This window comes from Ascaphus truei, chromosome 1 (genome assembly GCF_040206685.1).
Source record: "Ascaphus truei isolate aAscTru1 chromosome 1, aAscTru1.hap1, whole genome shotgun sequence".
In the NCBI taxonomy this organism is placed as follows: domain Eukaryota; kingdom Metazoa; phylum Chordata; class Amphibia; order Anura; family Ascaphidae; genus Ascaphus; species Ascaphus truei.
This window is the reverse complement of record NC_134483.1, coordinates 4,349,526-4,421,614: the sequence shown is the minus strand read 5'-3', so window position 1 is coordinate 4,421,614 and position 72,089 is coordinate 4,349,526. Positions and strand designations below refer to the sequence as shown.

The following is a 72,089-nucleotide window of genomic DNA, read 5'->3' as shown; positions in this document are numbered from 1 at the left end:
ATGCTCCACTACGCAAAATAAGGGTACGGGGGGCCCACCTTCCATGGGTTACACCTGACCTTATAGCACTCTACCAGTTCAGCGATGCCTTGTGGAAAAGCTACAAAGTAACTGGCACTACCAAGGATCTCAATCACTACAGATGCATGCGGAACATGTGCACAAGGCAAACAAGGCATGCAAAAGCACAATATTACTCTGACAATCTCCACCAAAATACATCAAACCCAGCTAACTTCTGGAAGGTTATCAACAATATATTCCAGCCTCCTAACCATCAACAACCAAGTAATATCACTAAGGGGGATATTACTCTCACAAACCCCACTGACATTGCAAATGCATTCAATGATTACTTTGTGGGGTGTGCCACTAACTTATTAGCGAAACACAGCACAAACCCCAAACATGAATCTCATCCTGGGAGTATCCCTACAGTCCCACCCCCTCCCAACACTGCCCACAATTTTCAATTTAGCCCAGTATCTGAAGAGGAGATTACACAAGCGCTCCTCAAACTAAAACTAAGCAGCCAATGTGGACCCGACTTACTACAATCTAGGTTCCTACGACTTGGTGCCCCAGCCATTGCCAAACCAATTGCGTCCATAGTCAACTCTATCCTGTCTGCAGGCCATATCCCTAAGACCTGGAAAACTGTTGTCCCAATCTTCAAAAGTGGGGATAAAAACACTGTCTCAAACTACAGGCCAATCTCACTTCTCCCAATTCTATCCAAAGTCATGGAAAAATGTGTCCACTCCCAATTAAGCGATTTCTACACCAAGACAAATTTCCCTAGCCAATTCCAGTCTGGGTTTCGTCCCAAACACTCCACCGTAACTACCCTGCTAAAAGTTTGCAATGAAATCCAGTGTGGATTGGAACGGGGACAACTCACTGGTGCAGTATTCCTAGATTTTGCAAAGGCTTTTGACACAGTTGATCATGTTATCCTGCTTAACAAACTCCAGAGCTCTGGAATAGGGAAACATGCTTTAAACTGGTTTCAGTCCTACTTATCAGGAAGATCCCAACATGTGTCCATCTCAGGCTCTAACTCCAACCCCCTGGATATCACCTGTGGTGTCCCGCAAGGCTCTGTTCTGGGGCCCCTACTCTTCTCAGTGTTCATTAATGATCTTCCCACAGCTTGTAAGGAAGCCTCAATACACATGTATGCAGATGACACAATCCTATATGCACACAGCCATAGCCTCTCTGACCTTCAACACATACTTCAGTCTGACTTTTTGAGACTCGAAAACTGGATTTCCCAAAGCAAACTGTTTTTAAAAACTGACAAGACTGTAACAATGGTATTCGGGGCCAAGACTAAATTTGTAAAGCTTCCAGTGACTGAGCTCCTGATTAGAACCAACGCTAACACCACCCTAACCCCTGTCACTAGTTTTAAATACCTTGGCTTATGGTTTGACTCCCACTTAACATTCGGGATGCACATTGATACCCTGACAACCAAGACCTATGCCAAACTAGTGGTACTTTACAGGAACAAATCCTCCCTAAGTCTCCTGGTCAGAAAGCGTATTGCACAGCAGATGCTAATGCCAATTATTGACTATGGAGACATAGTATATGGCTCGGCTCCTCAAACCCACCTTAGCAAACTTGACACCCTCTACAATTCAATTTGTCGTTTTGTTCTCCAATGCAACTACAACACACATCACTGCGAAATGCTCAAAGAACTAGATTGGTCATCACTAGAGTCTAGGCGCAAAGTTCACCTTTCCTGTCTCACCCTCAAATACTTTCTGGGCAAGCTACCCAGCTACCTGAACAAGCTCCTCAACCTACCACATGCAGCACCTATCACCTGAGATCAGACTCCAAAAGACTATTCTTGGTCCCAAGGCTCAACAAAGTATCCGGACGTTCCTCCTTCTCCTTCCGTGCACCCCAAAACTGGAACAACCTACCAGAGACTCTCATATCCACCACCAGCTTAAGTTCTTTCAAATCTAAGGCTGTCTCACACTTTAATCTGGTCTGTAACTGTTTCATACGCTCATAATATGTATTTTCTTTAACTGTGCACGCAATGTCTTGTATATAATGTATACCTTGTTCATTTATGTAACTGTACTTGTAACCATGTATTATTTGTTTTACTCTGTGCCCAGGACATACTTGAAAACGAGAGGTAACTCTCAATGTATTACTTCCTGGTAAAATATTTTATAAATAAATATTCACAATTTTGCGTCGATGACCGATATCAATAACATTGTTATTATTTTTGATTAGTGGTACATAAGAGAGATAAATATATACAAAATTATACTCTCAATCAAATATTTGTATTTGTAAGATATAATATATATCTATATTTGATTTATGTGCTTTGAGTGCAAGACAAAGGGACTCTTTGGTAGGGATCTCTTTCCTCCTAATTTGTGCTGGATGTTATAATTGTGTCCCTATGCACCTTAGTTGATTACATTTACACCTACATGATATTTAAGGTTTAGCAGTTCATCATAAATATAGAGTGGATACTTTAAACTGAGCGGAAGTATCTAGTATGCTCTATTTTTGCTGAAGCTGATTGAAAAATATTGAAGACTGCTGATTTAAACTGGAAACCTGATTCCTGAGTATTACATCACGAAGATTTTTCTAACACAGGCAGCAACAGTATAATAAAAAAAACTTACTAATGGCCACTAACCCCTTAATCACCTTAGCGGTTAGTAGCCACTATAGTAATTAAGGGGTTAACCACTCTCCCCTGCTAACCACCCATGAGAACCAACCACCCTCCCTTGAGCAACTACCCCCACCGTATACCCATTGATTGGCACAGTAGTACATCATGCCCATATACTATGGCCATGATTAGCCACTATGGTAGTCAATGGGCAACCTAAAAAATTGACAGCACCAAAAAGAAACAACAATTAAAAAAAACAATCACCTGAACACAACAATGAAAAAATCCAAGCCCCTAAACTACACAATAATTAAACAAAACCAATCAAATAAACAATAACATTAAATAAAATCAAGCCCTACAAATACATAACAATTAACGGAAAAAAAGAAACAGAAATACAAAACATAACAATTAAAAACAAGCATTTGCCAAAAAATGCATTGCCTATCACTGTATTTATCTATTGCCCGAAATGGGCATAGATAAACACATTGTCAGTCAATGGGGAACCTAAAAATAAGACAGCTTAAAAAAAAACAATTAGAAAAAAAAAAGAATCCCAAAAACACAATGAACAATAATACAATCCATTTTTTTTCTTACTTTTGACGTCTTCACCACCCGATTCCGAGTCCATCAGCAAAACAGAAACCTCTTGACACTCGACTCCATGATCCTCAACAGTTGGTAAGTCTATCTTCTTCTTTACCTTTTTGTCTTTCTTCATCTGTATCTTCATCTGTCCTTTCTAATCCATTAAATCCATAGGGCGGATTTTGTCCTGTCAGCTTCTTAAAATCAAATTAGACGGAACAGGCCTGTGATGTCACATTTGAGTGTCAGAAGTTACAGCTCAAATCCAATTGGATGCTGTACCATGTGACAGGGTTTTGTAAGGATGTGATGACATCTTGAAGGGAGGTACGACACATCCTTATGTAACATGGTATGTCCATTAGTACCTCTCTTTTCCCCCATAGTGCACTTGTGATGTAAATCCCTAGTATGTTCAGGGCATCCACAGGTTAATCAATGGGCCATGGACCCCCTTTGTGCTACTCTTTGATGGACAGGATTGCAATAATGACTCATGGCCTGCATGCAGCCTATCAGGGATAGGTCCATTAGCCCGCCCCTGCTTCCTGAGGAAGAGGAGTATCCTAAAGTTAGAGAGTATTGCTCTGGAGCTGGAAGAGAGAGCATGGGCTGTGAGTTTCTCCCATTGTGTGGATGAGCAGGCCACCCCAGGCTAAAAGGCCATCAAGGCTGAATACCCCACTATTACTGGGGTATGCACCCTCCAGAAGATCCCCATCCAGGGACTTCAGAGATCCCCATCTATATTGTAACAAGAGCTGCAGTAATGGCCAATAAACATCTCTGTTCAATATACCTCTGCCTGGGTGTCAGTTCCAGGGCAGGAGTGGTGAGAAGTGTTGTAGTGGGAGCTGACATCCTGCATCCCAGGAGCCCATCACAGCTGGAGGCACTGAACCACAGTACATATATATATATACACACAGATAGATTTTACCAGATGGGAGTCCGGGAAAAAAAACGAGACAGCACAGCCAAGGAAATCCAGAAGTACTGTATTCAATTTTGCATGGCACCACATCCAACGTTTCGAGTGGCCTTCATCAGGGACGTCCCTAGCTGTGTATATGTGCATATGGGACAAGCATCAGCGTATTTTCTGTTTGCAGTGTGCCAACTGAGTTTCATTTTTTCCATATATACTGTATGATGTTATGAATTGTTTTTTTTTTATATGTATTGGGTGGGTGTGTTTATTGTATGCATTTGGGGGGGAGGTTGTATATATTTGGGGGGTGGAGATTTGTTTTTTATGTATTTGGGGGCGGAAAGTTTTTTGCATTGGGGGGTAGGAAGTTTTTTGGTATACATGTGAGGCGGGAGAGTGAGATGGGGTGAGACAGAAGGGAGATCAATACATGGGAAGGGGGGAGAAAGAGAGGGGGCTCGTGAGGTGTGAAATGGGGGTGGGGCGGGCAATACTGCCCACACGGGGGGGGCTGCTTAAAATGATTGTCCCGGGCCCCACGATTTCTGTTGACAGTCCTGTGGACAGTGGTACCCCGTGGCCCCGGGCCAGCGTTACTGGAGCAGAGAGAGACACGCCGAGATACCGAGCAGAGAGACACTCTCACAGAGCCACGGCAGTGAATTTCTGAACTGACAGAGACCAAATCCCGCGAGAGCCGAGCCGCGTCAGACCACGTGATGCGGAAGTAGCCGCTGACGCGAGGAGGACTGGTAATCGGCGCTTCCCAACACGAGTGTGAGAGACTCGCTAAACACTCTCTACTGCCCTTATTCTACTCACAGAATGTGAGTTGATTACCTGTTTTTTATTTTTTGTATATGTTTTTGTAAAAGGTTTTACACATATTGTTCTTCCTTGTATTCCCTTCCTACCCTCTATTACGAGATCCATCTATAAAGGAAAGTGGGTTTTCACAAACCACCCGTGATTGCTGCTGCTGTTGCTGATTCCTGAGGACAAGCATCCAAAAGATCCAGAGGCCAAGGAGAAAAGCTGCAGGAGCTGAGTTCGTGAGTCCCATAGAGGATTAAAGGCTTTTATTCATTTTATCAGTGTAAGCGCATACCTTACCAAAATATAGTCTGATTATAACCAGATATACTGCCCTATGATTTCTTTTTTTGTCTTTTCTCTTCCCCTGCATATGTGCGCCTAGGTCACTCTTCCATATATATATATATATATGTGGTTATGTATTGTTTTTTTTTATATGTATTGGGTAGGCGTGTTTATTGTATGCATTTGGGGGGGAGGTTGTATATATTTGGGGGGTGGAGATTTGTTTTTTTATGTATTTGGGGGCGGAAAGTTTTTTGCATTGGGGGTAGGAAGTTTTTTGGTATACATGTGAGGCGGGAGAGTGAGATGGGGTGAGACAGAAGGGAGATAAATACATGGGAAGGGGGGAGAAAGAGAGGGGGCTCATGAGGTGTGAAATGAGGGTGGGACGGGCAATACTGCCCACACGGGGGGGCTGCTTAAAATGTTTGTCCCGGGCCCCATGATTTCTGTTGGCGGCCCTGTGGACAGTGGTACCCGTGAATGCGAAAGATTTCCTTAATTAAGATATCTGCCACGGTGGTGGAGTTGTATGGGCCTTTCAGAGGAATAAAGTGTGATTGCTTTGCAAATCTGTCAACAATAACTAGAATAGTGTTCCTGGGGCCTGTCCCTGAAACAACACAACCTACTGGTGGCTCAGGGCTATCTGGGGCCTAGGGGGCTGCTGGCCTCCTTCCCCTAGCTGCTCCGGTTGCCGACTGCCTAACGTGCTTAGAGCCCGCAAAATATATCTAAATCTCCCTGCAGGGAGATGCTGCAGCCCTATTGGCTCCCTGGCGTTACGTGGGGTCCCCTAAGGCTCATGGGACCTGTAGTCTTCTGGGGAGCTATTCTCCCATTGGCCGCCTCGCGTGCACCTCGTCTGCGCATGCGCAAACTAACCAGGGCCTCCCGTCGCATCGGCAGTCTGCGCATGCGTGAGGAACTGTCATAGCGGCGCCCTGCACCGGGAACCGCCGGGAGCGCCTCGCAACCCGATCGCAGCCCTAGCAACCGGCCACACGCGTCCCCGGCAACCGGCCACTTCCGAGGAGAGCGCGCTGAGCCCGCACACCTCCCCGCGAACGGCCGCAGCGAGTACCCGGAGGGGGGGTCCGCAACGGAATGGGGAACCTGGCTACATATATATCAATTGATGTTAATAGCGCTAATATACTGACCTTAGGTGGTTACTTATATTGGCATATTAGTCAATACAGCCTCTTGAAAGGAGTGTTAAAATCACTGTATATATATTCACAATTTTGCGTCAATGACCGATATCAATAACATTGTTATTATTTTTGATTAGTGGTACATAAGAGAGATACATATATACAAAATTATACCCTCAATCAAATATTTGTATTTGTAAGATATAATATATATCTATATTTGATTTATGGGCTTTGAGTGCAAGATAAAGGGACTCCTTGGTAGGGATCTCTTTTCCTCCTAATTTGTGCTGGCAGTTAAAGTATCTGAAGGTAGTGATTATGCTATTTTCAAAGTGATTCTTTATACTTTTGGTACACCTGCTGTACAGACCAAATGCCTCTCGGAATGCCTCTCTGTTATATTACCCTGGATGGCCCTCTGCAGACTTAAACTTAACATGACAAAAACAGAGCTCCTCATACTTCCTCCCAAACCTGGCCTTATTACCTCCTTCCACATTACTGTTGGAAGTACCATCATTCACCCAGTAGCCCAAGCACGCTGCCTAGGGGTCACACTTGACTCCTCTCTCACATTCTCCTCTCACATTCAAAACGTCTCTAAAACCTGTCGCTTTTTCCTCCGCAATATTACAATGATTCGCCCTTTCCTCTGTTGCTTTACTGCTAAAACTCTGACACAGACCCTCATTCTCTCCAGTCTCGACTACTGCAACCTCCTGCTGTCTCCCCTACAATCTATCCTAAATGATGCTGCCAGAATCACTCTACTCTTTCCTAAAAATAAATCCCCCCCCCCCTCTTAACTCTGTGCTGTTAATTGACCAACTGGAACAAGCTGATTTATTGGGGAGGGGGAGGGTCATGTGACTGCTTTAGATGTATAAATCTAATACTCCTACCGCGTTTGCAGGAACTGCATTGCCATGATATAGTGAGCCATTTAAAGTGAGCTTTTAAGTGACAAGTTATAGTTAGACTATAGTTAGACTAGAGGTGACTGGGGACTGCATCTTTCTGCAAACTCTTACTCAAGGCAACAAACGGTGAGCTTTTATGACCACACTATGATCCCATGCTTGTTAACCTGCATATTTTAACCCCCCACCCCTTTACAACTTCTTTCACTGCAGCCTCTCCCAAAACTGACTGCACCAAACACCGAAACCCTGAACTGACTCTAGCATTGCAATGCACCAAAACATTTGACAAGGAACAGGCACACCACTGCTGTTTTGTCTGCACACATTCACTTTGTTCACAACAGCTCCTTGCAGCACTGCCTACCTCTGGCAAAATGAGCCTGCTATGTATCTTAACATTTTTCTTTCTCCTGGCTTCATGGAGATGTTACTCTCTCTATACACTACAAACTCCTTCATCCTGGCCCACACCCCACATCACCATACACCCTGGACTACTCAAAAGCCTTGCACTATCTACTGAATGTTGGTGGAGAACTCTAAAAAGCAGCACACCAACCACTGCTCACTCTAATGGCAAACACCACAAATTTACAACCTGCAAATAACTACCCAAATTCCTACTCGTACTTTTACTCTCTTTAGCAGGTGATATTGAACCTAACCCAGGTCCTCCCATTTCAGCTCTGTCCCATGCCCCTGAGAATTCCATCTTTAAATTCCAAAAAGGCCTATCTGTCGCCCATATAAATATCCGGAGCCTGCTGCCCAAACTGGACGAACTAAGGGCATGGTGCCTTATGCATAAACCCAAAGCCATCATTCTTACAGAAACATGGCTAACCCCTAAAACCCCTGATGCAAGTATCTCAATTCAGGGATACTCCATTTTTAGGAGAGATAGGTCAAAGAGAGGAGGAGGGGTGTTATTTTATATTGCAGACACATTACAGTTTACACTGTTAAATTGCCCCCCAAGCCCACCCTCTTTTGAAATTCTAGTTGGCAAAATCTGCCTCCCCTTTTCTAAGCCCATCTTGCTTGCTGGCATCTACCGCCCCCCTAAAGCCCCTCTATAATCCCTGACTGATATCACCCAATTTCTTGGCTCCATTTCCTCTCTGAATGAGAAGAGTGAGATGCTAGTTCTTGGGGATTTCAACTTCAATTGGCTTGACCCTAAAAACCACAAAATCCAGATACAACTCAAGTCACTTAACCTATCGCAACTCATTTCCCAACCCACACGGATAAACCTGAAATCGCACAACCATTCCTTGCTAGACTGGATTCTCTCCTCAAATCCCAGCAGAATCCAATCCTCTGGCATCCTTCCTGACATTTTCAGTGACCATGCAATAGTGTACTGTGTAAGGAAAATTAAACCACCCCAATCAAGCCCTAAAGTTCTCCTCACTAGAACATTTAAAAACTTTAACCCACAACAGTTTCTGGATGACCTTACCAACTGCCCATGGCACAGAATCGATTTAATTCCCGACCCTGATTCTGCACTCGACTATTTCCAATCCGAGTTCTTAAAACTCTGCGATACCCATGCTCCACTACGCAAAATAAGGGTACGGGGGGCCCACCTTCCATGGGTTACAACTGACCTTATTGCACTCTACCAGCTCAGGATACCTTGTGGAAAAGCTACAAAGTAACTGGCACTACCAAGGATCTCAATCACTACAGATGCATGCGGAACATGTGCACAAGGCAAACAAGGCATGCAAAAGCACAATATTACTCTGACAATCTCCACCAAAATACATCAAACCCAGCTAACTTCTGGAAGGTTATCAACAATATATTCCAGCCTCCTAACCATCAACAACCAAGTAATATCACTAAGGGGGATATTACTCCGACAAGCCCCACTGACATTGCAAATGCATTCAATGATTACTTTGTGGGGTGTGCCACTAACTTATTAGCAAAACGCAGCCCAAACCACAAACCTGAACCTCATCCTGGGAGTACCCCTATAGTCCCACCCCCTCCCAACACTGCCCACAATTTTCAATTTGGCCCAGTATCTGAAGAGGAGATTATACAAGCGCTCCTCAAACTAAATCTAAGCAGCCAATGTGGACCTGACTTACTACAATCTAGGTTCCTACGACTTGGTGCCCCAGCCATTGCCAAACCAATTGCGTCCATAGTCAACTCTATCCTGTCTGCAGGCCATATCCCTAAGACCTGGAAAACTGCCAGAGTTGTCCCAATCTTCAAAAGTGGAGACAAAAACACTGTCTCAAACTACAGGCCAATCTCACTTCTCCCAATTCTATCCAAAGTCATGGAAAAATGTGTCCACTCCCAATTAAGCAATTTCTACAGTATACCAAGACAAATTTCCCTAGTCAATTCCAATCTGGGTTTCGTCCCAAACACTCCACCGTAACTACCCTGCTAAAAGTTTGCAATGAAATCCAGTGTGGAATGGAATGGGGACAACTCACTGGTGCAGTATTCCTAGATTTTGCAAAGGCTTTTGACACAGTTGATCATGCTATCCTGCTTAACAAACTCAAGAGCTCTGGAATAGGGAAGCATGCTTTAAACTCAGTCCTACCTATCAGGAAGATCCCAACATGTGTCCATCTCAGGCTCTAACTCCAACCCCCTGGATATCACCTGTGGTGTCCCGCAAGGCTCTGTTCTGGGGCCCCTACTCTTCTCAGTGTTCATTAATGATCTTCCCACAGCTTGTAAGGAAGCCTCAATACACATGTATGCAGATGACACAATCCTATATGCACACAGCCATAGCCTCTCTGACCTTCAACACATACTTCAGTCTGACTTTTTGAGACTCGAAAACTGGATTTCCCAAAACAAACTGTTTTTAAAAACTGACAAGGCTGTAACAATGGTATTTGGGACCAAGACGACATTTTTAAAGCTTCCAGTGACTTAGCTCCTGATTAAAACCAATGCTAACACCATCCTAACCCCTGTAACTAGTTTTAAATACCTGGGCTTATGGTTTGACTCCCACTTAACATTCGGGATGCACATTGATACCCTGACAACCAAGACCTATGCCAAACTAGGGGTACTTTACAGGAACAAATCCTCCCTAAGTCTCCTGGTCAGAAAGCGTATTGCACAGCAGATGCTAATGCCAATTATTGACTATGGAGACATAGTATATGGCTCGGCACCTCAAACCCACCTTAGCAAACTTGACACCCTCTACAATTCAATTTGTCATTTTGTTCTCCAATGCAACTACAACACACGACACTGCGATATGCTCAAAGAACTAGATTGGTCATCACTAGAGTCTAGGCGCAAAGTTCACCTTTCCTGTCTTGCCTTTAAATTCTTCATGGGCAAGCTACCCAGCTATCTGAACAAGCTCCTCACCCCTACCACTTATCACCTGAGATCAGACTCCAAAAGACTGTTCATGGTCCCAAGGCTCAACAAAGTATCCGGACGTTCCTCCTTCTCCTACCGTGCACCCCAAAACTGGAACAACCTACCAGAGACTCTTACATCCACCACCAGTTTAAGTTCTTTCAAATCTAAGGCTGTCTCACATTTTAATCTGGTCTGTAACTGTTTCAAACGCCCATAATATATATTTTCTTTAACTGTGCACGCAATGTCTTGTATATAATGTATACCCTGTTCATTTATGTAACTGTATTTGTAACCATGTATTATTTGTTTTACTCTGTGCCCAGGACATACTTGAAAACGAGAGGTAACTCTCAATGTATTACTTCCTGGTAAAATATTTTATAAATAAATAAATAAATCTGTCTCAGTGTCTCCCCTGCTGAAATCGCTCTCCTGGCTTCCTATCAAATCCCGTATCACATATGCAATTCTCCTCCTCACTTTTAAAGCTTTGCACTCTTCTGCCCATGCTTATATCTCATCCCTAATTTCTCGTTATGCACCATCTCGACTCTTGCGTTCTGCTCAAGGATGTTTTCTCTCTACCCCCTCTTGGTATCTAAAGCCCTCTCCCGCCTTAAACCTTTTTCACTGACTGCCCCACACCTCTGGAATGCCCTTCCCCTCAATACCTGAGTAGCACCCTCTCTATCCACCTTTAAGACCCACCTTAAGACCCACTTGCTTAAAGAAGCATATGAGTAGCACCGTAGATATTACTGGACACGATACATAAAGCTTGGCCCCCTGCAGAAGCACTTACCAAAATGCCCTCCTACTGTCTCTGTACGTTCCTCCTACATACCAATTCGATTGTAAACTCCTCGGAGCAGGGACTCCTCTTCCTAAATGTTACGTTTGTCTGAAGCCTTTATCCCCTTTACCTGTTTTTATATTATATTATTTGTTATTTATAAGATTACCACGTGTATTACTACTGTGAAGCGCTATACAAATAAAGACATACAATACAATACAATGAGATATAAATAACTTGTCTTAGTTAACTGATTTTGCCGACTAAAACATTCTTGTTTTTTTAGTACCAGGCTGTATTTACTCTGTACTACAGGAAATTGCCACCAGCAAACATCTGTCTGAAATGTTAGGAACTTATCAGTAAAATGTCTAGGTTTCAAGTTGTTCCTGAAGTTACAAACTGCACATAAGATCCCTTATAAATGAGAACTTGAAACATTTTAACCTATTGAGTGCTCAATAAATATATATACATACACTGATTGCTATCCTACTAAATATAGATGTATATAATAATATACTGAATATAAGCCCACGGAGGACATGGACACAGAGGATGGTGATGAGGTTGGCCTGCATCCTGGCAGGGGTAAGTCGAAGTGTTATTTACTTTATGCTGGCTGAATGCTTTATTTTGAGTGGGCAAATGAGCTATTATCCAGATCTGGATAATTGTAATTGTAACGGGTTTTCTGGACCGGCCTGACCCACCCAATCTCACATTGGCCCCTGTGGTCTAACCAGTCCCCATTACAGTGTGATAGTGTCTGGTGGTGCACCTGTTGGCAACAGGACTCCTGAGTCTCCCGCATGATGGTGTATGGGGAGGACCCGTCCAGACAGGCAGCTGAGGTAGTGTGCTGAGTCCTACCTAGATCCAGTGCAGCGCCTCCACCTCATCAGGATCCCTTCGGTCACTCGGGGATGGTCCTGGTGAGGAACTCCTCTGTGGTGCTCCTCGCTGTACAATCACTCCACACATGTACACGAGAGGATTTGTGATTAAGAGCATCTTTATTGTACGGTGGGCCATGCTGCCCTCCACAATGGGGTGTAATTAGCCCTCCATTGTTCACCGTACTTCTCTTTGAAAGGTATAGTTCTCCTCAAATAGGGATTCCCTATCCCAGCCGGGATGTCTTTACTCTGTGCCAGGTCCCTGGACACAGACTCCTACTTCAGCTACTATAACATAACTCCACTCCACTAGAACGTGTACTTGAACTAGACTAGACTAGACTAACTTTTGGACACAGTGCTGTGCCTTATGTACACTCTGGGGGCTGACACAACTCTGACATCACCAACCAGGGAGTCATAGTCTGTGACCACTCCCATCCATACATAGGGCAATTCACCAGGGTGTGAGGGCAAACCTCCATAATTACTGCTGGCATGCCCACAACTTACCAGGCCTTACTGTCAGCAGGAGAGATGACTGTAGCCATTTTACATGACCGCTACATAATGTTGCCCATTACTTTACTGTACGTATTGGGGGGAGGTTGTTGGGGGTAGTGGGGGTGCCCATTCCTTACCATAGGGGTTATATTTGCTCCCATTGAGGGCATAGGGAACCGCACTGGCAATGAATGGGTGTATTGGCTAGTATTGTGTTTTAATGTTTATTGTGGGTAGCGGGGGTGGGTGAAGGTGGTATTTGGCCCGTGGTGGGTGTTTATGCCTACTGGGTGGGTAGCAGGAGGGGTTAACCCCTTCATTGCCTTAGCGGTAGTAACAGGTAAGGTAATTGTGAAGGTAGAGGGGTAACCAAGCTCTCAAATAAAGGTTAAGCCCGTTTTTGGTTACGCCTGATCTGTATATAAGGGTCCAAGAGAGTTAGCTCTTGAGCCCAGTAACGATGTAACTTTCCAATGCATAACATGTAATAAAAGTATTTTATGTGTTTTTATCTTTCCGGGCATGTCTGCGAGCAGGGATTGCTAGGGCATGAGTTTTAAGGGGGGTTTTACGGAAGAATGGTTGTCAGAATGTTCCTAGGTAGTTGGGGACGGAGTTGTCGGTTCTCCTAAAAATGTACCCAGGAATCATGCCTGATTCTCGGATACATGTAGGCACATTGTCCCGGCAATATCTCCCCTTGAAAACGCTTGCACGACTCCCCGCTAGGGTTCCCTGCTTCAGCACAGCCCAGAAAGGTAAATGGGGCACAGGGATGAAAAGTGTCCATTTAACTTAAGGGATCCCTAAGTTAAGGGGGGTACCCCAGGTAATGCCCAGGTAGCCAAGAACCTGTATTGTGTATGCAATACAAGTTTTTGTATACCTAGGCATTACCTGGGGTACCCCCTTAACTTGGGGATGTATTAAAGTATATTTTATTAACACTTTGTAATGTACTGTTTTGTACTGTAATGTGCGGGGATTTTCGGAACCGATGCCCACACAGACTCTCAGGGCTACCCATTGGTGCCAGTAAGTCTGATGGACATCGGAGTTCAAAGTACCAGAGGATGCAGGAGGTGTGAAAGCCATTTGGGTAGCAGGAAAGGGCTCAAGTACCTAAATCTGGGGCACAATGGCAGTCGCCTGGGCTGCCATTTGTTATGCCAGACTTTGTGTAGCCTGAGCCAGTGGGTGGCATTGAGATAGTCAGGGACGGAGGTGGCAAACTCGCGCATGTCTCTTGGTAATTTCATATTTCCCGCTGACCCGGCTTCTCATACCGGCTTGATTCTGATTCACTACTGAGAAAGTTCCTACGCATGATTGAAACTCAGAATACTATAAGAATTGTCTAAGCCAATGAGATATGAGATTCCCAGTAGTAAGAGCGCGGGCGGGCTATTCAAAATTGCTCTTGCGTGAATAGCAGAGCAACCGGCTTTGATGTCAAGCTAGGAAAGCCTTCCCGCCAGATTCTAAATCCCGCTTTTTGCGACCAAGTTCTCAAAATCAAACATAGCGCTATGGGCTGGGATTTGATGCCGATTTAGGATCCAGAGAATCGGTGGTAGCTCACGGTCAAGAAAAGTCCAAGTTCTCAGAAGAGAAGGGAGTGGTGGCGTGTGGAACTTCATGCTGATTTGGGAAGCAGGAGATTCTGGGCAACACTCTTATTTAGAGTTCCTTGCATCTAGTTTTCAACCCCAGACCCCCAGTAAGTGTGTTTTTCGTCTGTATTTTCTGTATCAGTGTGTAAGCGAATTTGTGCTAATAAATTACAATTTATTTAATTATCTTGTTTTGCTCAATGAATGATTATGGCAGGACGGCCCGTAGGCGAGGTCAGACAATAGTCCACACGTGTAGTTTCAGGTTAAAGCAAAATGTTAAGTTGTTTTATTCCTCCATAGCAGAACAAAGCATCTGGGCACACTGTCCCTTTAAGGCAATACAAAACATAGGAAAATAACATCTATTCCACATTGGGAGAACTTACTCAAAATCCAAGCCCTATCTATCATGGTGGTTGGCTATCTCCAGTTTCCAACCCTTAAAACATACAGCACAATATGGATGGAACAATATCGGAGTTCTTTCTGTGTGAGAGGGTTGAAAATCCATCTGCATAGCTGCTGCATAGGACAGCTCTGTAGTTTGAGACAGCCACCTGCTACAAGCCTTGGCTTCCTTATATATCATGCTGGTTGTCAGGTGTGTCTGCTTCCTTCCTGATTGCCCAGCTATTCTTACTAGGTTAACCTTCTGAGTGCTGGATGCAGGACACAGATGTATGCTTCCCAGGCATAACTATCAGTACCTAACTTCACATTGTCACAATGATCCTGGTATAAAGGTGTAAACTGCCTGGTCTCCCATGACAGTAATGAAGGGGGTAACATCTCCCGCAACCCCCCCCCCCTCCTGCAAAGCCTAAACAGCCACCATGGGCCAAATACCACCTTCACCCACCCCTGTTACCCACAATAAAATGGGCACTGGAAGTTAACCCCTTCATTGCCTTAGCGGTTCGCCTCTAAGGTAATGAAGCTGCCTGTAAATGTATTTTTATTACATAGGAAGGAAGCCGGGGATTTCCGGAGCTGATATTAATGTGTATCAGCTCCGGAAACTCCAGGATTAAATCTGATGCAGGAAAAATGCATTTTTTTTTCTAAGTTCTGCTTTCAGATCCCTTCTCGCTACCCCAAGAGATCTGTGATGAACTCGCTATTTCAGAGCTCCGATTATCCCATGGGAGCTACTAGAATAGCGTGATTTTATCAAAATGATGCTAGTTTGCTGTTTGGCAGCTCACGCTCGATGTGTTTGGCCAGGAGCCAGACCGCCCGGGAAAATGCACTTCCTGTACGAGTTTGGCAACTCATCTGAGCTTTCTGAATAGCTACTGCACCGACACACTTTATTCGAGCAAATACCCGGTATGTACCTGGCAGATACCTGGAATGCGCCACTCCTAACCTCTGACAAGCCCCGTTGCATTTGCCTTCCCAGCCTGGGTTCATGCCTGGCTGATGAGCGGCTGATCTGTTAAATGATAATGATTAGGATTTAATAGGCTGCAATGCTTCGCGTGTCTACCAGATGGCATAAATTCATGAATTGTAATGCAGTTTATATATATATACTGTGCAGTATTGCAGCCAGCGGGAATAAAATGCTTCAATCCCTGCTTGGAAAATAACTCAATGTACTCGGGCAGAAAACAGTCACAAACCTCAATACACCCGGGTATACCCGAATTCGTGGGACTAGCCGAGCTCGAATAAAGTGTGTCGCCAGTGTATCAAGCCAAATTGTGTGGGAACTGCTCAAAAAGCTCGATGAGTTGGTTATCACATCTACTAGAATAGGCCCCAGAGAGTCTTGAGCACACACATCGCCTCTTGAGACTTTGGGGTGATAGGCTGGTAAGGGGCTTTTCCTCCCAGCCTTGCAGAGAGGGGCTGGGGAAGTGAGTTAGCCCTTACACAGGGGTAGGTCGGTAAGGGTCTTTTCCTCCCAGCCCTGCAGAGAGGGGCTGGGGAAGTGAGTTAGATGTTACACAGGGGTAGGTCGGTAAGGGGCTTTTCCTCCCCGCCTTGCAGAGAGGGGCTGGGGAAGTGAGTTAGATGTTACACAGGGGTAGGTCGGTAAGGGGCTTTCCCTCCCAGCCTTGCAGAGAGGGGCTGGGGAAGTGAGTTAGATGTTACACAGGGGTAGGTCGGTAAGGGGCTTTTCCTCCCCGCCTTGCAGAGAGGGGCTGGGGAAGTGAGTTAGATGGTACACAGGGGTAGGTCGGTAAGGGGCTTTCCCTCCCAGCCTTGCAGAGAGGGGCTGGGGAAGTGAGTTAGATGTTACACAGGGGTAGGTCGGTAAGGGTCTTTCCCTCCCAGCCCTGCAGAGAGGGGCTGGGGAAGTGAGTTAGATGGTACACAGGGGTAGGTCGGTAAGGGGCTTTCCCTCCCAGCCTTGCAGAGAGGGGCTGGGGAAGTGAGTTAGATGTTACACAGTGGTAGGTCGGTAAGGGGCTTTTCCTCCCAGCCCTGCAGAGAGGGGCTGGGGAAGTGAGTAAGCCCTTACACAGGGGTAGGTCGGTAAGGGTCTTTTCCTCCCAGCCTTGCAGAGAGGGGCTGGGGAAGTGAGTTAGATGTTACACAGGGGTAGGTTGGTAAGGGGATTTCCCTCCCAGCCCTGCAGAGAGGGGCTGGGGAAGTGAGTTAGATGTTACACAGGGGTAGGTCGGTAAGGGGCTTTCCCTCCCAGCCTTGCAGAGAGGGGCTGGGGAAGTGAGTTAGATGTTACACAGGGGTAGGTCGGTAAGGGGCTTTCCCTCCCAGCCTTGCAGAGAGGGGTTGTGGAAGTGAGTTAGATGTTACACAGGGGTAGGTCGGTAAGGGGCTTTTCCTCCCAGCCTTGCAGAGAGGGGTTGTGGAAGTGAGTTAGCCCTTACACAGGGGTAGGTCGGTAAGGGTCTTTTCCTCCCAGCCTTGCAGAGAGGGGCTGGGGAAGTGAGTGAGATGTTACACAGGGGTAGGTCGGTAAGGGGCTTTCCCTCCCAGCCCTGCAGAGAGGGGCTGGGGAAGTGAGTTAGATGTTACACAGGGGTAGGTCGGTAAGGGGCTTTCCCTCCCAGCCTTGCAGAGAGGGGCTGGGGAAGTGAGTTAGATGTTACACAGGGGTAGGTCGGTAAGGGGCTTTTCCTCCCCGCCTTGCAGAGAGGGGTTGGGGAAGTGAGTTAGATGTTACACAGGGGTAGGTCGGTAAGGGGCTTTCCCTCCCAGCCTTGCAGAGAGGGGCTGGGGAAGTGAGTTAGCCCTTACACAGGGGTAGGTCGGTAAGGGGCTTTCCCTCCCAGCCTTGCAGAGAGGGGCTGGGGAAGTGAGTTAGCCCTTACACAGGGGTAGGCTATTTGTTTATTTGTGTATGCTTTGCCTTGTTTAAAGTGACAGGCTGAATAAAACCATGTTTTAATTTCCCCAAAACGGTCTCCCTGAATGTACCTCTGCGCATGTCTCTTATAGCACTATAAGGGCCCTTTTACTGCGACCTTGCATGTGTAGCTACAGTGTATTCACAAAGCTCCCATTACAGGGCAATATCGCACTAACACCGCTTTTTATAGCACTATAACACTTTGGCTATAACAAGTAGTGCAATAAGCCAAAATATGCCCAAAATATAATTTTTTGGCCAGAAACTGTTATTCACTAAACTCCAATATGCATATAGTACTATAAAAACGTGCATTATTTTCTCGCCAGCTAAAGGGTGGTGCTTAAAGTTTTTTATTTTAACTGCATAGGATTGATACCGGTGTCTCTGGGGACCTCCGGAGCTGTCCTGCATATTTATTTCAGCTCTGGGGACCCCCGGATTCAATCCTATGCCGTAAAAATAAATTTACAGCCATTTTCATTACCTTAGCGGCTATCCGTAATGAAGGGGTTAATAGCAGGCACTGCTTTATTGTTGGTATGGGGGGGGGGGGAGCTGAAGCTTCTAGTTGCCCCAGGGTGGGTGTTTAGGCCTGCGGGTGGGTGGCAGAAGTTAACCCTTTCATTACCTTAGTGGTTACAACCGCTAAGGTAATGAAGGGGTTAACCCCGCGCTCTACCCTCCCGCAAGGCCTAAACACCCATCCTGGCGCAACAACACGCCCTGTACCAACAACAGCACACAGGAATGGGTAAAATGCTACTAGCCAAAGACAGTTAATAGCGCTTCTCCTCATTACAGTGCAATACAATAAAAACCAATCCAATCCCCCTCCCGCCCAACCCCAACACACATTGTAATGTAGAGTTCCTATTATCCAGATATGGTAATAGCACATTTACCCATTAAAAATAAAACCCTAGCCAGAAAGCATAAAGTAAATTAAAGTTGGACTTACCCGTGCCAGAATGAAGTCCGCCTTCATCTTCATCACCGTCCTCCTCATCCTCCTTGGTCAGCAACATTACAATAAAAAAAACGAAATACCCCGGGTGCATGCTGGGAGATTGGAGAGCATGGAGGCATAATCCTGTAGCTCTGTGCCCCTCTCCAACATAAGTAAGCAAAAAAGACGAATAACTACACCGATTTACACCAAAAAAGCACAAACGCTGCACAATAACCCCAGGATGTCAAAGAAACTGGCGAAAACCCCAGGAAAGCGGGGCTTACCAGCATATTTCGGCGAGAGCAGAGCCCGCAGAGCGGCCTCAGCAATGGCCCCCGCATCAAGACCAGGCTCTGAGTCAGAAGGAGAAGAGAACCCAGACAACCAGGGGCTGCTGCCGGATATTGAGCGGCTCTTTCAAGATTTAAAAGACGTTCTGCAAGCAGAGATAAGAGCCCTGGCCAAGGAAGTAGGAGGTCTGGGGGCCCGGACACAGGAGTTAGAGGTGCGGGTCGACGCGAACGCAAAAGCAATTCAGAAGGGCGCTAAAATCACGGCGGATCTCCAGTCCCAGATTAATGAAATACGGAACCGGCAAGAGGACGCCGAAAACAGGGACCGCCGCAATAATGTGCGCCTTCGCGGCATCCCTGAGGACATTGGGGACTGTGAGGAATTTGTAGGGCGCTTGATGGAACATATCTGCCCGGAGTCCCCAAAAGAGAGGCTCGTGATGGACCGCTGCCATCGGGCATTGCGCGCTCGCCCCCAGCCCAATGAACTCCCTAGAGACGTTATAGTGCGTCTACATCATTACCGCACACGGGAAGAGATTCTACAAAAATCACGAAATACCCCCTTCATGGCGTTTGAGGGAGCTAAGATTGCGGTGTATCAGGATTTGTCACCCATCACACTGGCCAGACGGAGGGACCTGTGGCCTGTTACCAGGGTGCTAAGGGAGAAAGCGGTCCGGTACCGGTGGACGTTCCCCTTCGGCCTCATGGTGATCCGTAACGGGCGACCCATACACCTCAAGGCACCAGAGGAGGGGAACAAGTTCCTACTGAAACTGGGACTCGGCACGGCACCTGGCGCTGGCAATGAGGAGCCTGAAGCCCCGGCGGTCAGCCCCGTGTGGAACACAGTCGGGAGCCCAGCCGGAGGAGGGGTCGTCTAAGTTACTAGTTTATCGCTGTTAAAATAAACCCCCAAGTTTTACAAGTTTTAAATGGTTCTGGATTAAAGTTGCACCAGCCCCAGCGAATATGCTGACACACGTTCCATATGGCGGGACTCCCCACGATAGAGGACCGGGGGGGGGGAGGAAATAGCCCCCGTAATCTCCCACACGGCGCTGAGCCCTACGGAAGGAAATGGAGACTGAACAAAAATTTCTGCTTACCTCGTGGTCCAGTCATGGCGACCGAGGTTGCAATGGCGGCCCCCCAGCTTGCAACGCAGAACACGGAAGCGGAGAGCGCGGGAAGAGCTCACCAGGCGGGAAAATGGACCAGGTTGGAGGAGCGGCTTCATCTGCGTCTTCCTCGGGCGACTGCCTACTCCAAGATGGCGGAGGGAGCAAGACGTCACAGGAAGGGGCGTCCCCAAAGGCGGCCATCTTGAGTGGGGCGGAACAAGGAGGAACAAGGAAGGACGTGACGCACGGAAGTCGACGCGGTTCCGGCGGCGACGGCCATTCTACACCGGAGGGAGGCAGCATAAGGCGCAAGAGGAGAAACGGAGGGACAAGCGCAACCGGAGAGCAGAGGCCGAGCGGACAGCCGAACCAAGCCGCGGGGAAGAGCGGCATAGCAACAATTAGACAGAGGGAGGGGATGAGGGAAGACAACAAGGGACAATAGGAGCCCCGGTAGCAGCTTAGTAAGGGGAGTTAGAGAGATAGGAGAAACCGGACGCTGAGTAGGTAGAGTAGATGGTATTGAGTGGTAGAAAGTGTGGGGAAGTGGCAAGCACGAGCGGATAGAGAGAGAGTATTGTAAGTGAGAGGCAGAGGTTAGAGCTAAGAACATAGGTGAAAGGAAAAGCAGGGGGAAGTGAACGCAGAAGGGGAGGAGTCGGAGTAGCAAGTGACGGGAGCAAGAAAGAAAAGTAAGTGAGAACAAGATGGGGATAGGCAAGTGTGCAGGGCGGTGGCAGGTTATAGGGCACGTGAAGGAGAAGGAGGTGAGGCGAGAAAAGAGGTGAGGGGAAAGGAAGCCTAATAGCGGCAGAGTACCTAGGGAGAGGTAAGAAGGAAAAAAGAGGTGAGAGGGGGAGCTAGAAGACAATGGAGAGCTCAAGGAAGTCAGCTGCAGAGGAGCAGAGTACTTAGGAGGTGGGAGGCACGACATATGCTGGAGCAGACTGGCAAAAAAAAGATATAAAGAAAAGGGGAGGGAATTAGCGGGGGAGAAATTAGCCAAGTGGAGACAGGAAGTCCTCATAGGTAGAGAGAGAATGTGAGAGAGAATGTGGAAGGTCACATAGTGGGCAGCACAAGAGGTTGGGGGTGAGATGCAACACGGGGTTATTAGTGAAAGTTATAAGCGTAGTTATTCGTTCATTTAGAGATAACGGGAAACAAACGGGGAGGGGCAGGGGGGTAGAGGCCTGCCCTGATCTCCGCATGTGCTCCGAGTCGGGACTGGCTGGGTTTAGGCTAGTGGATTCCGACAAAGTCCCCTGGTTGGGTTGGGCGACGGGGGAGGGGGAGGGACGCCAAGAGGGAGGGCGGGAACCCCCCCCCGTCGGTTACCCAGGGGCGAGGATCACGGGCCTGCGGCACGGGTGCCAATGCCACGTGACCCATGTTCTGATATCTGTTTTTTCTTTGTTATTTGTCTATATGTTCCCCTCCCCACCCCCCTTTTGTGTCAGCCCTCCCTGGATGTCAATCCCAGAAACAAAGGCTTGGTGCACGGAGAGAGAGAAGCGGGAGACTGATCGGCGAAAAAGACATCAGGAGACAGGATACCTACCGGTCCAACAACGGCGGTTACGTAGATGGTTCACGATATACTGTTCAGATGAGTAATGAGATTATTATGGTTTCACATAATGTGAAGGGGTTCAACAGTCCCGTTAAGCGGAGAATTGCCTTTAGGGAATATACCCGGCGGAAGGCCGACATTATTTTCCTACAGGAAACTCATTTCTCCCGCGTAAACCACCCGAAATTTCTAGATAAGAGCTATAAAACATTCCACCTGGCATCGGCAAATGTCAAAAAGAGGGGCGTAGCAATTATCACGCACAACAGGCTTGCCCTGACCATAGATAAGCAATACTCTGACCCACAGGGTAGATTCTTAATCTTAACGGGCAAGATACAAAATCAACAGGTAACACTAGCGTCAGTATATGCCCCGTGCGAACAAAACCCTGTTTTCTTTGAACAGTTTTTCTCCATACTACATAATATGGCAAAGGGAAATACCTTCCTCGCTGGGGACCTGAACCGCACACTGGACCCTGACCTTGACAGATGCACCCAACCTAACACTACCCACAGACAGGACATATTAACCCTCCGCAAGGGCCTTCAAGACTGTCAGTTGACGGATATCTGGAGAGAGCAACACCCGGTGACCCGAGAATATACTTTCTACTCACATCCCCATGACAGATATAGCCGAATAGACTACTTCCTGGTATCAAACAGAGTGGTTCCAGTGGTGGGCCACACAGAGATTCACGAGATCTCGTGGTCCGACCATGCGCCTATAGAGCTGAGGTGCACGATTGTAGGGCTAGACAGACCCGGAGCAAACTGGAAGCTCAATGAGCTTCTTCTAAAGGCCCCGGCCACCGAAAGGGCGATACGGGACCGGATAAAAGATTTCTTTAGAGAAAACGAGGGAAGCGTACAGTCGCAGGCCACGCTTTGGGAAGCCCATAAGGCTACTCTTAGGGGGTTCCTTATGAATATCGCTGGTAAGCGGAGACGAGAGAAAGCTTCTAAAATACATGAGCTGCAGGCGAGATTGACACTTCTCACTGCACAACACTCCGCGGATAAAAACCAGAACACGTGGCAAGAATTGTTAGATATCAAGGCGGCCCTTAATTTGGTGTTATCATCCCAGGCCGAGAAGGAGTTAGCTTGGTCCAAACGCAGATTTTATGAAAAAGCCAACAAGCCAGATACCTTACTAGCCAACAAGCTCCGAAACAAGCTTCCAAACTTTCGGATAGCAGCAATTAGAACCCAGCAGGGTGATCTTACCTCTGATCCGAAACAAATAGTGGAAACATTCCGGAAATACTATGCTACACTGTATGATGGAGATAAGGTCACCCATAACCAAAAAACATCGGCTGCCCTCAAGAGGTTTCTGTCTGAGGCACAGCTTCCGACCTTGGGCAGGGTTGAGAAGGAGGCCCTGCAGGGTGATTTCACCCTGGAAGAGATCACAGAGGTAATTAAGTCCCTCAAACCAGCCAAGGCCCCAAGCCCTGACGGATACTCAAATTTATACTATAAAAAATTTTGTAAGACCCTAGCCCCTCATCTTCTGAAGTTATTTAACGGGATCCTAGAGGGAGAGCCCTTCCCGACCCAGATGCTCCAGGCGTCTATCTCGGTGATCCACAAGCCTGGTAAGGACCCGGCAGACTTCAAGAGCTACCGGCCAATCTCCCTGATTAATTCGGACATAAAAATCTTCTCCAAACTATTAGCAAACAGGGTGGGTAGTGTCCTTCCAGGCCTGATACATCCGGATCAAGTAGGCTTTATTGCAGGTAGACAGGCAGCAGATAACACCAGACGGATAATTGATCTAATAGATTTGGCAAGACAAAAACACATTCCGTCCATGGTGTTGAGTCTGGATGCCGAGAAGGCATTTGACCGTATCGATTGGTCCTACCTCCGAGAGACGCTGGGGGTGTTTGGGTTTGGGGGCCGCCTTCTTGAAGCAATAATGGCCCTATACGCAGGCCCCACAGCGAAAGTGCGGCATCAGGGCTTCCCTTCCAAGCTATTTAACATTCGAAGTGGAACTCGCCAGGGTTGCCCGCTGTCCCCTTTACTTTTTGCCCTTTGTATCGAACCCCTTGCAGCCCACATTAGATTAAGCCCTAATATATCAGGAATCCAATTGGGGGGACAACATCACAAAGCTGCGCTATATGCAGACGACGTGATCCTGACCATCTCTAAACCGCTGACAACCCTGCCCAATGTCTTTGAGATCTTGGGCGCCTTTGGCAGGATTTCAGGGTTCAAGATTAATCAGGCCAAGTCTGAGGCGCTCAACATCAATCTACCTAAACCAATCGAAAAATTATTAGAATTAAATTTCAATTTTAAGTGGCAATCCTCCGCTATCAAATATTTAGGGGTATACATCACTAAGGATTATAATACTTTATATAAGGCAAATTTCCCCAAGATGATGAAGAAGCTCAAGGAAGATCTCAGGGTATGGGCGGGGTACGGGATATCATGGTTCGGCAGAATTCATAGTGTCAAGATGAATTTACTGCCCAAAATGTTATATCTGTTTCAGACCCTACCAATACCTTTAATTAAATCTGAGATCCAAGCCCTTCAAGCTCACATCATCCAATTTATTTGGAACAAAAAACGCCCACGAATTGCAAAAAGCCTACTGACAAAACCAGTAGTAAAAGGAGGACTTTCGGTACCTTGCTTGATGGCGTATTATAAAGCGGCACAATTAGGCCAAATCATTCAATGGCACACGGACCCCACAAACAGAAGATGGACAGAGCTAGAAAGGGAATGTTGTGCCCCAGTGGCACTTCAAGATTTGATCTGGCTACCAAAACAATGCAAGAAAGGCATTGGAACGCCGCTCTGCGCAGTGGCGAACTCCTTAGCGGTCTGGGGGACATCTAAATTTAAAGCTAACTTAACCACCCCCCACACATTAATGTCCCCCCTATGGGGCAACCCGGACTTTGCTCCGGGGCTGTCGAGTGATAAATTTGTAAAGTGGACGCAGGCAGGGTACAACCGATTAAAGGACCTGGGGGGTAAGGGATCTATCAAGACGTTCGATTGGTTTAAAGAGGCATCAAATTTCCCAAATTCAGAATTATTTAGATTCCTCCAGGTCAGGGCATTTTATAACAAATTTCCTGTTCGTCCTGCACGAACTAATTTTGAACAGCTGTGCTCCAGACCAACGGACACACGGGGACTGACATCTCGGATGTACAGGGAGGTAGTCTGTCCGGCTGGTAAGGACTCCCCCCGCCTACGATACATGCGACAGTGGGAGACAGAGCTAGGGGAGACATTAGAGGACGACGACTGGAAATACATATTGCAAACTGCAGCGAAAAGTTCAATATGTGTCACATTAAAAGAGAACGCATATAAAGTCCTCATGAGGTGGTACCACACCCCAGTCAAATTATCTAAATTTGTCAAAGGTTATTCGCCGCTCTGCCCTAAACAGTGCGGAGAATTGGCTGACCTTAAACACATGCTGTGGTCTTGCCCAAGGGTGGTCCCGATTTGGGAAAAAATTCGAAACTGGCTGGAAGGGATGCTCGACTTAGAGATCCCCCTGGACCCGTGGCTGTTCCTTGTGGGCAGGCGGCCCCAGGGCATGTCTAGAACAACACATAAACTGGTCATGCATTTTGCGACCGCCACCCGATGCGAGATCGCAGCACTGTGGAAGCAGAATGAGATCCCAATTATCCCCAAAATCAGGAACCGAATTTGGCACGTCTGCCAGATGGAGCAGTTGACGAGTTGGGTCAACGACTCTGGCGCTAAATTTCTAAAAGTCTGGGGCCCGTGGCTGGAACAAACCAACATCCCAGGGGTGGACGCCGCCTCAATTTTGCACTAATAGTATGAAAAATGCGTTCTCCTTGGATGGGACAGACGGGACATAGACGTAGGGAGACGTTATTTAGGGCCACCCACACACTACAATGAGCAACAGGCCTATCAAAGTGAATCTCCAGCTACTTGTAGTCGCTTCAACCCCTCGCCAGAACATCGCAAGAACGCCCCCCCCCCCCCTCTTCCCCCTCCACCATACGTCTCCTCCCCAGTCCTGTAAGTCAAGTACGTCCTGTCTTAAATCCCTAATTGGGGTTCGTTTGGTGCTGTCAGTGTCGACAGCTGTTTTCTCATAAAAATGTGGTTTGACCATAATGTACGCCCATGGGCGGTGCGTGTCTGTAGATCGGATTTCCACAAATAAAAATGAAAGTTGAAAAAAAAAAAAACGAAATACTGGCCACTAACCCCATAATCACCATAGCGGTTAGTAACCGCTATAGTAATTAAGGGGTTAACCCCCACCTCAATACTCACCCGGGAAGGCTAACCACTTTCCTGGGGCAACTACCCCCACCCTCCACAGCCATTGATTACCACAGTAGTGAACATGCTCCCAATATGGGCATGGATTGCCACAATGGCAATGAATGGGCAAGCTAAAAAAAACATGGCGTGTATGCCGAGCACCCGCGTTCGAAGTGAAACTTCTTTGCGTTGTCACTGAAATGGTATTTTGATTTTTATGATTTTGATTGAATGAAAGACTTTTTTTTTGCAGCAGAAATTTTCATACAATCACTTGGAATAGAGGATACAATTGATTTATGATAACTAAAGTAAGATACACATGTGACAGTGAGGGGTTAGCCAGGCTCTTAATAAAGGTCTAAGCCCGTTTTGTTGCTTCTGATCCATGTGTAAGGGTTCAGGCGTGTCAGCTCTTGGACCCAGTAACAGTACATGTCTGTAATGTGATTTGTGACTTTCTGTGTTTTTTCTGTTTTTGCCTTTCCAGGTGTGCCAGCGAGCAGGGATTTATAGGTCATGAGTTTCAAGGGAGATGTTGCAGAGAAATTGTCAGAATGTGCCTAGGTTGTTGGGGTCCAGTTGCTGGTTCCCCTAAAAATGTACCCAGGAATCAGGTCTGATTCCTGGATACATGTAGGCACATTGTCCCAGCAATAGCTCCCCTTGGAAACGATTCTGCAACTCACCACTAGAGTTTCCTGCTTCAGCACAGCCCAGGAAGGTAAAAGGGGCTTAAGGATTAACAGTGTCCCTGTAACATAAGGGGTCCCTTGGTTAAGGGGGATACCCCAGTTAATGCCCCTGTAGCCCTGAACCTATATAGGGGTTCATGGGTACTCCAACCATAAATATAAGGTTATGACGGGGCTCTCAGAGTCCAAACTAAGTCTAAATACTGTGTGGCGAATAAAGGCTAGTAGAAATAAAAGTGCAGATTTCTATTCTATTCCCCATACCCAGAGACTTAGAACAGTACTAAAAGTGTATATTGTATTTTATAATGTACTGTAATGTACTGTTGTGCTGGGACTTTCGGAACCGATGCCCACTTAGACTGTCAGGGCTGCCAAGTTGGTGCCAGAAAGTCTGGTGGGCATCAGAGTTCAAAGTAGCCAGGGAAGGGCTTGAGTACCCAATCCCCAAGGATCGCCCAGATCTTGAGGAGCCTGACCCAGTGTGTGGCATTGAATAGCCAAGAGACGGAGGTGGCATACCTGCGCATGTCCCTTGGCAGATACAGATTTCCTGCTTGCCCGGCTTCCCATACTGGCTTTGCCCTGATTGGGTGCTGAGAAAGTTCCTACGCTGTGATTGGCTGTAGTATTTTGAGAATGGAGTCCAAAATACTATAAGAAACCCCCTAAGCCAATCAGATTTGAGATTTCCAGCACTAGGAGTGAAGCAGGCTCTTCACCCTCCACTCGTGCATGAATAGCAAGGCACCCGGCTTCAGTTTTTCAGCTCCGAAAAGTTTCTAAGTCCCACTTTCAGGGACCAAGTTCTCAGAAACGAACATGGCGGTTGCGGCTGGGATTTTATGCCGATTTCGGTCCAGGGAATGGGTGGTAGCTCCCGGTCAGGGGAAAACTCTTATTTAAAGTTCCGTGCAGGTAGAACAGTCTGTCCCAAGTAAGTGTGTTATTTCAGCTGTATTTTGTGTTTCACTTTGTGTATGCCAATTTAGAGAATAAATTAGAATTTATTACCTGTTTGCTCAATGAATGACCCTGGTATAAAAGGTGTACAATAAACCTGGTCTCCCGTGACAACACATATTTTGAATTTTAAAGTATCTAAATGCCGTTACTCAAAGTATTTCATTCAATCAAAATCATAAAAACCAAATGACCATTTCAGTGACAAAACGCAAAGAAGATTCCCTTAGAAAGCGCGTGCTCGGCACACACGTCGTGTTTTGTTTAGTTTTTTTCCTCAGGGAAGGATTTTTAGTGCTGTGAGATTTTGAAGTGTGAGGTTCACTTCAAATAGAAGCCAACCATTAATGTTTGGTATTTTGCTGGGATATAAATGATCAGCAGTACATCTCTGCACAGCTCACACTGCAGGGATACACTGAGCACAGTGCTGCCTGTGAGGGCTTCTCTGCCTTAACCTAAGTAGGATAGGGGGGAGTAATGTACACGGGGATAGGGGGTTGGGGGGAGTTGCTGCACTCACTGTCCCTTCTCCTCAGTCAGTCTAATTGAAGCACCTCTTGTTTCTGTGTAGTTTATACTTGCACACCAATACATTCCGTTTCTGAATGGATGCGCAGTGCATTAACCCAGAACAAAGGTCACATCAACCCACTGACCGTGCAATCACCCCCAAACTTGTCTGTCTCTCTTTCCAAGCCAGTTGATTGAGGTGAGGGGGTTGGGGAGGGGTTTGACGGGGAGGTCGTTGCCAGTGTTGCTCGCTGTCTCCCCTTCTGATTTCCTTTGGACGCTTGATATCCAGCCCCCAAACTGCAACTCCCAGAAGGTGCACGGGCGCTTCTGTGCATGCAGGGGGCGCTGGACACTTCGGCACATGCGCAAGCGCAAAATTTGTCCGAAAATGTCAATTACACTCTACAAATGTGCAAGTTCAAACAGAGCCCAAATATATACTTTAAAGTTTTGTTTTAATATACAAAAGTAGTAGTGCTTAGTTTACAGAAAAAGATCATTGCATGAATATACAACACATACAATACAATAAAGGCAGACAGGTTTATCAAATAAAAAAAGACGCAAACAGAATTCCTATACGTTACAAACATGTATAAGCTTTCTCCTCACAAGGGTACGGAGTTGAGAATATGAGATTTCACGTGTCTGGTTCGCATAAAACACTCTTGGATAAAATCTAATTCCTACACCCAGATGCTTGTAAAACCTTTCTTGGAAACACACTGAAACCCCAACTTTGGGCCTGTCCTTACCCAGAACTTTCATCAATCTCTCAATTACATTTTTACGATGAAAAAAAAAATATTTTTTTTTTTAAATCCCAAACTTGCTTGAATATATAAAACGTCTCATATCTTTATTTCTATAATAATTTAAATAATGTGATTCATATTAATATGTTCAGACGAGTTTGCCGAATATCACAAGACTATTTGTGACCGGCATGCTCCTAAGTGTGAGCGACAAACGCATATCTGTCCCTTACAACCTCATAATCATGAAGTCATAATCATATGATTCAATTAATCAAAACCTTTACAAAGATTCATCTGTCATTCTTGTGAACAGGTGTCAGCCCCGTGACACTGTATCGCTCTGATGTTTAGGTACTGTATAACTCGTTTGATACTGCTTAATTGCTGTTGGAACCCCGTTCTTGAGTACTGATCGATAGCTTCCTCTCCTTGTGCAGGGCGCATTGCTGTGGGAACTTTGCAATGTACCTTTCTGCTATTTATGCTGTTACTATTTCCTATGACATAAAGCACAAGGATACATGTAACTACAATGAAGCTTTATTGCACATTATGCATGTGATAGACATTGCGTGCTGATGTCCTGGCACAGCTTGTGTTTCACTAAAGTGTTGGGATTGCCCACATGTCTACTAGCCCTGTTGCCCAGTCCCTAGCCCTATTGCCCAGTCCCTAGCCCTGTTGCCTAGTCCCTGTGCTGCCTGCTATGTTTTTTAACGCCTTTCCACTCACGGTGATTTCTGTCTCATATCTTAAGTGATCTCTTTACTCTGGCAATTTTCCTCGCTCATTTTGAGCATAATATTGACTGATACACTAAAAAAACACCCTTAGATCTCTTTGTTAGTGGACCTCAAGGCTCTGATATAGGGCCCTTACATCTCTCTATATACGCTCTCACTGGGCGACCTCATTACCTCCTTTGGATTACACCTGCAGTCCAGTCAGAAATCTGGGTGCCCATTCTCTGCCTGTCGAGCTTAATATGGTCAAGGCTGAGCTACTGTAATCATCTCAATAAAATGAATAGTAGGTTAATTATTCAATCCTCAAATTCCTCTTTACATTTAGCAGTGATAGTAAAGGGACATGATCTATTAATTAATATTGCCCCTCTTCTGCATTTTCAATTGCAGCTGAAGAAATACACATTTGATATTCACTTAGCTAACAGCTTTATATGTTCATCATGTAAATTGTGGTTCTTGTAGTAGTGCAATGTCGGGATGTTGACTTGTAAGCGCCGTCAATGCTCTTCTCCTCTTTATGGGAAAATTCAAACCTCTTACATTAAATGAAGTGATCATTAACATGCCTTTATGGTTAGGGAATGTGATCCCTGATTACACGTAATCGAGTTGATGAAACTCTGAAACCATGGAAGGAGCACCCCCCGCACAGTGCATCACTGCAAGTCCTCCGGCCCAATCCTATGCAGGGCCTCTAACATACACACACTTCCTTTTTTCCTCACACACGGCAATAACAGGGCAAACAGCAAATAAACAGTAGAATTAAAAGATTTAAAAAATATAGATCGTTTGTTGTTCCATACCTGCCAGGTATAAGTATGGAAAGATACCTCCTGTACACCTATGAAAAGCACTCTTAATGTACACTACGAGCATTGAAAACATTAGGGGAGGAGTAATAAGGGGATAGGCTGATTCAGTTGCATTACGAATAGTAAAGAGTCACTACCCCATTCATACTTTTATAATGTAGCAATGGATGATAATTATTACATGCTACATTTTACACAATTCCTTTTGAAAAAAGATGGAAGGAAAGTCTTTATGTGTGAATAAGCTGGGTCTTTAAATGAAACCTAATGTGGCAAGCTCTCCCCTTTGGGTACCCGCTCTGGGCTTTCCCATGTTCCCCTTACTTCCGATCACACTACGGAGAGGGTGAGGGCGTTCAGCAAGTGCCAGGGGCGTGCGGGAGCAGGGTGGGCGGTCCAGGGAAGCACGCGCATGTGCATGGCGTCAGGGGCAACAGTGGCCAGCGAGGGTGTGTTGCGCATGCGCAGAAGATGCAGGGCAGAGGCAGCGAGTATATGATAGGCTCCGCATGGGGAACTACAACCCCCAGCAGTCCCAGAGGCTGCAGTCACATGCTGTGTATCCACAAATAGGGCTGCAATGATTCTCCTGCTGGACATAGATACATTTTCGCGCTCTGGGAGCACGCCAGTCTACGGAGGGAGCTGAAGCTGAGAGGTAGTGTCCAGGGAGCTGTGCTTCCCTGGACTAGGCCTAGCTTAGCCCCCTCAGGTCCAAGTTAGGCCCTGAGACCCACTAAATTGTGGCTGCTGCAGGGACAGGTCCCTTAAGACAGGGACACTGCCCCATTAGCTTCTATAGTGATAGGAATCTAGCCAGGATGTGGCTGCTCTGGCCTTAAATGATATGGGACCAGATCACCCATCTAATCCAAGAGACATTGTACATGGGGGTACAATCAAAGTGGGACCCACCCAACGTAGAGGCGGAGGTGCTGCGGTTCCTCGCTCCGGATAAGTGGATCCTTTTGTTACGATATGCGTGCCCGGGTGTGGACAAACCCAGCAGATACCCAACAAAGTGCACCAACTCACCTTCACACATTAGTGGGCAGCGCTGTACCACACATTGGGTGGGGCCCCCTTGTTGACCTTGTGGACATTGGGATGGTTGGGTGCCCAAGGGTCCCTAGGTACTTTGGGAGGTACAGTCGTGCGAGGCCTGGTGGGTAGGCTGTAACTGTGTAAGTGGCGTTAGTGTACATGTGGAAGGTTTCTCCCCTGCATGAATCCTCTTGTGTTTGCGCAGGGAGCTTTCACTCCTGAATGGTTTCCCACACTCTGTACATGTGAAAGGTCTCTCCCCTGTGTGAATCCGCTCATGGATTTGGAGGCATTGCTTCAGAGAAAACCTTTTCCCACACTCTGTACATGTGAAAGGTTTCTCCCCTGTGTGAATCCTGTGGTGTTGGAGGAGATTGCCCTTCTTTATAAAGCTTTTATCACACTCTGTACATGAGAAAGGTCTCTCCCCTGTGTGAATCCTCTCATGGTCGTGGAGGTAGCTCTTCTGAGAAAACCTATTCCCACACTCTGTACATGTGAAAGGTTTCTCCCCTGTGTGAATCCTCTCATGGATTTGGAGGATTTTCTTCTGAGAAAACCTTTCCCCACACTCTGTACATGTGAAAGGTTTCTCCCCTGTGTGTATCCGCTCATGGATTTGGAGGCATTGCTTCCAAGAAAACCTTTTTCCACACTCTGTACATGTGAAAGGTTTTTCCCCTGTATGAATTATCTGGTGTTCGAGGAGTCTGTACTTATGTAAAAAGCTTTTCCCACACTCTGTACATGTGAAAGGTTTCTCCCCTGTGTGAATCCTCTTGTGCTCGTGAAGGTGGCCCTGCATACTGAATTGTTTCCCACACTCTGTACATGTGAAATCTTTCTCCCCTGTATGAATCCTGTGGTGTTGGAGGAGATTGCCCTTCTGTGAAAAGCTTTTATCACACTCTGTACATGTGAAAGGTTTCTCCCCTGTGTGAATCCTCTCGTGGATGTGGAGACTGGACTTGTGTGAAAAGCTTTTCCCACACTCTGTACATGTGAAAGGTTTCTCCCCTGTATGAATAATCTGATGTTTGAGGAGGTTGTTCTTAGTCCTTAACCGTTTCCCACTCCACTTCTGCTCATCATTCAGGCAGTTTTCTAATAGATAAAAAAAAAAACACAAATGTTTTTCAACATGTAAATCAAATTATTGAAAGCAAATTACTAATAAAAGACACTGTGCTTTGAAGAATTTAGTTCATCACTACTTACTTGCCCAGGACATACTTGAAAACGAGAGGTAACTCTCAATGTATTACTTCCTGGTAAAATATTTTATAAATAAATAAATACTTAACAAAACGGTCTCTTACTCCATTCCCATGGCTTTTACATTGTGGCAATAAAAACGAGTATTGGAGCGCTCCCTAAATAAAACACTAGTAACAATTTAAGGACCCAAAAAAACAAATGGTATACTGGCCCAAATGAGGTGGTGCTGCTCGACAGAGAAAGGATCTTCCCTTGATCCTTGTGGAATATTGACAGACGAAAATTGTAGAGCGCAATCAAAAAAAGGGAATAAATAATCAATCTATTAATGCTTATAGTCTGCTGCCAATGCAAAGACAGAACCAATCAATAACTGTAATAGCAGGGATGGAGGAAGGGAGGGGAGGGAAAAGAACCAGGACAGGGGAAGGTGCTGAGAGGAATAAATATAATAGCACTCTCACGGCCGTGTACAACGAAGCAAGAATGAGCCTGCGGCTAGCCAGAGCACGGGATTTTAATTGTACGTCTATGTACGCACTTACTTTGTGTAATTAATCAGACTGTTACCCATTCACGGTTACCTGTCATCCTATTGTGGCGCGGTTGGAGACTGCCAGAACAGCAGCAGTGAGGAAACTCAGACAGCTGTCCATAGATGTGTTGTGATTCTCACTCACACACAGCTGTGTGAGTGCTATTATATTTATTCCTCTCAGCACCTTCCCCTGTCCTGGTTCTTTTCCCTCCCCCTCCCCCCCCTCCCTGCTATTACAGTTATTGATTGGTTCTGTCTTTGCATTGGAAGCAGACTATATGCATTAATAGATTGATTATTTAACATTGTGCCCCTTGATATCTAGAACAGCGGTGCGCAAACTGGGGGGTGCGAGACTTTATCGGGGGGGAGGGGGCGGGGAGTGCAGCGGTTACAGAGGCCTCGCGCTTAAAGCGCAGGGCCTCTGTAAATGTACTCACCAGCTTCTTGTCCACGTGTCTTCATGGCAGTGCAGCGTCAAATGACGCCCGTTACCATGGCGACGTGACGTCACATGACCCCGTGGGTCACATGACCCCGTAGCGTCATTTGACGCTTCGTTGAAGGTAAGGGGGGGCGCAATCGAGCAGCAGAGCAGGAGGGGGGGGGGGGGGTTTGTGCACCCCTGATCTAGAGGACCCCATTCACTTTCGTGGTTGTTCCCAAAGACCTAACATTTTTTTCTAACAGCTCATACAGTGAATTAATATTGATACATAGATAATCAATACAGTAATAAATACAAATTATCTAAGTGTACATGTACTTTACATCCTCCAAATAATTATTATATCATTATTAACATTGACATTGTCCATGAGAAGTAAAGTTAAGGAACGCCTGGTCTATCATACTAGTGAGTTAATTATATCAACTTTGAGACATTTTTATTACCACGGTATTGCTATTGATATATTGCTCAACCATACTCTGAACAAGCAAATTATTTCTCACCTGTATGCATCCTGTGGTGTCTGAGAAGGCTGCTCTTCCGAGAAAATCTTTTCCCACACTCTGTACATGTGAAAGGTTTCTCCCCTGTGTGAATCATATCATGGTCATGGAGGTTGCTCTTCCGAGAAAAACTTTTCCCACACTCTGTACATGTGAAAGGTTTCTCCCCTGTATGAATAATCTGATGTTTGAGGAGGTTGTTCTTAGTACTTAACCGTTTCCCACTCCAGTTCTGCTCATCATTCTGGCAGTTTTCTAAGAGAAACAAAAAAGAAAAAAAACAAATGTTTTTCGACCTGTAAATCAAATGACTGAAAGCAAATTACTAATAAGACACTGCACTTTGAAAAATTTACTTTACCACTACTTAACAAAATGGCCTCTTTACTCTATTCCCATGTCTTTAACATTGTGGCCCCATGATATCTAGAGGACCCCATTCACTTTTGTGGTGGTTCCCAAAGACCTATAATTCGATTCTAGCAGCTCATAAAGTGAATTTATATTTATACAAATATAATTTGTATTTATTACTGTATTGATTATCTAAGTGTACATGTACTGTATATCCTCCAAATAATTATTATATCATTATTAACATTGACATTGTGCATGAGAAGTAAAGTTAAGGAACGCCTGGTCTATCATACTAGTGAGTTAATTATATCAACTTTGAGACACCATTGGATAATGTTTCACTGGGAATTTTTGTTTGCCTTCCTCTAGATCAAAATGCTGTAAATACAAATATAGGAGAAGTATCTGTAACTTTAGTATTGGTGGAACTTGGACATATAGTGTGATTTATGTTCAACAGCCACGCTGAAGTGCGGTGTAAGCACTTTGTTGTCCTCACCTGAACTGAGGCATGGTCAAGCTGAGCCACACGGACTTCGTTTGTGCTCAGACGGATTATTTGTGTTGTTGCAATTAAGTGCATGGCCGGCAGGTGGAGCACCGAAAATCTTCTCCTATGATACTGTGAATGCTACAGTTTAGTAATAACCTAACAGGAGTCCAAGGAGCAGATAAAATGTACACCTCACTTTGTCTAATAACCTTGTACATCTGTACTGTAGCAGTTTCACACTATTAAAAACCACTATGCATTAACCTAATCTGTCTCATTACTTTGTGTTGTAGTGTACATGGCATGGGCCATGGCGCTTTCCTTATACAATACCGGCTAAAAGTTATGCCTATAGGATATATAGGGAGTATATCGTTGAAAAGTACCCATCATACGAAAAAACGCCAAACCAAAAAGGCTGGAGGAATTCTATTGGACACAACTTAATCATTAATGATTGCTTTATTAGAACTCTACGTCCTGGCAAGAGGGATGGCTGCTGGGCACTGACGCATCATGGATGGGTATGTTCAATGATGGAGGGGAGCGGGAGAACTCCGCGACCACGGGAGTAATGCAGCAGGAGGGGTATTGGCCGTTGCGGCGACCAGTCCGTTCACCCCCGAAATACTGGCATTGATTACTAAGTGGGGGGACCGGGCAACCCAGGAGGAGCGGATGAAGTTCCTAACTCTGGTGGTAAGCCGACCCGCTTACCCCCTCCCTGTACACGGGGACCGGAATGCTCCCCAGCTGAACCATCACAGCTTCTCCAAATTTGTGGAGGGTACCGACCAGATCGACAGCTTCTTAAGGAACTTTGAGATGCAGTGTCGCCGGTACAAGGTACCTCCACAGGACCGGGTCATGCGACTTGAGAGCTTGGGTGTTCGACTAAAAGTGAGAGCTTGTGAGAGCTTGGGTGTTCGACTAAAAGACCAAGACTCACCAGGAGGCAGCAAGGCTCGCGGACGACTACATCACGAGCCGAGCCCTGATCAACGCCAAGGCAGTGGCCAAAGCCAAGGGGGTCTGCACCACTCCCAGGTGGACTACAAAGCCGCCAGCGAGCATCAGTCCACCCAAGACGGGAGAGCTCCGGCACGAGTGACGGTGCTACAACTGCAACCGCACCAGTCACTTCAAGCCGGACTGCCCGGAGCCGCTGCATTCCAGCGGACCCCATCAGGGGCAACGCACCATAGCTGCAAGGCCGGTAGCCCGAGTACGGGTGGCCTCCACCAAGGATCCCAGCCCAGTCATGGAAACAACCCCCAGCGGGACGTCCCATGGAGAACCTGCCCTGGTTTCCTCGGTGCCCACAGCAAGGAGCGACGGACATCCCACAGCACCAGCGGAGCTGCGGGAGAAGGCTGGCTGGAGCAGACACCTCACCACGGTCACAGTCGGTGACCGGCAAGCAGTCTGCTTGCTGGATTCAGGTGCTGCGGTAACCCTGGTATGACCTGATATGGTACGACCAGAGGAATTGCTCCCGGGACGCAGATCACAGTGGCGGACGGAGAGCCACGATTTTTACAAATTGCTCGAATCTTTTTGGATTGGGGGGAGGGACAGGGTGTGCGGGAGGTGGGGGTTTTACCCGGTTTGGATGCGGTGGTGCTCCTCGGCAACGATCTGGGTCCGATGACCTGCACCTACGATCGGGTACAAAGACCCGCTGCGGTTGCGGCAGTCACCCGGAGCCAAGCGGCGGCGATGGCAGCGGCTCCAGTCCCCCTGCAATTGGGACCAACGTTCGCGGAGGTCTCTGAGGAGACTGGAGAGGTAAGCCAGGCTTAGTGGCAGACTCAAACCGACTTACTGTTTCCCCTTACAGTACCCCAATCCCCCGACATAGACATGACCGGGGGGTGGCCAGAATTAGGGACCCAGTTTAGGGAGGCAGTGAAATCAGACCCCAGCCTGGCCAGTATGAGACTTCAGGTGTCCGAGTCTCAGGCAGGGGAGGGCGCTGATCACTGCCTATGGCAATGGGGACTCCTGTATAGAGAAATGGGGATCCCGGGGGTAGAGGAGGGGTTGACCGGTAGCCGACAGCTAGTAGTTCCCCAGGGGTACCGACAGCAACTGTTACAGGTAACCCACTGTATTCCGTTAGCGGGACATCAGAGGGTCACTAAGACGAGAGCCCGGCTATTGCAGCGTTACTACTGGCCGGGGGCGTCCCGGGATGTGGGCACTTTTTGCCGCTCCTGTGACGCCTGCCAGCGGGTAGGTAAGGCGGTCAACCGTGTGAAGGCACCCCTGAACCCATTACCGGTAATAGGGGAACCCTTCCAAAAGGTAGCCATTGATATTGTAGGGCCCCTTATGATTCCTAGTAGGTCAGGGAAGCGCTACATCCTCACGGTGGTGGATTTTGCCACCCGGTACCCTGAGGCGGTAGCGCTTGGCACCATTGACGCCAGGACAGTAGCGGCGGCGCTACTGAACATTTTTCTAGGGTAGGTTTCCCTAGTGAGATCCTAACCGATCAAGGGTCGCAGTTCATGAGTGAACTGTTACAGTGTCTTTGAGATGCATGCGGTATCCTGAAGCCAGGGTCACGAATGGTGTATGAATGATTCCAGGTAGCTTAACTCGTGTCTCACCTCTTCCAAAGCACAAACAAGTCCTTTTCTCTTTCTTGGTTTTATTGAGGGAAAACACAGGGAGATAGGTGCTTGTAGATGGAGTGTGGGGAGAGAGGGCTTCTCTGTCTGCTGTGCAGTGTATCAATAATGAGACAGTGTAAAACAAAAAGGCCTTGCTGGGGTGATAGCAGGCAGTTACTCACTCAGAGTCCAGGGTCAAAAGGAAATGAGGAGTAAGGGTCACACTAGATAGGAAGTGGGACTATACTAACTGTCAGCAAGGACAGGGGGGTAGGAATAGCCCACTCTCAGCTAGGAGAATATGAGCTGCAGGCAACCAACACAGGCTGTGTAAACGACATGTTGCAATAATGTTGCATTTTACATACAGCGTTGCTGCTGGGACAGGGGAAACTGACAGGCAACTAAAGAAGGGAGAAATGAATCCCATAACTAAAGGGGAAGACAGAGGAATATGGAATCTAGTTCCAGGACACTCCCCGTCTGGTATCTGGAGATACCACTATTTTAGGTATGTGTGGAACATATGTGCAATACAACATAACATGCAAACTCATGTCCACATAACGATGGGATACCGTCCGGTACCACCAGCTTAAGTCCTTGCCATCTCGGTAAGGTAGGTGAATGCACAGCTCTAGGTTAGCTTGATGCACCACAATGTCTCTCAGAGTCCATAGAACTGGTAGCCAGTTCTTCTTTGTGATAGTCCGATTTTGGCATTAGGAGGATAGTCTCTGTGATAGGTCTCAAAAAAGTCTTAACGACCCCGTTCTGGGTCACCCGAACTTCCACTTTGCGGACCCTTTCATCTTCGCTTGGGAAGGTTTTGATTATAAGTCCCATGGGCCACTCGTTTCTTGTTACCTGTTTGTCTTTCAACAAAACCACGTCTCCTACTTGGATGTCCGGTTTAACCGTTTGCCATTTATGGCGTTCTTGGAGTGTCACTAGATACTCGCGTCTCCAGCGATCCCAAAATGTGTTAGCCAAGTGCTGCACCTGTCTCCACTGTCGCTTGTACATATCTTTAGAGTGGAAGCCTTCGACTGGGGTGGGGATGTTCCCTACTTTCTGGGTTAGCAGCATTGCTGGCGTCAAAATACTTGGCGATTCTGGATCCGTTGACACTGGAATCAAAGGCCTAGCATTGATTATCGCTGATATTTCGGCCATGAATGTGGTTAACACTTCGTGAGTGAGTCGAGTCAGGTTGCTTTTTAGCATCATAGAGTCCAAGATACGCCGGACTACCCCGATCATGCGTTCCCATGCTCCGCCCATGTGAGAGGAGTGAGGAGGGTTGAATGTCCACGTGCACTCTTGGTCGCGCAAGTATCTTTTGATACTATTGTCTCTATTATCTTTAGTGTCTATTTGTAATTCCTTACATGCTCCAACGAAATTGGTACCACAATCGGAGCGTATTTGTTTAACTGGTCCTCTGACTGCAAAGAACCTTCTGAGGGCATTTATGAAGCTTGAAGCATCCATAGATTCTATAACCTCGATGTGTATCGCTCGCATACTCATACAGGTGAAGAGTACCGCCCATCGTTTGCTGTTTGCTAGTCCGCCCTTAGTTGTACGCGAGATGACCATCCAGGGCCCAAATACATCAAGTCCTACATGGGTAAAGGGGGGTTCTGTATTAAGTCTGTCGACAGGTAGATCCGCCATCCTTTGGTCTTGGCTTTTGCCTCTCAGCATTCGGCACCTAACACATTTGTGGAGATTACTGGCCACGCACCTTTTCATGCCAACGACCCAAATGCCCGCCGCCCTAATGGCGCCTTCGGTGAAGTGTCGTCCCTGATGCATGACTTGTTCGTGGTAGTGGCGCACCAACAAAGTGGCGATGTGATGCCGGCCAGGGATGATAAGAGGGTTGCTTTCCTCCCTGCTCAGTTGAGACTTATTGAGGCGGCCTCCTACTCTCATGAGGCCGTCGTTGTCGATGAAGGGATTCAACTTCCAAAGTGGACTGTTTTTGTTAACACTCTTCTTTCCGCGAATGCAATTGATCTCTTCCGCATATGTTTCCCTTTGAACATGACTCAGAACAGTTTCCTTAGCCTTTGTAATTTCCTCTACGGTGCGCAGCTCTTTGCAGATGTGCCAGCCGTGGCAACCGGTAGTTTTACCGTCTGGTGTCTGGCGGAAGGAGGAGGCTATATGCCCGAGATGGGCTACTGTTCGCAGAAGGGCCGTCCACTTTGAGAAGCGTTGGAATCGATGTGATCCGAATGCGTTTTTGTGCGATACATTGGTGAGTACCACGGATACTTGTGGGGGCCTTATCTCCGTATCCTTTTCGGGATCCACGAGTTCAAAATCGTCAACTGGGGTTGGTAGCGTTTCCGCAGGCTGCGCAAGAAACATTGGTCCTGTGAGCCACGACGTATTCTGCAGTTGAGATGCGGGTACTGATCTGGTGGCGTGATCTGCGGGATTTTGCTCTGTGGGCACGTGGTGCCATTGTTCTGGTTGGGTTGACTTCCTGATTCTTTCTACGCGGTTAGCTACGTATACGTAGAATCTCCTTTTCTTATTGTAGATGTATCCCAGTACCACCTTGCTATCTGTGTAGAGTTTGACGGCATCTGGTTTGCTGTCCATCTCATTCTCGATAAGCTCCGCCAGTTCTACTGCTAGCACTGCACCACACAGCTCGAGTCTGGGTATAGTATGGTCAGGTTGTGGCGCCAGCTTAGCTTTGCCAAGGATGAACCTGATGTGGCAACTTCCATCCACGTCCGTGGTTTTTAGGTAGGCCACCGCTGCTATAGCTTTGGTGGAGGCATCTGAGAACACGCAAAGCTCTTTGCTGTGTGCGGCGGTGAGAGATATAGGTGAATAGGGGCGTGGGATTTGAAGTTGCTCGAGGGCCTTCAGGGAGTGTTTCCACGTTTCCCACTCTTTCCGTTTTTCTGGAGGTAGTGGGGTGTCCCATTCCTGTTTTTTGAAGGACATTTCTCTGAGGAGGGACTTCCCTTGTATAGTGACAGGAGCCACGAATCCTAGCGGGTCGTAGAGACTGTTAACGGTGGACAGGACTCCGCGACGTGTGAAGGGTTTTTCTTCGATGGCTACCTGGAACGTAAAGGTGTCTGTTTTAAGATTCCAGCTTATCCCCAGGCTCTGCTGTATGGGAGGCGTGTCGGTCCCCAGATCCAAATTCTTGAGATCTGGTGCTTGATCATCTGCGTGAAACGCCTTCATCACTGTGGCACTGTTGGAAGCTATTTTGTGCAACCTTAGGTTGGCCTTCGCTAACATCTTTTGTGTCCTCTTGAGTAGATCTACGGCTTCTTCTTCGGTGGGAACTGATTTTAATCCGTCGTCCACATAGAAGTCTCTTTCGACGAAGCTCCTGGCGTCTTTCCCGAACTCTGCTTCTCCGTCTTGGGCCGTTCTTCTGAGGCCGTAGGCTGCCACTGCAGGTGATGGGCTGTTCCCGAAGACATGTACTTTCATGCGGTACTCCGTGATTTCTTTTTCTACGTCGTCATCTTGGTACCACAGGAATCTTAGGTAGTTACGGTTGTCTTCTCGCACAAGGAAGCAGTGGAACATCTGTTGAATGTCTGCGGTTACGGCGATAGGTTCCTTGCGGAAGCGGATCAGCACTCCCAGAAGACTGTTCGTCAGATCCGGCCCGGTGAGGAGAACATCGTTTAGGGAGACTCCCTGATGCTGAGCGCTGGAGTCGAATACCACTCGGATTTGGCCAGGTTTCTGGGGGTGGTAGACGCCAAACGACGGGAGGTACCAGCATTCTTCGCCTTCTTTCATTGGGGGCGCCGACTCTGCATGGCCACTGTGGAAGATTTTTTGCATGAAGGCCACAAAGTGTTCCTTGGTCTCCGGTTTCCTTTGTAGGTTACGGCGGAGCGAAGCGAGCCTAGACATAGCATGGTCTCTGTTGTTTGGGAGGCGTCTTCTTGGCGAGCGGAAAGGTAGTGGGGCCACCCAACTGCCCAATTCGTCCTTGAAGAGCTCCTTATCCATTAACCTCAAGAATTCTTTGTCTTCCATTGATGGCGCCTGTTTGTCGTCGTCCTTTGTTGTCTGGAACACTGTACTCCCTAGGTCATTGGGGTATTTTCTTGCCACAGGCGCGTCTCCGTAGTTCCTTTTGGTCTCGAGCTTCTCGTGGACCTGAAAGTGGTTCGGACAAGGTTTGAAGTGGGATATACGACCGTTCTCCAACAAGTTCGTCTGTAGGGCGCCTACGTTGTCGGGTCCTCGTATCCTGTCTATGCATACTTCTCCAACTACCACCCATCCTAGATCGAGCCTTTGGGCGCTTGGGCCGTTGTGGTCCCCATTTCGCTGTTCGCGGATCTTGTGTGCTCTCATGATGTCTCTGCCAAGTAGCAGCAGGATCTGGGCATCTTCGTCTAGTGGTGGGATATGATCGGCAATGGTTTTTAGATGGGGATGGTGTCGCGCCACGTCTGGCGTGGGGATCTCAGTCCTATCTTCCGCCATGTGATTGCACTCGATGAGTGTGGGAAGGGGCATGCTCACTTTGCCGTCTATTGAGCATATGGTGTAGCCATTCACCGCGGCAGCGGCGGCATTTGCAGCGGCGGCGGTAGCAGCGGCGGTGGCATTGGCGGCGGTGGCATTAGCAGCGGCATTGGCAGCGGCGGCAGTGGCAGCGGCATTCTGCTCCTCCTCTTCTATGCGCGCTCTTTCTGTCCTTACGGCTGCCTCTCTGCGACTATATCCGGCCCTGGCACGTGCGGCCTCTGCTGTGGCTCGCGCCTTGGTAGCGCTAGCGCTTGCGCTAGACGCGTGAGATTGCACTGATCTTGCTGACCTTGATGAGTGTCTGGATATGCTTGAGCGCTGCGATGCAGTTTCCAGCAAAAGGTCTTTTCTCCTACTCTCGGCTTCCGTGATGGCGGTTTGCGCAATGCCATTACGTTCTAGGTCAATTGCCTTTTGAAGGTCGCGCTCTCGTATGCTATCTTCCGTGTTAGCTCTTGTTAGATAGGTGAAATATGCCTGTGACAGTGCTTGGTAGCGTGAGTGGTCTATCTTCAATTGGGTTATTGCCTGCTCGAGCTGTTGTACATAGTTACCGGTGCCGGCGACATTGCCTATCCCAAGTGTGATGGTTTCCCAGGCCAACTCTAATTTAGCGCGGTGCGCTTCAATGTCATTCTCATATTTCTCGCGGGCCTTTTGTGTCAGTGTGACTGCCCGTTTAGGCCTTGCGCCTGCCTGCGCCTGTTGCAGATGCGCAGCGGTCTCTGTGTCTGAGAGATCGCTTTCCTGCGTGATGTCTGGTGAGGCTCTGAGTTCTGCCATGCTGTAGGTGTGTGTAGGCCTTTGCCAGTGCGTGTGGCGTGCGGTCTTTTACCTTGTCAGCGATGGGCGTCTGTCTCAGATGATGCCGAGCGGTGTCCTGCAGCGTGCAGCGTTGGGGTAGCTGTACTTACAGGTGTCCGTAGGCTCCTCACTGTGGGGCTGAGCAGCGGGTGGACTCAGACAGAGAAAAAGGCAGTTAGGTTTGTGTGTACAGTCTGTTTGCAAAGCTGCTGCCTTGTGTGCAGGGACTATTCTGTATAGCATAAAGTCTTTGAGTAGTAGCTGCTGTGTGATTCCCCAACACAGGTCTTTGTTTTACTATCCTGAAGCCAGGGTCACGAATGGTGTATGAATGACTCCAGGTAGCTTAACTCGTGTCTCACCTCTTCCAAAGCACAAACAAGTCCTTTTCTCTTTCTTGGTTTTATTGAGGGAAAACACAGGGAGATAGGTGCTTGTAGATGGAGTGTGGGGAGAGAGGGCTTCTCTGTCTGCTGTGCAGTGTATCAATAATGAGACAGTGTAAAACAAAAAGGCCTTGATGGGGTGATAGCAGGCAGTTACTCACTCAGAGTCCAGGGTCAAAAGGAAATGAGGAGTAAGGGTCACACTAGATAGGAAGTGGGACTATACTAACTATCAGCAAGGACAGGGGAGTAGGAATAGCCCACTCTCAGCTAGGAGAATATGAGCTGCAGGCAACCAACACAGGCTGTGTAAACGACATGTTGCAATAATGTTGCATTTTACATACAGCGTTGCTGCTGGGACAGGGGAAACTGACAGGCAACTAAAGAAGGGAGAAATGAATCCCATAACTAAAGGGGAAGACAGAGGAATATGGAATCTAGTTCCAGGACATGCGGTGTACAGCACCGGCGCACTACCCCTTACCATCCAATCAAACTGAATGGGACTGCCAGGGACCCCTGCTGTGTTAATCCTATGGGTCATTAGTCAATGCAGAAATGCCTTAAACTTGCCTTAAACTAGCCAGGTTGCCCAGAATGTAACCGGGCTAGTTTAAGGCAAGCTTTAGAATACTCGGTGTCTCGTCTGTATGACCGGAATGCCCGAAGTAGGGAATTCATCCCAGGTCAGCAGGTGCTTGTTCTCAAACCCACTCGGGAGAACAAATTGATGTCTGCCTGGTCGGGACCGTATCAGGTTATCCGAAAGGTGAATGAGTACAACTACGTTGTACAGGTAGAGCCTGAGAGGCATAAGACCTATCACATTAATATGTTGAAGGGATACAAAGCTCAGAGTATGGGAGCGGTGATGGCCATTTGTAGCCCACCGCTGGAAGATCCGGCGAGCAATGCTCTGCCTGATCTCCTAGGGGAGGCAAGGCAGGGAGGCACTGTAGAGCAGGTGGAGATAGGAGGTCAGTTAAGTGTGAGGCAGAAGTCAGAGGCCAGGGATATGCTAGAAAAGTATAGGGCTCTCTTCACTGACATGCCAGGGAAAACACACCTCACAGATCACCCAGTGCTCACAGGGGACCTGCGACCTCTGCATAAGCACGCTTACAGAGTGTCAGCAGAGGTCAAGACGAGTATAGAGAGGGAGATAGAGGAGATGCTGACCCTAGGGGTAATTACCCCGTCCCAGAGCCCTTGGGCTAGTCCAGTAGTCCTAGTTCCTAAGAAGGACAAGACCACACGGTTTTGAGTGGACTAACGCTTGCTCAACGCTGGGACGGTCTCAGATGCCTATCCCATGCCCCGCATGGATGAGTTATTAGATGACCTCGCGGGGGCAAGGTATCTGGCCACCATGGATCTGAGTAAGGGGTATTGGCAGATCCCACTGACCCTGGAGGCTAGGGATAAGTCAGCCTTCATCACTCCGAGTGGCCTCCATGAATTCCTAGTGATGTCATTCGGGATGAAGAATGCCCTGGCTACCTTCCAACGCCTGGTCACCCGTTTACTGGAAGGGATGCAAAGTTAGGCAAGGGCTTATCTAGATGACATTGCTGTCTTTAGTAATTCCTGGGAATCCCATTTAGGACATGTAGCTGCGGTGCTAGACAGGATTAGGGAAGCTAGTCTTACCTTAAAATCCACAAAGTGCATGATAGGGATGGCCGAGGTCCTGTACTTAGGGCACAGGGTGGGTGGAGGTCATCTCAAAGCAAAGCCAGCCAAAGTAGAGGCTATAGTCCAGTGGCCTGTTCCCAGAACCAAGAAACAGGTTATGGCATTCCTAGGCACCACAGGGTACTATAGGAAGTTTGTCCCACAGTACAGTGCCGTGGCCAAACCCCTGACTGACCTGACCAGAAAGCGACAGCCTATGCTTATTACCTGGTCTCCTGCCTGTGAAACTGCTTTCCAGGCTTTAAAGACTGCCCTTGCCGGTGCCCCCATTTTGGCTGCCCCGGACTACTCCAAACATTGAAAAGGAGTGCTTGGCGATTGTGTGGGCACTAATGAAGTTACAACCTTATGTGTATGGGCGCTCTTTTACAGCCAATACTGACCACAATCCCCTGAGTTGGCTGCAGAGAGCCTCAGGAGAGAATGCCAAGCTGTTGCGTTGGAGCTTGGCACTGTTTGATTTCACTATCCAACACAAGAAGGGTAGTGAACACAGCAACGCAGATGGATTATCTCGTCAAGAGAACCCCTCTGAACTTGAGTTCTCCAACGGTGCCACCGGTGACCCTCTTCCTGTGAGGGGCAGCAGGTCGCAGGGCACCCATTGAGAAGGAGAGGTGTAGCGATGAAGGGGGTGTGGGCCCAGTAATAAAGAGGATACACCCCAAAGGGCTACCCTCACCATCGTATGGGAGGTGAGGGGTTAACTGTTATAATGCTTATTGGTGTTTTTATTCCCCTGCCTCAGTGCAAAATGTGTTTCCCCCCTGGTTACATGTATTTCCCCCCTTACAGTGTGTGCACCCCAACACATACACTGGGATCAGGTCGGGAGGGAAAGGGTGTATTGTATTAACATGTTTATGGCCCTTTGTTCCCATTCCCGCCTTTTCAATCCCCATTTGCAGCCATCCCATTGGTCACCTTTGGAGCTCCATGCAAGTCTATGGAGATTTCCATGGTTTTGGCCTGATATCAGAAAAGACCAGCAGGTGGCGCCCGAGAGGATGAGCGGAACTCCTCCATTGAAATTAATGGAGTAATGTCTTTCAATGGGGACTCCTCCAAGAACGAGTTGGCGGATGGCCAAACCTCAATCCCCGAAAGCTCGGCTTTTATTTGTACGTAAACCAAGAGCATTTCCGAACTCTGGACTTTTGAGTCATTAGGGAAGGAAGGGGGGTAGAAAAGGGGGACAGAAAGGGGAGAGAAAGAGAGTGGGTTATGTAGAAACCCTAGAGTGGTATCCTTGATCACCTGTGTGACCAGGAGTGTGGGCTTATGGCCCTTGGGAGACATCCCTAAGTACCCTGCATGGCTGTCGCCCCGAGGCACAGTCCGGAGTCCTCTAGGTTTTATAACAACTTCAACCTTTTTTTTATTATTAACTGAACGGATCAATAAGATCCACCAACATGAGGGAAACCCCACTCCTAACCTCTTTACATTTCCATCATAAATACAAAACCTGCGCACTGCGCCTTTTCTCTAGTCTTGAGGAACCTTTCAACTAGCTCCTCTGACACAGAAGAAGTGGGTGGGGGGTGAGAGGTCGAGGGGGGAAAGGGATTGGGGAGGGGTTGAACTTGGACAGACAGGGCTGGAAGCGTAGGGTGGGAGGTGGTGGGGAACGGGTGTGGGCAGGGGAGAGGGGGTTAAGAGGATTGGGATTGGCGATCTCGTTGTTTAGCCTATTAAGTTTATTTTCCGCCAAAGATTGTGTGGCTTCTATTACAGTACTTCTACTTTGAGAGTTTCAGTTCTCTGCGACAGCATGTTTAGGTCGAGTTTTAGTACATTTATTGTCCCGGCCAGATACTCCTGAAAGCCCTTTCTTATTTTTAAGAGTAGTTGATCCATGTACAGTATTCGTCCATGTATCCTTTAGTAAGCTCGTGGCCTGTATTTGAGAAAATGTTCCCTCTGCTGCGCACCAAAGTACTGTAGATGTAGGTAAGTAATGGTTGGTTTGATAAAACTTGGCTTTAATTTGATTTTACTCTAAAATAAATGGCATCATAATACAAAAAGTGCATACAATAGTGAAAATAAAAATCCAACACTAGGTATGTGAACTAATCAACCTGATTGGACTCGAATTCACAACTTAGGGTTAATGTAGTCAATAGTGATAGAACCACCTGTTTAAGGAGCATGCAGATCCCTTTTTGGCTGTGTGTAATTAACTGTTAATCCCGTAATGTGTCAAAAGAGACTAAATAAATACTCATAATAAGTGTAGACTGTTAATACTCCTATAGAACAGAACATAGGTTGTAGTTATGTAAATCTATATTTTGATGTTAATAATCAGTGGTTTCGAGGTAGTCACTGCACAAGGTAATCAGAGTCTCATGATGTAACAATAGAGGACATATAATGACTGGTCTACAATCCACGTTTAGGAGACATCTAATATAACCAATATATTTTATGTGGTAAGTACCTTCTGGTATACGTGGTGCACGGTTCAGAATATAAGAAACCGTTTGATCCCTGTAATTAGGGGAAATTACCAAATGTTCTCATAGAATAATAATGCTCAAAGAAAAAAAATGTATCTGTAAACCTCTAACAAAACCTCCCTGAACCAATTTAAATGCTAGTGCAATGGTGCCAAAATAAGTCTCCACAAGTATCTTATTCTCTACCTGATATTCCTCTTGCCTAGCTATTAGGTTAAAGTGACCTTTGGAGAAGAGTTGCTCCTGTGAGTGCATGTGGCGAGGAGAGGGTTAATCAGGCCTCAATAAAAGGTATTATACCCGGCTTATTAACCCCAACTCGCATTGGGAATGAAGGCGTTAAAAATATTTACACTACACTGCTGTATTTGCCCTGTCCCAGCCTTCTTAAGCCCCGTTTGCATTTATTCCTATTACAGCTGGCAGAGAATAGCCTGCAAAGTGTGCTTTAATCTTTTTAGGCCCAAGATGGTGTGGTGAGCGCCGTAGCCAGCGTTGATTGAAGAAGTGTGGCTGCGGTTTGGAGGTCTGTTTGAAGTATGGGTATCCATTTCTATCCATTCGACCTCGTAACCGCAAGTCAATTGAATAATTGGCTTGCGGTTAGACTTGAAGTGCTTTTACCGATACAATGTATCCGTACCTTGTTAGCCTGCAGAACTTGAAAGGCAGTAAGTCAATGGCCGTGAGAAGTAGGTCAATTGATGTGGGAAGTAGGTGAACTCGTGTCCCCACAAGAAAGCTGGTTCAATGAAGCAGGCTAACTCGCGAACGGAGGCACCCAGCACCCTGATTTTTGGTGTGCAAGTATAAATAAATAAAACATGCACATACAAATTACAGTTGTGGTACACCCAGAACATGATGTTTTAATAAAGTGGGTAATACTGTGAATTGAAAATGTACAGGCAGGAACTGTTTTCTGTAAGCCCGGGAAGAAATCCTTTGGCATGTAAATATGCTAAGGGTGCATGAGCTGAGAGTATTTTCCTTCCTGCATTTCAAAGAGGTCCCGCTAAGTGGGAGCCTCCAAGTCTAGGGAAAATGCAGGGATGAAAAGCCTCAGAGATCCAAGGTGTGAAAATGGCCGGGAAGTGCCAGATCCCGGCACCCAGCATGAAACCTTCGCACCTTAGAGACAAACTCCAGACCCAGGGTCGCCAGGGAAGGGGTGTATTCCAGGTATGCTAAACCGCATGGGTGTCAAGTGAGCACATGCGCTTTGCAGACCGGAAAGCCTTTTTTGCCCGCTTTGCAAACTACGGGCAAATCGGGGATTGGTGGGGGAAATGTTCCCACGGCGGGGATTGGGTGTACATGTTAAGGGTCGGCTTGTGAACCCTATAAATGTGCCCGCCGGACTATCCCCAGTGTGATCCAGATACGATACATGATGTGACTACGCTTTACGCAGGATTTCATACAGCGGTAGCGGTTCCAAGACGCAAGGGGTTAATACCATCGCAACCAAGAATTTACCCCAAACTTCGGAATTCGTTAGCCCTGGGGACTCCCGAACTAATTCCTACGAACTTCAACGAAATTCTTTGATTTGGCAAAGTTATTAGATCAGCAACTTGTGATCTAGCCAAGTGGACTTTAAACAGAGACTACATTTCTTGCGATTTCTCGCAAAGGATATTGTCACGGTGAACCAGAACTTATCAACACTTTTTATATTTTGGGATTCTAGATTGAACACAAAAAGGAGGCAAAATAAAATTGTGATTTATTTCCTTGCTAGACAAACACATGACAACTTCAGAATACACATAATACGACACTTACCGGAATGGAGAAACGAAATAAAAGTCCTTTGCGAGAAAGCGCAAGAAATGTAGTCTCTGTTTAAAGTCCCGTTGGCTAGATCGCAAGTTGCCGATCTAATAACTTTGCCAAATGAAAGAATATTGTTGGAGTTCGTATGAATTCGTTCGGGAGTCCCCAGGGCTAACGAATTCCAGAGTTTGGGGTAAATTCTTGGTTGTGATGTTATTAACCCCCTGTGTCTTGGAACCGCTAACGCTGTACTTGAACGAAATCCCGCGTAAAGCGTGGTCACATCATGAATCGTATCTGGATCACACTGGGGATAGTCCGGCGGGCACAGTTATAGGGTTCACCAGTCTAGCCTTAACATGTACACCCAATCCCCTCCGTGGGAAACAGTGCTCCTGAACTGGTCAGGGCTGCGCCTCACTAGAAGCTTCTCTGTAGACCGCATCTGGTCCACAGGGCTGGACGGTAATGGCGACGGAGCACTACGGTGGACAGCAGGAGCCAAACAAGTGAACGTTGCCTGAACGACGCGTTTCGTATCTCGCGATACTTCGTCAGGTTCGGCCTGTCTCCCGTGACAATATCATTATCAATATGTCTTTAAAATTTGATGTTTCCTAGACTATGGAAATTGTATAGATATATACAATACAGTATGTGATCCAGTATATATTATCAATCCAGGGACAGGGCTATAACCTATGTTGAGTTACATTTCAATACTTGGAGGACCCTATTGCAACTATATTATTAATCTCCATGAGGATAGAGTTGAGTGTACATTTTATATCAGAGACATTAACCCCTATGCGGTTCTCTTCCTAAGATTAGATCCTGTTTTTATTCATACATTGTTTATTTTTTTAAATAGTTTGGCCGGTATAGATCTAGTACTATAGTGGTTGCTAGCATTTTTTGTTTCCCCCTTATGTGATTATAATGTTTACTGAGTTCATAGCAAGTCTAGGTTTTCCATGTGCCTCTCCCCCTATTGTCATTTCCAGTAGCTTATTAATAACTTGATGGGCTATCAGCCGGTGAACCAATTGCCGAGGACGCCGGCTGTTGCCTGCTGTGGACAGTGCTTTCTCTGCTTCCCCTCCATTGTCGGACCGCGGGTTGCCAAAATTTGATGCTAGGGATACTGTCTGCCTCATTCTCATTCTTCTGGTTTCCTGCAGTATATGTTTCCACAACGATCGAGGAAACGCTTTCAGACTACGAGAGACAACGTGAACCTTGGCTCTGAGGACACCTATTGGAGAGGTATTAAGACTTGACTGTCCTATGCTGAGTGGGGATGCGGCTGTCGGATATTGAAAGGGAAACTTATCTAAACATTGAAGAACATATGCGCACATACGCAAGAGACTGTGAAGGAATTGATTATCATTGTGAACTACCGTAGGCTCAAGTGGGGGGGGGGGATATGCTGGAGCCAAAACTTTTGAACACACACTATAAAAAGCTAGTGTGTACTACACTTGGAGAGGAGCTTGAGAAAGGACCGTCAGGTCTGAATAGTCGCTCATATTTTTTTTTTTAAACTGCTAGATATAATTTTATACAGCCTTTTTGTTACCATATCATAGTGAGTGCTGCAGACTTTTTCTGTTGCTATATACAGTTGTGTGAAAAAGAAAGTACACCCTCTTTGAATTCTATGGTTTTACATATCAGGACATAATAACAATCATCTGTTCCTTAGCAGGTCTAAAAATTAGGTAAATACAACCTCAGATGAACAACAACACATAGGGCAGAAATTTAGTTGATTACAAGGTTTTCAGGGTCAGTAGAGGAGCAGAAAAGAGATAAGACTGAGCACAAAATGGAGTTGAGTCATTAGCTTAATGAAACACACATCCCTGAAGGACTGAGGGGTAAATGGATATGAAACAAATGAGAATTCAGGGAGAGTATGTAACAGGGCCTTCCCCCTGTCTAACAGGCTACCAAAAGAAAGCCTGTCTTGAGCTGATGAGACCAGCAGGGAGCTGGTTAATTTCAGCAGGAGTTGATTGACCAGTCTCCAGCTGGCTCATCAAGAAGGCTTAAAATGCTGCTGCGCAGACTGCATGGAGATCTCTAGCACAGAGCGAGAGTCTGTGCTGCCAGAGAGATCGCATGGGAAGAGAGATTCTGTTTCAAGGAATACTGGTCCCTGGAACCTGCCAGAAGGAACCCACAGACACCACCACAGACCCTGGACTGAAGTGGGAGATGACCCTGTCTAAAGGTACCCGTCTTTGGACTGGAGTGAAAAGGTTAGTAAGATACCTAGCCTTCCAGCCCTCAGATAGGGACTGCTGAATTTTAGTCAGCCCCCTACATGGGGTAAGGCCTGGTTATTATTTTCTGCTGTCATTTTGTTTATGTTTAAAGCTGCTGGCTAATAAAACCTACATTGCTATTTCTCCTAAACCATCGCCAGTGTTCTATCCTCATCTCCTGCAGAGTAAATTACATAGGTAATGGTCAGAGCGGGGAAAGGGGATTAGGGAGAGAAGCGGTTGGACCTGAAACACCCCTGGACTTTAAGAAAACTAGCTACAAAAACATACAAAATAGCGCTTGACCTAAAATACAAAAACCAATAAAGGTAATAAGTGCCTAGTGCACAAGGAAATGTAGTCTCCGGCGCAATACAATGTTAAAAGATACTAAAAGTACCAATTTCAATGTCCGTGATAGTGTCAATGAAATGTCCCGAAAAACAGATCGGATAATGTAACTCCTAAAGTGTCTTTTTCAATAATGATCCTCCTATAACATAAGAGAGAGAACAGCCCATTGCACAGCAGCCAGACTCAGCAGACCCTCTCTGCACGAGTACAATTGCCTACTTACAGCATGTTCTGTTACAGCCTCGGGTGGATATAAGCTGTACTTTAGCCAACGGTTTTCTTCCTGGATCCACGAACCCCATGCGGTCTCCAGCCGAGAGACCTCTTAAGAGGCGGTTTGCAGAACATGTTTACAACATCAGAAAGGGGCTAGAGACACAGTGTCTCAAATCCTTTTAATATAAAGCATGGCCAAAATCCGGAAGGTTTCATTTGCAAAGGTATAGAGATTGTCCAAAAGCCAACTGGAGAGGGGGAGATGGGGTGAATGCAATATCCAGACACGAACGTTTCTAGACATATACGCTCAAAACCCCGGCGCTGGCACCGGAGGCTTGAACATTGAATTTGATCGGGCATCTTTTTTGAAAAATTAGGATTTGGAATTACTCTGTCTGAGACCATTAGAAGTTATTTGTTATTTTATCATTTTATCAAATATGTATGAAATGTGTAATTTGTTAGTATTTAAATGTGTACATTTTTATGTTATCTCAGAAATGAGAAATGTCCAGGAAATCACTTCTTTTGAATGGCGGTGTTAAGCCATTCCCTTTACCTCTATAATCCATAAGGGGTATTAGTGCTTCACTATCTAAAATATAGTATTCTCCTGCATTCCCCAATATGTGGTTTTGAGGGCATTTTATGTTACTGCGAGTATTGGTTAAAGTTGCAGTCTATGTCACGTTTTATTTCTATATGTGGTCTTTACTACTTGTAACTAGATAACCTTGGTCTGCACAAAAGACTATTATGGTACTCACCATCAACCGCAAATGTACCTATATCTCTCTTTATTGGGGTCAGATGTTCCTCAGGGTTAGGCTCTTCTTTCACTGCATTAATCTTTAACCTCTCTGGTACAACCACTGGAAAACCTGCCAACGAGAAAAGGAAATCCCTCATGTAAAGCTGGGAATGGGAGCTCTTCTTGTGATTTCACCGCCTCTGATATTGGTATTTGATATCCAAAATATCTACTAAACTCACTTAACAAGTGATGATCCATGCTGGTAGTGGGCAGTGCCCCTCTGTCCATGCTGGTAGTGGGCAGTGCTCCTCTGTCCATGCTGGTAGTGGGCAGTGCTCCACTGTCCATGCTGGTAGTGGGCAGTGCTCCTCTGTCCATGCTGGTAGTGGGCAGTGCTCCTCTGTCCATGCTGGTAGTGGGCAGTGCTCCTCTGTCCATGCTGGTAGTGGGCAGTTCTCCTCTGTCCATGCTGGTAGTGGGCAGTGTTCCTCTGTCCATGCTGGTAGTGGGCAGTGCACCTCTGTCCATGTTGGTAGTGGGCAATGCCCCTCTGTCCATGCTGGTAGTGGGCAGTGCTCCTCTGTCCATGCTAGTAGCGGGCAGTGCTCCTCTGTCCATGCTGGTAGTGGGCAGTGCCCCTCTCTCCATGCTGGTAGTGGGCAGTGCCCCTCTCTCCATGTTGGTAGTGGGCAGTGCTCCTCTGTCCATGTTGGTAGTGGGCAGTGCTCCTCTGTCCATGCTGGTAGTGGGCAGTGCTCCTCTCTCCATGTTGGTAGTGGGCAGTGCTCCTCTGTCAATGCTGGTAGTGGGCAGTGCCCCTCTGTCCATGCTGGTAGTGGGCAGTGCTCCTCTGGAGGTGCTGAGATAGGAGGTTCCTTGGTTTATATTTGTTGGGTGACAGCTGCGCCTGTATAAAAGAGAGGAAGGAATGTAATTAGTATGATCTGTTTTCTTGGACAAATATACAGCATTTAGTATACACATTCAAACGTAATATTATTAATACATTAAAGCCCCAAAAAGTAGTTAAGAGGAGACAGGGGTGCCAAAGCAAACATATTGTCCATATATGCCGGTCCGCAGTTTCTGTCCCCCGGTCCCGTCCCCGCTCTAACATCGGGAGTTCCTCGCGCGGCTGTGTTCGGTGCTCCGCCTCCGTACCTGTGGGTCCCGCCTCTGGCCTCCGCAATGGCGTTGTGACGCGCGATGACGATGTGTGACCGGGTCGCCAACATTACGCGCGGGGCACACGCTGACGCGATATCTATGGGCTGTGCTATAGGACACCTACGTGTTCCAGCAGCCTATAGCGAACCGCAGCCCCACTTCCTGGTGGCCTCCCATTGGTGGGAAGTCCTATAAATATGCTCACAGAACTCTCAGCCTTTGCCGAGCATAACCTGTGTGTGTGACGCTGCACTCACTGCCTTGTTTCTGTCTGCTTACCCTGCTGCCTGACCCTGCCTGGATTCTACCTTGTGACTATGCTGACCCCGGATTGGATACGACTACGCTGCTCTCTTCTACCAGCACCGATCACTCCCTCCCCCCCCCCCCCACATCCCCACAGCCCGGCACCGATCCCCCCCCCCTCCGCCACCGATCCCCCTCACCAGCAGACCCGCTCCCCAGCCCGGCACAATCCCTCTCGCCAGCAGACCGGCACCAATCCCCCTCGCAAGCAGCCCCTCACCCCAGCCCGGCACCGATCCCCCCCCCCCCCCCCTGGCCCCGATCCCTGCAGACAGCCCCACGATTCCCCAGCAGCTGAAACCGGAGGTAGGGGGGGGGGGGCTGTGAGTGTGTGCAGTGTGTGCTGTGAGAGTGTGCAGTGTGTGCTGTGAGAGTGTGCAGTGTGTGCTGTGAGAGTGTGCACTGTGTGCTGTGAGAGTGTGCAGTGTGTGCAGTGTGTGCAGTGTGTGCGCAAAAAAAAACAACTTTATTTTTTTGGGGGTTCACGTTCAAACCGCGTTATACGCGGATCCACGTTATAGCGGGGTTGAGCTGTATAAGCTTTCTCCTCACAAGGGTACGGAGTTGAGAATATGAGATTTCACGTGTCTGGTTGGTATAAAACACTCTCTTGGTTAAAATCTAATTCATACACCCATATGCTTTTAAAACCTCTTTGAAACCCCAACTTTGGGCCTGTCCTTACCCAGAACTTTCATCAATCTCTCAATAACATTTTTACGATGAAAAAAAAATCCTTTTTTTTTAAATCCCAAACTTGCTTGAATATACAAAACGTCCCATATCATTATTTCTATAATAATTTGAATAATGCGATTCATAGTAATATGTTCAGACGAGTTTGCCGAATGTAACAAGACTATTTGTGACTGGCTTGCTCTTAAGTGTGAGCGACAAACGCATATCTGTCCCTTGCAACCTCATAATCATGAAGTCATAATCATATGATTCAGGTAATAAAAACCTTTACAAAGATTCATCTGTCATTCTTGTGAACAGGTGTCAGCCCCGTGACACTGTATCGCTCTGATGTTTAGGTACTGTATAACTCGTTTAATACTGCTTAATTGCTGTTGGAACCCCGTTCTTGAGTACTGATCGATAGCTTCCTCTCCTTGTGCAGGGCGCATTGCCGTGGGAACTTTGCAATGTACCTTTCTGCTATTTATGCTGTTACTATTTCCTATGACATAATGCACAAGGATACATGTAAGTACAGTGACGCGTTATTGCACATTATGCATGTGATAGACATTGCATGCTGATGTCCTGGCACAGCTTGTGTTTCACTAACGTGTTGAGATTGCCCACATGTCTACTAGCCCTATTGCCCAGTCCCTTGGCCCTCTTGCCCAGTCCCCTGGCCCTCTTGCCCAGTCCCTTGGCCCTCTTGCCTAGTCCCCTGGCCCTGTTGCCCAGTCCCCTGGCCCTGTTGCCCAGTCCCCTGGCCACTATGTTTTTAACTCCTTTCCACTCACGGTGACTTCTGTCCCATGACAGCCTGACTCATATCTTAAGGGATCGCTTTACTCTGGCACTTTGCCTCACTCATTTTGAGCATAATATTGTCTGACAAACACCCCTAGATCTCTGTTGGTGTACCTCAAGGCTCTGATATAGGTCCCTTACTCTTCTCTCTATATACGCTCTCACTGGGTGACCTCATTACCTCCTTTGGATCTTCAGTCCAGTCAGAAATCTGAGTGCTCACTCTCTTCCTTTCAAGCTTAATATGGTCAAGACTGAGCTACTCACCTCTTCTCCATTTCAGTCATTTATTATTATTGTTTATTTGTGACGGGCCAACATATTCCACAGCGCGGCACAGAGTTACGTATATGACACAAACAAACCGTTACATACAAGTGAGGACAAGCAAGCACACACAGAGACAGAAGGTAATGCGGTCCCTGCTCCTGAGAACTTACACTTGAGGGAATGGTGGACAATGTTGAAACAAGAAGGGTAGGGGGTGGCTCAGGTTGGAATATTGCCGAATCTGACAGCTGAATCCATTAAGGTTTTCTTTTGTTTTTAGGGGGGTGAGGGGATGTTACATAGGGTGAAGATTGTCAAAGGCACACAGCTGGTTCCGATGGGGTTGGATGTTCGAGGTATGGCGAGAAGGCTTCCCTGAAGAGGTGAGTTTTAAGGGAGTGTTTAAACATCTAAAAGCTGGGGGGGGAGTCTGAAGGTGTGTGGTAGGTAATTCCAGAGAGAGGGGGCAGCACAGGAGAAGTCTTGTAGGTGGGAGGAAAGACAGAGGTCGTGGGTAGAACATAGGGGGCATTTAGGTATGTATTTGGGGATCAGGGCTAAGATGTAGGGGAGGCAGTGTTGTTGAGGCTTTTTTTTAGTCATTACTAGGGTTTTAAATGTAATTGTAAAGGCTATGTGAAGCCAGTGTAGATATTTGCGTAGCTGAGCAGTAGAATGGAGCGGTGAGTGAGGTAGATGAATCTAGTAGCAGCATTTTGGATAGATTTGAGTTGGGACAGGCGGACAAGTGGAATGTCAACTAAGAGAAGATTGCAGAAAATCGAAGCGGGACATGGTGAGTGTTTGGATTAGGATTTAAGATGCATCAAGAGTGAGAAACGGGCGTATCTTGGCGATATTTTGTGGAGATGGAAGGACTTTGTGAGGAATAAAGGAGAGATCAGAGTCAAAGATGACAGCTAGACATCAGGCTTGAGGTGTTGAGGAGATTGTGGTGTTATGACAGTGAGGGAGACTTGGTGTAACGGTGGCAGTGGAAGGGGGGAAGAATATTAATTCTGTTATGGACATGTTAATCTTCAGGAAGCAGTGAGACACCCAGGAAGAGCGGTCTAGGACGTTTGGCTACGAGCATTTGGTGGGATTGTCCCAAAATCCAAAAGGATTTGGTCTGGTGTGACGAGGTGGATTCAGAGAATAACCTCTCAACCATGTGATCTGAACCCATGGATGTTCTGGCTTTGCCGACCGTCGGTAAAATTCAGCAGAGATTAAAATAAACTAATTGCGCAGATTGCCACGGCCACTAGAGGTGTAATACCACCATAGCAAACTTGACACCCTCTACAATTCAATTTGTCGTTTTGTTCTCCAATGCAACTACAACACACATCACTGCGAAATGCTCAAAGAACTAGATTGGTTATCACTAGAGTCTAGGCGCAAAGTTCACCTTTCCTGTCTTGCCTTTAAATTCTTCATGGGCAAGCTACCCAGCTACCTGAACAAGCTCCTCACCCCTACCACTTGCAGAACTTATCACCTGAGATCAGACTCCAAAAGACTGTTCATGGTCCCAAGGCTCAACAAAGTATCCGGCCGTTCCTCCTTCTCCTACCGAGCACCCCAAAACTGGAACCTACCAGAGACTCTCACATCCACCACCAGTTTAAGTTCTTTCAAATCTAAGGCTGTCTCACACTTTAATCTTGTCTGTAACTGTTTCATACGCCCATAATATATATTTCTTTAACTGTGCACACAATGTCTTGTATATAATGTATACCCTGTTCATTTATGCAACTGTATTTGTAACCATGTATTATTTGTCTTACTCTGTGCCCAGGACATACTTGAAAACGAGAGGTAACTCTCAATGTATTACTTCCTGGTAAAATATTTAATAATAAATAAATACCGCTCACTGGTCAAAGCAATCAGTACCATCCATGTCCCAGATCAGGAATAAAATACGGTATGGTTGCAAGATGAGCAACCTAACGGGTTTGGTAAATGACAACTACCGTACATATACTCTGATCTGGAAACCCCGGTTTGAATTGTGTAGGGACACAGGGAGGCCTCATCCGACCTCTTAACGTCCTGCTCAACTTACCCAAAATATAGAAAGAAAAAGCGTAAAAATAAACTTGTTTGGTTGCCATCTGTCATTGCAGATAGGGATATGCTCCAACATAATTACCAATTGTATGAGCCTCACGAGGTCTTGGTCGGGCCCAAACCAATCTCCACCTCAGTCGGTCCTTATGATCCGCCGCCTCAATTTACTGAGCCGTCCTGTGAGACATTCTCTGACCTGTGTGTGATTGGTGTAATTTATACTCTGACTACTGTACCTTACACTTTTATTATTCTGTACCTCTCCCCCCACACCCTACCCTATTGTGTTTTCTGTACCCCCTATGAACTTGTTAAAAATCAATAACATTTGAGTTAAAAAAATAAATAATATGCTGCTGCTCAACCCTCTGCTCTTCTAGACCCGTCTCTGCTTCTCACCTCTTGCAATGTCTCTGCTGGCTTCCTATTACTCTCTGTATAAACTACACAATTATAACCCTGTCCTCTGAGGCTCTAAACTCCTCTGCACCTCCATATATCTCACCTCAGATCTCTTGTTACACCCGTACTCGCCTCCTAAACTCAACACCAGGACGCCTCATCTCTGCACCATTTACCTATACAGCCCTCTCCCATGTTACAGCCTTTCCCATAATCCCTCACTCCCTACGGAACTCTCTTTCACTCAATAGCCACCAAACCCCTCACTTCTGTATTCAAACCCTCGCTGACAATGCAACTAATTAAAGTATCTCATGCAATTATCTATAGTCCATGACTGAAGATGCACTTGTAATAATAATAATATTAATAATAATAATAATGCTCTTTTACTCGGGTGTCTGTAGGTCTCCCAATTACCAGTTACAGTGTAAGGTCTTCAGGAAAGGGCCTCCCTTACACTGGCACTTCCTTACTGCTCTTATCCCCACTGTCGGTACCTTGTTTGCACGGTACTGTAATATAGCACAGATACAGGCACCTTAACAGTAGCCAACACCATTAAATATAACAGTTGTGTTATTCATGATCAGATAGTACAATAATATGGCAATAATATGGCACAGGAACACTTGTTAATATACAATATGTAAGGGGCACACGTCACCGGTGATTGCAAAAGAGAACAATAACCGAGCTCAGAGTGACAGGGAACATATTCTGCAAGTCACAGCCTGGTGGCCACAGATAATGATTACCCCACTTTGGGGCAGAATATATAAATGTGAATCAGTCTTGTATCCTCCCCAAGATAACCAAGGTGCAGTCCTGCTGCCCTCTCTCTCACCCAGAGGATATATGTGTAATACACAACACGCTGGGGTTCCCATTACTGTATATTACAGTCTTCAGGGGTTAATCCACCAACATCTCTAACTATCTAAATATTATAATGTGGGAGAGATCCCTGTGACTCACAGCTCATGGGCCCTCCGGTACCGGCAGCTCTCCTCTGTGGGTGCAGGATGGGCAGCAGCTGGACCTGTGGTTCCCCTCTGTGGGTGCAGGATGGGCAGCAGCTGGACCTGTGGTTCCCCTCTGTGGGTGCAGGATGTGTGCTGGACCTGTGGTTCCCCTCTGTGGGTGCAGGATGGGTGCTGGACCTGTGGTTCCCCTCTGTGGGTGCAGGATGTGTGCTGGACCTGTGGTTCCCCTCTGTGGGTGCAGGACCTGTGGTTCCCCTCTGTGGGTGCAGGATGGGTGCTGGACCTGTGGTTCCCCTCTGTGGGTGCAGGATGGGTGCTGGACCTGTGGTTCCCCTCTGTGGGTGCAGGGCTGGGTGCTGGACCTGTGGTTCCCCTCTGTGGGTGCAGGGTGGGTGCTGGGGAGATGATCAGATGCTTGCTGAGCTGTAACCTCCTACTGGATAGGGCAGAGAGGCTTAACTCACACAGATAAGTGACTGTAATTTATAGGGGCCCCTAATTGGGACTGGTCCCCACACTATGCTAAGCGCACTGAGACATGGATGTATCTGTATTACCAGTAATCTCCTCCTACCGGGTGAGGGCAATGTGCAGCTCTCACACCCTCCCTGTATCACTGCCTGCTACATCCGGGTCACAGCACTATGTCCTACTGCGCATGCTCACACGCAGGGCATCATGGGAGTTGTAGTTTTCTAGCCTTCAGTACCAGTGACACATAGAAGCAGCACAGTAACATTTCCCAGACACTGTGCTAGGGAGAGAGAGTTACTTCTGCATGTAGCGGTGTATACACCGCCTGCTCCCTCACTGCTCCCTTTTGGCCAATGATATGAGGGAGGTAACCTGGGGATAATATAACCCCTGAGGCTGTAATACAGCTAAAGGACTAAACATATATCCATAATGTTCCCTCTGTCTCACCCCTCCCTTTCTCTCTCACAGGAGAATGGGGCAGTAACAGGGCAGGGCTGGGGCAGTAACAGGGTAGGAGCAGTAACAGGGCAGGGCTGGGGCAGTAACAGGGCAGGGCTGGGACAGTAACAGGCAAGGCTGGGGCAGTGGCAGGCAGGACAGGGGCAGTAAAAGAGCAGGGCTGGGGCAGTAACAGGCAGGTCTGGGGCAGTAACACAGAGCTGGGGTAGTAACAGGACAGGATCAGTAACAGGGCATGGCTGGGGTAGTAACAGGGCAGGGCTGGGACAGTAACAGGGCAGGGCTGGGACAGTAACACGGCAAGGCAGTAACAGAGCAGGGCTGGGGCAGTAACAGGCAGGTCTGAAGCAGTCACAGACAGAGCTGGGGTAGTAACAGGGCAGGGCTGGGGCAGTAACAGGGAAGGCAGGGGCAGTAACAGAGCAGGGCTGGGGCAGTAGCAAGCATGGTTGGGGCAGTAACGTGATCTCGCGTCACGTGATCAGGACATTTCCATGCATAGGAGATACCGGCACCCCATAACGGGGCCTGTATATCGGGAAGTAAGGGGTCCCCGGACCTGAAATCAATGCGGTTCAGCTCCGGAGACCCCCTGCTACATTACTGTAATGTTTAAAATTATATAAAACCCCTGCGATCGCCTGTGAGAGGCGCGCAGTTAGAGTGACGGATTCAGCCTCTTACTGCGCGTCTCTTACAGAAAGGCAGACCCGGTAGGACTCACACCGCAGGGACCCCCGCTGTGATAATCCGATGGGCCATTATAGTCTGCCGCGGCAAAACTAGTGAGGATCACGGGCACATCTCGGGAATCCATTTCGAGATTTGTTTGAATAACGGCCGCTGCATCTGTGCTACCGACGATTCATCAGGAATTTTTCTAAGGTGATTGCACCCATTACGGTTCTCACTAAGAAAGGGGCGAATCCTAAGATATGGCTCGCAGAGTCTCTTTTAGCTTTCCAGAAACTCAAGTCCGCCTTTTCTTCCGCCCCTGTGCTGATCCATCCAGATTCCACGAAACCCTTCGTGCTCAAAGTGGACGCATCCGATCTGGCAGCCGGAGCCGTTCTTTCTGAAAGGAAGGATTTTCATGGGACACTCCACCCCTGTGCCTTCTTTCCCAAAAAGTTTTCTGCCCTGGAAAGGAACTATGATGTGGGAAATCGGAACTTCTGGCTGTCACGGTAGCTTATGACAAGATATAATATACACCAAATAACTGGGTTGAACTGAACGAGGCTTAGATATAATAAAGTATATTTATTCCTTAGATAGGTGAACACAGCAATATAGTACAATTAACAGACAAAAAGGTAACACTTACTTAGCGGTTGGAATGAAGAAGTATCAGATAGCAATTCTCCAGCAATCAGGTATCAATCAAGATGTAATCAGAAGACAAAGACTGTAGGGTTGCCAACAGGTTATATATCTTTGCAACCCTATTCTTACTATTGAGTGCAGACTATTGGTGAACAATTCTCTGCACCCAATGGTTAACGTGGGAACACAGTGTAACCCATGCCCTCCAGGTCTCATTTCTGTAGCCCCACTCCTAAATCAGGGGACGCCGGACAGTCTACCAAATGGGGTATTTGTCAGGATACTCTTTGTTTGTAAGTGTGCGTTATAACACCCACAAACCACTCCAGCTTCACGCTTCTCCGCCCTCATGTAAACAGTTAGAGTGGCTGAGTCTTTTGATCAGGGCCTGGTTCCTAGACTTTGGGTCGCCCCCCTGACCATTTACATTCCTTAGTGTGCAGGAATCTTCGCGGGCTTTTGTCCCCGCTTTGAAATACACTAGGGTTCTGAATATACACTATAGCAGGACGGCCTCACGGCGGGGTCAGTAAGACACTAGACACGTTGGGAAACGTTAAACTATAGTGGTTTATTAGCCACAGCAAAAATAAAGTATGTGTGCTCTGTCCCTTTAAAAAACTACTTCCTAGAAATTAAAGCCTATTCCCGTTAGGGAAACTAACTCACTTCTTGAGCCCTTACTAACAGGGCAGCCAGCTAATCTGGTCATGCCCAAAACATATGCTCCACAAAGTATAACCAATAAATATCATAACAAAAGTCTTATCTGTAATGCAGCTCCAACAGCAAACAGGAACACGGTTCCGGGGAGCAGGCTGTGTCCAGCTCGCAGCAAACTTCATCTAATCTTTATCCTGGGTTGGGGTCCCAGCTGGTCCCAGCAGCAAAGCTCCTCGCAGGACTGGGGGACCAGAGCACCAGCTACGGCTTCCTGGCCGGGAGAGTTCTCTCCACCCTCCTGAGGAAAAACAAGCTCTCCTTGATTGAGCAACTTCCTGCTTTTTAAAGCACTTGTTTCACTGATGAGTTCAGCCCCTGTTTAATCAGTCTTCAGCTGTGCTTTCTCTCTGAGGAGATTAACACTCTGTGTACTGGCTGCAGCGTCTCTCCATTCACTATTCCAGCCTACTGAGTCAGTGACTGTCACATATCCCTCTCCCCAGCGAAACATTGTCCTGTGGAGCGGCCCGTGCACCATTCCCGTGCACCAGCATCTATGTCCAAAATGTCTGACGTCGGCCCTTCCCTCCCCCCCTTTTTTTTTTCTTGCCTTCCAATTTAGGCATTTTCTTTTTGGGGTAATTACCAGGCCATCTGGGCCTGAGTACTGTTTGGCCTTCTCTTGTGATGACAGCAACTCTGTTTTAGCGGTGATGGCTTTTGGACCTTTCTCCCTCAGCGTACCTTCAGTGTTGGGTTCCACAATATTTATCTTTAGTCCTTCAACTTGGTTGGGATTCTTATTAACCCGAAGTGCACCCCATGGCACCTCTCTTTTACCATCAGCAGACTCATAGGCTTGGACCTTTCTGTCTTGACTCTTTAACTTACTCTGTTGAGAGAGTCGCTGGACCATCTGTGCAGTCTTTCGCCTCTTACGATCACGGGCACACTTCCATGTCTCTTCACAGTGGCTGCCCTCATGGCAAGGAATCCACTTTGGGTTCTCTGGGCACTGTAGTATGATTGGATTCTTACTGTGCTACCGCATCGCCACTTGGCCTTCGCCTTCCGTGCCTTGTGGAAATTAGATTGTAGTACTGCAACGGTATCGCGGTCATGCTTCCTGGAGTGCCTCCCTTGCTTTATCTCTTCCGCCACCTTTTCCTTGGACTGCTTCAGTGACCCAAACGTCTGTCTTGGGGTTGTAAGCTTTTCCTCCAGCTTCATCTGCTGGGCAGCAGTAGAATCCAACGTAGTGTCCTGCTTAATCTTCAGAGCCTCGAGCTCCTTGCCTAGGTCACACTTTTGTTTCTCCGCCATCTTGCGGCCAGCACACTCAGACTCCAGGTCCTTCCTCAGGTCTTGAAGCAGTCCTTCTGCCTTTCTTCTTTCACTCAGTACGGCTGCTAGTTCATCTTCTTTAGAATTGAGTTGTGATTCTACATCTCCTAGCAGACTCAGAACAAGGCTTAAATCTGTCTCTGTTTCTTTATTCTGGACCTGCAGCTGCTGGTGCTCCTCCCGGACCTTGTCCAGCTCCAGCTGTAGCTGGGCCCCCTCATTGGTCGTGTAGTCCAGCCGCTTGTAGATATCGGTCATCTCGGTTTCATGGTACCATGTCAGGCAGGCCACCTGACGGACGGACACCTCCTCCCTCTTGGCGCGCTGCATCTCGCGCTCAGCCATCTGCATCTGCAACTCTTCAGTCTGATACTGCCAGTCCCCTCTCAGGGCCTTCACCTCTTCCCGGTGCTTACTCTGGGTTCGCATCAGCGCCTCCTTCATCTTTTGGAGCTCTGCAGTTTTTGTTGCTAGGTTCGCTGCTGCTTCTGTTTTCCAGGCCTCTTTCTCCTTGGTATACTGACTCATTGGGATGGCGCTGCCTCTCTGCTTCTCCAGCTCTTGCTTCAGTCTTTGGATCTTCTCATGTTCCCTCTCACACAGAGTCACCTGGCTTCTAAGCTCTGCCTCCAGCGATGGTCTTGTGGCGCTCAACGTGATCTTCAGCTGCTCCAGGGCGAGGCATTCTTTTTCCAGCATTTTCTCTGCATTCTGCAGTGCAGCCTGTACTTCTAATTTTTCTTGCGCCAATTGCGTCTTCACTTTCTGTGGTTGGTGAAGCTTCTTAGTCCCATCACTGACCTGACCAGTCAGGTTTAAAACATCTTCCTTCAGGTGTATATTCTCCATTTTTACAGTCTCTATGTCCCTTAGGACTGTCTCATTGGCTTTCTTCAAAGTACCCAGCTCTGTAGGTAGACAGTGGCCCTCCTGGTGTGAGAGCTCCAGCTCTGTTTTGAGCGCGCTAGCTTCTTGGTGAGAAACTTCTAAGTCTTTGATGAAGTTTTGCACATCTCTCTGGGACATCTTATTGCATAGTCTCCAGCCAGGACTTGTTCTCTCTGATTCCATGGTACCAATTGCGGTGTTGGCCTTTTCCAAACTTGTCGTCAGCTCCTCCAACTCACTAGGTAAGAGACGCTCTGTTTTCTTTAAAGCCGTATACTCTTTGATAGCTGGGAGTATACACCTCTGTACCTCGGCGTTCGCTTCTCGCTCCCTATTCAATTGCTCCTGCAAGACATCATAATCACGGTGGGCAGTTTGGAGTGCAGAAATTAAGGCCTCCTTGTCCTTTGCCACCATTCCCGTGACAATTCTGCCCATCACTCCGGTCTACAGCACATCTCGGTGGCTTCCTGATGCCTGTTGTCCTGATATCGCAGGCTCAAGTGGTTCGGTCACTTCCTCTGTGACTTGAAAAATATTTTTCTTTTTTCTCTTTGTTTTATTAGTTCCAGAGACATCAGTGGTACTGGACACACACACACTGGTATCAGCTTCCACACCTTGCTTGTACTCATACTGCGTTGATTGCTTTTGCAACTGTGGGAGACAATATTCCTCATGTTGCCACTGTTTATATTTGAGAATTTGGGGACACACCCCTCCCGTGTGTCCTGGATCATGACAGGCCCAGCATACTGAATCCTTTAAAAAGTCACCTGGTTTCCTTCTAGCCGGCACGGCTCCGAACTCCTGGTCACCGACTCCAAGGTTATTGGGTCCTGCGCTCTGGACACTGGTCACTTTTGCAGCTTTCATCTGCGGGTATGTCTCTCTTCTCGGGGCCACATATGCGTCGTCATCATAATCATCATATGGCCTGAAGGGACACTGTTTTGTATGGTTATGTACATTGCAAAACTGACACTTGACGACGACCATTTTAAAACCCCGGGTTTTTTTTTGTTTGTTTGTTTTTCCACACCCGACGAGGCAGACATTGCACTACACACGTAAGTTGTACGTGCTTTACAATCTTTGAACCTTCTGGGTTCTTCTTAGGGCAACATCTTTGCCAAAATCCATTTTCACTTTCTTTTATTCCAGACAGGGCAAATTTTACACACAGCACTTGCTAGCTGCAAATTCCCTCGCTTCAGCAAAAGGCATTAGCTTTACACAGCAATCCTTTCATACCCGACAGGCAAACTTAACACTCAGCACTTGCTAGCTGTAAATTCAATGCTTCAGCAAAATAACGCTTTTTTTTTTTGCTTGAGTTCAGTGTCTCAACACATCTTCATCTACTGACCCCCAGAGGCGTAGCATCCCACTTCTGACACCACCTGTGGCAGGACGGCCTCACGGCGGGGTCAGTAAGACACTAGACACGTTGGGAAACGTTAAACTATAGTGGTTTATTAGCCACAGCAAAAATAAAGTACGGGTGCACTGTCCCTTTAAAAAACTACTTCCTAGAAATTAAAGCCTATTCCCGTTAGGGAAACTAACTCACTTCTTGAGCCCTTACTAACAGGGCAGCCAGCTAATCTGGTTATGCCCAAAACATGTGCTCCACAAAGTATAACCAATAAATATCATAACAAAAGTCTTATCTGTAATGCAGCTCCAACAGCAAACAGGAACACGGTTCCGGGGAGCAGGCTGTGTCCAGCTCGCAGCAAACTTCATCTAATCTTTATCCTGGGTTGGGGTCCCAGCTGGTCCCAGCAGCAAAGCTCCTCGCAGGACTGGGGGACCAGAGCAACAGCTACGGCTTCCCGGCCGGGAGAGTTCTCTCCACCCTCCTGGGGAAAAACAAGCTCTCCTTGATTGAGCAACTTCCTGCTTTTTAAAGCACTTGTTTCACTGATGAGTTCAGCCCCTGTTTAATCAGTCTTCAGCTGTGCTTTCTCTCTGAGGAGATTAACACTCTGTGAACTGGCTGCAGCGTCTCTCCATTCACTATTCCAGCCTACTGAGTCAGTGACTGTCACAACACACATATTAAAATAACCGGTTCTGTTAGGTCCAGCGGGTCCAAACTTCCCAGACCTTAATGCCGGAAGTGGTATACTATAGGGTCCAAGTTTCAGCCCGCTGCATCCTTCAGAACCGGAGATATGCAAATACCACATAAACCGTTTCATAGTTTATTATAAAAACCTCCGCTAAAAAGAAATCTCAGTTTTTCACTAAATCCCCATTGAAAACAACGGGCTCCGCCGCCATAGGCTTTCAACTGGGAATCTCCGCCATTGGTGTCTATGGGAGTCTGCCGCCATAGACTTACAAGGGGGATCCGCCGCCGTTGGAGTCTATGGGACTTCTCCGCCATAGCCGGTCAATGGGGAGACAGCCGCCATTGAAGCCTATGGGAAAAACTCACGAACCTTTATGGTGGTCCATACTCCATCGGGTTGGTCAGAGAGGGTCGGGAATGGTTCTGCGGTCATGCCGGAACAGTGACTACAGGCACCCCAAACCACGGCCCTCTGGACCCTCCAGAACCGGAGATATGGACTATTGATTTTCAGGGTTTCGGACTTAGCCGTTTACTCGTGCTGCTTCTGCCGCCGCCATTGAAACCTATGGCGCGATCCCGCTCAGTCAGCACTGGGAGGCCTAGGAGCTAGGGGCAAAAATAATTTTGTTCCCAGGTGCCCTAGAACCTAAGATTCCCACGCCACTTGTCGTTGAACTTGAACTAACAGTGATCAAAGCTCTTTTTCAGATATTTTATCCGCTTTGCGGTTTGGACGGCTGCCAACTCGTTCCTGGAAATCGCCGTCGAGGAATCTCCATTGAAGTCAATGGGCCCATTGACTTACAATGGGAAACCGCCGCTCCTCCTCTCGGACGCCACATGCTGGTCTTAGAGGGAAACAGTTCCAAAACAGCTAGATCCGCCATTGAAATGAATGGAGCTCAAATGGCGGGCTATGGGACTCAGCAAAATGGTGCCTGAAAAGGCGGGAAAATTAAACAAAGGGCTATAATCACTATTCAACTATTAACCCTTGCCCTCCCGGTTGGATCCCAGTGTTTGTGTGGTGCAGACACTTACATGATGATATTACATTGGAACAGGGGAACACACATTTTCATGTAATAGCAAGGTTAAAACCACACTCCTGGACCGCAGTCCAGTTAACCCCTTGCCTCCCTGGTGAGGTCAGGGGGTGGCCATATGGGGTGCAACCCCTTTAATACTGGGCCAATCTCCCTCTCCCTCTACAATGGGTATGAAAATGGCTCTTGAAAAATGGAGACATTTGCTTGAAGGGACAACTTCACCAATTTCAATCCTTACTGACCACAAGAACCTTGAATACATTGAAGGAGCAAGGAGACTCGGGACACGTCAGGCGAGGTGGGCTCTCTTCTTCACTCGGTTTAACTTTGTGATCTCTTATCGTCCAGGATCCAAAAACACCAAAGCAGATGCTCTATCTCGTCAATTCTCTCCTGACGGCTCCGAGTAGCTAGAGCAGGGACTCATCATTCCTCCCACCCAGATCATCTCTGCTGTATCGTCATCACCTCTGCAACAGATTTCGCAGGCTCAGGCAGAGGATCCTAGTTCTACGTCCACACATTTGTCTAAGTTATTTGTTCCTCCCCAATTCTGAAGTGAGGTGTTGCAATGGGGTCATAACTCCAAGACGGCTGGTCACCCGGGAGTTAGGAAGACTTGCGATTTCCTCGAACGAATTCCTCAAAAATGTACAGGAGTTTGTGGCGGCCTGCGTTATATGAGCTCAGACGAAAGTGCCAAGAACATTACTGTAAGGCAGCGGTGCACAAAGTGGGGGGCGCGAGAATTACCGTGGGGGCGCGGGGTTTACAGAGGCCCCGCGCGCTTCCTCGAAGGCACTTAAATTAAGTGCCGGGGGAGCTGCAGGGCCTCTATAAATCTACTTATCTTGATTCAGCTGGCATCTGGAGACGCGTTGCCATGACGCCGCGGGGTCATTTGAAATCACGTTGCTATGGCAACGTAACGTCATGACGTCCAGGCGCCGGGAATCAAGGTAAGGAGAAGGAGGGAGGGGGCGCTTGGAGAGGAGGACATCCGGCAGGGGGGTGCAGGGAAAAAAGTTTGCGCCCCCTACAGTAAGGAATCGGGGAGCACGTCCTGAATTGCGTGCTCCCTCCTTACCTGATGCTTTGCACACTCCAGTGCTGCTTACAGAACGCACGCGCCCACGGAGGACTTTCAATGTTTCTAAAGAGCTTGGCTCTGCCCCCCGCTTGTGACGCGCGCCCGCCCCGCACGGCGCGCACACGTGACTCTCGTGCACCACTCCCCAGCTATGCATCAACACTCGTTATACTTCCCACCTGTCTCCTGCACCTCACAGCATATCCTTGTCTTCACAGTGGTTGCTCCTCCGCTCCGCCCCCCTGTCCTTTTGGTCTCCTGTTCACATATATGCTCAGCACCTGCATTCATTCTTTGGCTGAGCATAGTTCATTGTAGCCTTGCTGTTCTCACAACCCTGTTCCTGCTGTTGTGCCTTGTTCTGCCTTGCCTGTCTCTGTGTTTGTTCTCCTGTGTACAGACCCGGCTAGACTGTGGACCCCTCTCTCAATTACTGACCCCGGCTTGACTCTGATCTGCCACACCTCTCCATCCCTGACATCGGCATACGAACAACGACTATCCTACTGGCTACAACCCCTGACCACGGCACCTGGATAGCAACTACTCTCCGGCTCCAACCTCTGACGTCGGCAAGTATCAAGACTATTCTACCTCCTCCAACCCTGACCTGGCAAACCTTGACTATCCACTCTCCAGCTGTGCCTCCGCTGCTGTGGGTGGCGTGTTCTATACTCTCCCACGTCAATACCGGGGTCCCGCTTTGTTCGTGGTGAGCGCAAGGGATACAGTATGCTCAGCCCAACGATCATGGACCCCTCTGAGGTGGGCCAAGCTCTGTCTGCCATTAGTGATCGTTTTCACCAGTTGGAGACATCTTTGACTCAAAGTTTTTCAACCTTTTCCCTGCAACCATCACAGTCTAGAATCCTTAGACCGGTAACTGTTTTCTCACCTACTCCGGAGCTGACTCTCTCTGCTGAGCTATGCCTCCCTACTCCCAACCGCTATGCTGGCGACCCCCATGGGTGTAGAGGTTTTCTCAATCAGTGCGCAATCCAATTTGAACTAACTCCTCGTTTTTCCTCTGCAAGGTCCAAGGTGGCATAAATTATCGCTCTTCTGACCGGTGACGCCCTGGCTTGGGCATCTCCCATTTGGGAACAAAGACCAGAGCTTACCCAGGACTTCGCACGTTTCACAAAGGAATTTAAACAGGTCTTCGATACCCTGGGCCGTAAGGTCACCGCAGCATCTTCTCTGTTTCACCTTTTTCAGGGGCTTCAGCCAGTCGCAAAGTACAGTATGGTCTCGAGTTCTGGACCATTGCAGCAGAGACAGGCTGGAATAATGAGGCCTTGTCGGCAGCCTTCTGGCAGGGTTTATCTGAGTCCCTCAAGGACGAACTGGCCGCGCAATAACGACCCACCGACTTAGAAGATCTCATCGCGGTATGTATTGGGGTCGACCAACGTCTCCAGGAGAGGAAGGCCGAACGCTCTCGCTCCCGGTCTCCCACAACCAGAGCCCCTACTTTCAATCTTACTCCTACAGATTCCCCGGCTCCCGATGACCCTGAACCCATGCAGCTGGGAAGTCACCGGCTCTCCTTCGCTGAGAGACAACGCTGGAGGGATAGCGGTCTTTGTCTTTACTGTGGACATCCTGGACACCAGGTGCTTCGTTGCCCTATCAAGCCGGGAAATGCAAACACCCAACGAGGTAAAAGGGGATCACATTGGGCACTATTGCTCCTTCCCCTTCTATCCAGGAAATCTTGCCGACTCGGATCATGCTTCCGATATTCCTTATAGGTCCTGACTTTCAAGCCACAGCATCTGCCTTCATTGACTCCGGGTCAGGAGGGAACTTTGTGGACCAAGATTTCGCTTTAAGGAACAGTATTCCTTTGGGCTTTATTGTCGAATTTCCCATTTCCAGAAGAATGAACACTATTCTAGTTATTGTTGACAGATTTGCAAAGCAATCACACTTTATTCCTCTGAAAGGCCCATCCAACTCCACCACCTTGGGGGATATCTTAATTAAGGAAATCTTTTGCATTCAAGGGGTACCACTGTCCACAGGGCCGCCAACAGAAATCGTGGGGTCCGGGACAAACATTTTAAGCAGGGCCCTCTGCCCCCCATTTCACACCTCACGAGCCCCCTTCCCATGTATTTATCTTCCTTCTGTCTCACCCTATTTCCCTCTCCCGCCTCAGATGTATACTGTAAGAGGACATGTGCAGAGGTATGCAATGGAGACTGTTTTAAGGTGAAATTAAATAAGGCTTTTATTGCGCCTGTTTCTTTAACACAAGAAAATCATCCAAACGTATGCAAATAAGGTGTCAAACAAAGATTCTGTTCCTCTTGGGAGTATTTCTAGTTAAACCTATGCAGTCCACAACACCCTTTAGATTAGCATGTCTCCCAGCCCCAAACATATATCTTGATATGTGCAGATATACAAAAAGTCCTAGAAAGGAAAGTCTTATCTGTCTCTTGTAGGAGAAGGCTTCTTTGTTCTCCAGGTTTAGAAGTCCTTTCCCCTGTGTCTTGCTTGCAGCGTGCAGTCTCTTCTGGCAGGATCAAGCCGTCTGTCTCCTTGTTCAGCTCACATGTGTGCTAAGGAGTCTCACTTCCTGTCTCAGAGGCAGGCTTTTTCTAACACCTCTAATCAGCCAGCTGCTGGTCAATTAACCAGCACACTGCTGGATTAGAGGCAAGTTTTCTGAACAGGGTAAGTCCCCTGTTACATATACCAAAAAACTTCCTACCCCCAATGCAAAAAACTTTCCGCCCCAAATACTTAAAAAACTAATCCGCACCCCCCAAATATATACAACCTCCCCCCCACAAATGCATACAATAAACACACCTACCCAATACATATAAAAAAACAATACATAACCCCCCCAT

General features: G+C 47.4%; 1 protein-coding gene across 5 annotated transcripts; it reads right to left on the bottom strand.

Annotated features, from left to right (window-relative positions):
• Positions 1-28,768: 28,768 nt before the first annotated feature.
• LOC142468724 (uncharacterized) lies at positions 28,769-60,685 on the bottom strand. 5 transcript variants are annotated; one of them, XR_012788873.1, is made up of 6 exons: positions 59,839-60,684; positions 53,385-54,052; positions 53,159-53,272; positions 34,407-34,661; positions 31,688-32,800; positions 28,769-29,585 (listed from the first exon to the last, which is right to left on the bottom strand). XR_012788873.1 is itself a non-coding variant. In XM_075575303.1 (6 exons), exons 3-6 carry the CDS (start codon positions 53,971-53,973, stop codon positions 31,782-31,784), a joined length of 1,977 nt encoding a protein of 658 aa, XP_075431418.1. In that variant the 5' UTR covers positions 53,974-54,052; positions 59,839-60,090; positions 60,209-60,684; the 3' UTR covers positions 28,769-31,781. The 5 variants fall into 5 exon arrangements, 4 of the variants coding, with proteins under 4 accessions (XP_075431418.1, XP_075431329.1, XP_075431552.1 ...); XM_075575303.1 differs by having other exon boundaries at positions 28,769-32,800; positions 59,839-60,090; positions 60,209-60,684; XM_075575214.1 differs by having other exon boundaries at positions 28,769-32,800.
• Positions 60,686-72,089: the final 11,404 nt, after the last annotated feature.

Coding starts and splice junctions, on each gene's coding strand:
- LOC142468724 (XM_075575214.1), bottom strand. CDS start 53,973: ATGGACAGAGGGGCACTGCCCACTACCAGCATTGACAGAGGAGCACTG. Junction 53,273..53,384: donor CATGGATCATCACTTGTTAA/GTGAGTTTAGTA, acceptor TCTCGTTGGCAG/GTTTTCCAGTGGTTGTACCA. Junction 32,801..34,406: donor ACACCACAGGATGCATACAG/GTGAGAAATAAT, acceptor TTTATCTATTAG/AAAACTGCCTGAATGATGAG.